Below are 72,089 nucleotides of genomic sequence, written 5' to 3'. Positions count from 1 at the left end.
CATCACCCACATCTTGATGGCCACCTCTTGGGCGTGGTTGCATCAAGCTGTGTGTGGACCCTTGCATACGTAGTGAGGTTCGCCCTACCCCCGGTGTTGAGAAGGATGGATTGCTCCAAGTAGTTGAAATGTGCCATACCATTTATCTTTCACGGAAAATCTTTTACAGAAAAACACCTTTGACCACAAGTCCATCAGGAAATGATCTAGACATAACATCCTAGAGGTTCTGCTGGAAAAAGGGATGATGGAACCTGTCAGTTGACACCCTGTGCAAACTGTTGAGGCTTTTGGCAGATTGCTTTATCACCACAACTTTCAAACAAATGCCAAGAGGTAGCTTGGCTGATGATGAGGAATCTTTTGTCAGATCCTTCCAACATGGTCAGAGAGGGGATTTCATGCCCTCTGCATGTTGGCTGTGGTGGTGAAGAGATTGTTTCCCACCTCTTTCTGGAATGTGCCTTTGCAAAAAAATGGTATGGAGAGAGATGCAGTAGTTTTTGTTGATGTTAATTCCCCAAGCAGATCTGTGACGCAGGACTCTGCTCTACAGGGACACACATCTAGACAAACATCGACTGCTACTGGAAGACCATCAACTCGATGAAATGTGCTCTTCGGTCTACCTGGAATGTGCTATTCATCCAGTGTAAAAGGTTGTCTTCACCAACTGTTGCAGGCTGGCACATCATAAGTTTCAGGATTACGTGTTGAGGGATGCCCTAAAGCTTGAGGCAACTGCCACAGAGGTCCAATGGGAAAGGTCACTATCTAAGTCCTTTGAGCATAGTGCACCCAAGCTGTATGACTCACACTGAATGTATACAGTAATTATATGCACCAATTGTACTGAAGCACCTCAGAGTTCAACATGATTGATGTAGAAAATTTGAATATCATTGCATTGTGATGGCAAGGAAGTACTGTAATATTGATGACAAGGAAATATTCAATGAACAGCATGACACTTAGAAGTACTGTGGAACAAAGGGACATTGGCGTGTTTGCCCATAGATCTCTGAAGGCAGAAAGGCATGTTAGTGGGATGGTGAAAAGGCACATGGGACACTTGCCTTTATCAACTGAAGCATAGATTACAAAAGCAGGGAGGTCATGTTGGAGTTGTATAGAACTTTGGTGAGGCCACAATTAGAGTCCTCTGTGCAGTTCTAGTCACTGCATTATCAGAAGCTTGTGATCACATCGAAGTGGGTACAGAGGAAATTTAACAGGATGCTGCCTAGGATGGAACGTTTAAGTTAGGAAGAGAGATTGGATAGGCTTGGGTTGTTTTCATTGGAGCAGAATAGTCTCAGGAGTGACCTGATTGAACTGTACAAATTAATAAGGAGCACAGACAGAGTAGATAAAGAGCAGCTGATTCCCTTAATTGAAGGGTCAGTCATGAGGGGACATAGGTTCAAGGTGAGGGGCAGGAGGTTCGGGGGTATGTGAGGAAAAATCTTTTTAACGCAGAGGCTAGTGACGATTTGGAGTGCACTCCCTGGGTGGGTAGTAGAGGGGGGTTGCCTTACATCCTTTAGAAGTACCTGGATAAGCAATTGACACATCATAACATTCAAGGCTATGGGTCAAGTACTGGCAGATGGGATTATGTGGGTCAGGTGTTTCTTGCATGTTGGTGCAGACTCAAAGGATTTCTGCTGCACTGTATGATTCTATGGCCATTTTGAAATGTTTGCAATGTTCTTTTAGATATTTTATGAATAAAGTATATTTTTACAAAAAGAAGTATTGGTGTGTGGTGGTGAGTGTGAACTTGATTCTGGGTGTAAGGTAGACACACTGCCACGCAACCTCCCTCCTTCGCACCCATGCTCGCTCGCTCGCTCACTCACTCACTCCCCCAACCACGCCCCACTCAGCTTCAAACTTATCAACAGTAAACACATGAGAGTAACAGCCTGTGATTGGAGGAGCTGCTCCTTGCAAAATCTTCCCTCAACTTACCTGTCTGATCAACATTTTGAAAACTAGCTCTTGGGGCCTCATAGAATGGCTTCAGGACCAGAATCCAGCCCACAGAATGCTGGTTGACAAGCCTACCCTACATGAAGCCTCTCCGCTTGGCTGTATCTTCCACCAATAACCCTACTGTGATCTTCAGAGTGGTGGTGTGGTACTTATCACTAAATTGCGCCGTGACTTGTCTCCTATTTCAATGGCACTTTCTCCTCCTTTAAGCAGATCATCTTGTTCTACTGTTCTCACTTCTCATTCAAAATCTTCATTCTCTAACACCCACGTAATGATGATAACATTTTTCTGAAAAGACATCTTTACTGCTTTCCTCCTTTAGCCTCTGTGCTGAATGACTCAATCTCAGTGATTTCAACTTCCATTTCAATTATTGTGTTTTCTCTCCTCTGGGTTCACTGGTCTATAATCCCTTCCTCCATATAAACTTCTCATCCATATACACAGCCATTCATTTGACCTTGCCAGCTCTCATCACTTTCTTACATCATTCACACTCCTCTTTCATTCTACGACCTGACCTCCTTTGGTATTTGACCATGCAGAAAGCTGTTCTCCAATTCACTTGCAATTGCATTTTCAAAAATCCCAATGAGTCTTTTGCTTGGCAGGTGTCACATTTCTGCTGCAACTTATTTGCTCAGCATCATCCTCATCCCCACCAGCTCTATTACCATCACGTCTCTTAACTTCTTCACTATCTCAAAATGGTTAAACTGCTGATCTGACACCAAGTACTGGATAAGCAGAATTTCATAGAATCATAGAATCCTACAGTGCAGAAGGAGGCCATTTCGCACTGACCACAATGCCACCCAGGCCCTATCCCCATAACCCATGCATTTACCCTAGTTAGTCCCCCTGACACTAAGGGGCAATTTAGCATGGCCAATCCATCTAACCTGAATATCTTTGGACTGTAGGAGGAAACCCACACAGACACAGGAAGAATGTGCAAATTCTACAGAGACAGTAACCTGGGAATCAAACTCAGGTCCTTGGCACTGTGAAGCAGCAGTGCTAACCACTGTGCTGCCCCAGTTAAATATTGGGAAGACTAAAACATTGGGCTTCAGTGCCCACTCCAAACTTCATTCCCTAACTACCAATTCCTCGCACTCCCTGACAATTATTGGAGGTTGAGCCAGATGGTTAACATTTGCCAAAATGAGCTTCTGACCACATATTTGCACCATCGATAAGATGTATACCTCTGTAATATCTGCATACTTCAGTCCTGCTTCAGCTCGTTTACTGATGAAGTCCTCATTCATGCCTTGTTACCACTCGACTTGACTCTTCCAATGCAATCCCGCTGAGAATCTCACATTCTACCCTCCTTAAATTTGTCATCTAAAGCATGTCTATCTCTTAACTTGCACCAAGGTGTTGTTCTCCCATCTCTGTACTCACTGATTTACATTGGCTCCAGGTAAAGTAACATTTTCCAATTCATCCATGGCTTCACCCCTCTCCATCTTTGTAATCTCTCCCAGCCCATGTGCGCTCATCTAATTCTGGACTTTTGAGCATCCTTGATTTTAATTTCTCTACTACTGGTGGCCACACCTGGACCCTAAGTTCTGGAATTTCCTCTTGATGCCTCTCCAATTAGCATTGAAAAGAAAGTCAGGTTGTCCGGGAAAACCCATTAAAGACAATCACATTAAATAAATATGAATGACCATACCTCCTGACCCAATCAAAACATCCAGTCATCTGTGTTTTCAATGTCAAGCTAAGCAAGATAGAAAGATGCGCCAATGACATCCCAGACCATGGCTGAAGCTTGGAGTAGACCTCTTCACTCTCTTTGAAACTGATTGTCTTGTCACAATTGACTACCATGAGTTAGGCAAGCTTAGGGATTATAGGATGTCTGAAAGCACTCTTCAGCCATTATGGCATTCTTGACGTTGTGATGAGTGAAAATTGTCCTCAGTTTATGAGTGAAGAATTCAGGCACTTCAAAAATGAATAGGAGATTCAGCACTGCACATCATCTCCACACTATTGCAAGTCAATGAGTAAGGCAGAAACAGCTGTGAAGATTGCCAAAGGGATCATCAAAAACTGAGTACATCCAGTGCAAATGTATACAGGCCAATCTTAGAGAGAAGAAACACACCTACTGAAGGCATGGCGAGTAGTCCAGTTCAGCAACTAAGGTCATGCCAAACCCAAATAACTCTTCCAATCCTAAAACACAAATGAAACAGTAACTGACAAAATCAAAGTAAAATAGCAGAATGCCAGATTGCATTTTGATAAAGTTGCCATATCATTGCCAGAACTGAGAAGTGGAGAGCCAGAGTACAGATGTTCAACATCCTCAACAAAAGTCAGCCCACTTGGCAACTTGAGATCTGTGCTGAGAAGTTGTCAATTTGATTATACGTGGGGAGAATGAATGACCATATTTCTCATTGTAGCTGTCGACATATATATGGAACTTGTTGTGCCTGCCGCAGTCTGTTTTAATCCTTATACGGTGGACAAATAACGGCAAGTAGTTATCTTGTTAGTACAAACAATATTTATTTAAGACACACAATCAATAATCACCCACCCGACCAACAATAAGTTAACTCACAGAAAATATTAGAGTTCAAGTCCAATACAAGACCTTAACTTTGTGTAACTGGCAAGTACCCAAGCCGATATTGGCCTATATCTGTGTGCTGGTCTTGGTCATCCTCTGCGTAGTCTGGACTGGTACACTAACTCTGGTCTTCCTTCCTTCTTGGGTGTGGTAGTTGTCCTCATGCTGGTTGTCACTGGCAATGGTCACTGGTGTTGTAGTTCATTCGTGGGATCAGAGACAGAGAGCAATTCTTGGTTGTGCAGCACACCCTTTATACCCTGTTGGGTTTCACACTCCTTTTGGCCATTGGCAATCAATCCATCAGGACTTGATCACCCTGATCAATAAAGTCCAATCGGGTGCTGCTGCACCAATCTCTGGGTGTGTCCCCAGTGGCCATGTCCAGAGGTGCTAGGGACACGTAAAGTTCACACCTCCCTCCCAAATAAGGGGTTATGGCGTCCTTTTGTCTGGTAAACAACTCAGTTTGACCAGAAAGTCTCTTTTGTCCTGGAGATGACCCATATCCTGTGTATTCATTCATCTGAGTTGCAGCCTGTTTATCTCTGTCTTTAAGGCTGCAGCCTGTCGTTTTAGTTCTTGCCCAATTATCCCAGGGTGCTTTATAAATCACCATTTTAGATAGCTTGTTTGGCCACAAACCAGAGAAGCTACACTTTTAGATAGCAGATGAGGAAAATGTGATTTTACCAACTAAGCAAGGAATTTAGCAACCATCAGTCCCAAAGGCCAACTGTTACCCAGCAAGTATTCTCAAAGTTTAACAATATCCTCCTCATGCTTAATAATACTATTTTTGCATTAGTTGCAAATTTTGAAATTGTGTCCAGTACAAGATCTAGGTCACGAGTGTACATCAGAAAGAACAGGGGTCCAAACAGCCAGGCTTGGGAACTCCACTATAAACCTTCCACCAGTGCAAAAAACCACCATTCACCATTTTGTTTCATGTGGCTCATTCAATTCTATATCCATGTCACGACTGTCCATTTTACTCCATGTGCTCCAACTTTGCTGATAAATTGGATGTATTCTATCAAATATCTTTGGGAAGTCCATGTTCACCACACTAATGACATTGCCCTCATCAAACACTCAAGTTAATTATTGTTTCGAAAAGCTTCCCACCATTGAGCTTAAACTGGCTGCCCTGCAGTCACTGGGTTTATCTTTACAGCTATTTTAGAACAACGGCATTAATTTTGCAATTCTCCAGTCATCCAGCGACACGCCAAGCCTAGGAAGATTGGAAAATAAAGCCAGTGCCGCTGCTATTTCTACACTCACTTCCTTCAATATCCTTGGATGCATCTCATTTGCTCCTAGTGCCTCATCAACTTATCAGTAGCAGAAGAACGTAATTACAATTATTCCCAACTTCTGAACACTGCCACTCTTAAAGACCACACTTGGCTCTGTGTAACACCATGGTAATTGATGTATAAGTGCTAGCATTTTCTGAGAGATTGGAAATAACATGGAAAGCATAACATAGCTAAAATTTATGGGAATTATATAGAATTAAATTTCAATAATTACAAAACAAGGTCATAACTTGGCATGTGTGCCTCAGTTTATGGAAAAGATGTTACTTTTGATTCATTGAAAAAACGTCAAATTTGAAGTCTACAACTTCAGTGCTGCAAGGAATACAACTGTTTTCAAGAATTAAATGATGTCTATGAAACCATTGTCATGTGTTGTAAAATGCCCATCTTCATCACGAATGCCGTTGGGGGCAGCACAGTTGTTAGCACTGCTGCCTTACCATGCCAAGGACCTGGGTTCAGTTCTGGCTTTGGGTAACTATCTGGGCCCTATTTTGCCATATTGATTCTAAGTGCTGGGTGGACTTGAATATGGGAGTGTTTGAGATCCAACTGTTAGACCCATTTACACTCTGCCTTCAAAAATATCAGCGATTCTGAATTACACTGCACACGTCTGTGCCTGTGAGTCTGCAGATCTGATCGGCGCCTCCAACTGCGCATGCGTAGAAAAAAAGTGATAGAATGTTGCTCCCCTGCCACATCCCTCCCAGGCTGGATAATGCCTCCCCCAGCCACCACAGACATTGCCCCAGCCCCGCAACATCACTGACCCCTTTATCCTCCTACCCCCCAGGCCAATTGCAGGTCCCTTCTCCCCTTCCCCACACCAATCTCAGGCAGAGTGGCAGGGAACTCCCCCTTCCCCTCCACTGATCTCAGGCAGAGTGGCAGCAGACCCCCTTCTCCCCCACCAATCTGTCAGAGTGGCAGTAGATCCCCTTTTCCCCCACTGATCACAGGTAGCATGGTAACGGATCCACCTTCCCTCCCCCGCCTCACCGATCTGAAGCGGGGAGCTGTCGGACGCTAGGCACTTACCTCCTCACTAATTGAATCGAACTTTTATGGAGCATGTCTCTTTCACACAGATTTTGGATGGGTGAATGCAGCAGTAAAGGGGAAAGTGCCGGTAAAGTTGGGTGTGCGGCCCATTAAGTCAATTTAGCAGCATGCAAATTAATTTAAGTGGCCGTCGTGCCCATTTCCAATTGCTGCCATTTTTAGGCCTTGGTAAAGAGAACTGGCGTGGAAGGTAGACACAGATCACGCTATTTGCCTCATGCCCAACTTAACCAAGTTTTCACACAAAAACTTGATAAAATCGGGCCCTTTGAGTGGAGTTTGCATATTCTCCCTATGTCCAAGTGGGTTTCCTCTGGGTGCACCGGTTTCCTCTCAGTTCAAAAATGTGCAGGTTAGGTTGATTGACAAAGCTTAATTGCCCCTTAGTGTCAGGGGAATTAGCAGAGTAAATACATGAGGTTACAGAGATGGGGCCCGGGTGAGGTTGTTGTCAGTGCAGGCTCAAATGGCTGAATACTTTCCTTCTGCAGTTTAGGGAAGGAAATCTGCCATCCTTACCTAATCTGGCCTGTGACTCAAGACACATAGCAATGTGATTGATGTCTCTCTCCTCAGGGATGGGTAATAAATGCTGGCCCAGCCAGCGACACCCACATCCCCATGAATGAATAAAACGTCATATTCAGTTTGGAAAGGCAGAAAAATAGAAATTCAGAGGGCAAGGTGGTGAAGATAAACAAGAGAAAAGAGGAACATAAGAACACAAGAAATAGGAGCAGGAGTAGGCCATCTAGCCCTTCGAGCCTGCCCCACCATTCAATAAGATCATGGCTGATCTGTCGTGGCTCAGTTCCACATTCCCGCCCTCTCCCCATAACCCTTAATCCCCTCGCTTATCAAAAATCCATCAACCCGCGTCTTAAAAATATTTAGCGAGGCAGCCTCCACCAACTCAACAGGCAGAGAATTCCAGAGATTCACCACCCTTTGAGTGAAGAAGTTCCTCCTCAACTCCGTTCTAAACCGCCACCCCTTTATCTTGAGGCTGTGCCCCCTAGTCCTACTGTCCTTTCTGAGCGGGAAGAGTCTCTCCACCTCTATCCTATCCATCCCATTCATCATCTTATACGTCTCAGTGAGATCTCCCCTCATTCTTCTAAACTCTAACGAGTACAAGCCTAGTTTATTCAGCCTCTCCTCATAGCTCAGCCCCCTCAACTCCGGTATCAGCCTAGTAAATCTGCTCTGCAGTCCCTCCAAGGCCAAAATATCCTTGCGTAAGTACCGCGACCAAAACTGCACACACTACTCCAGCTGCGGCCTCACCAGTGCCCTACATAGCCGCAGCAAGACCTCCCTACTTTTATATTCAATCCCCCTCACTATGAAGGCCAGCATCCCATTCGCGTTCCTGACCACCTGCTGCACCTGCAGGCTGGGTTTTTGTGACTCATGCACAAGGACCCCGAGGTCCCTCTGCACCGTCGCCTGCTGCAGTTTTTCGCCACGTAAGTAATAGTCCTTCCTACCATTATTCCTACCAAAGTGGCCAACTCGCACTTACCAACATTAAATTCCATTTGCCATTTCCTGGCCCATTCGCCCAGCCTATCTAGATCCTTCTAGACTCTCCACACCCTCCGCGCATTTGCCGTTCCACCAATCTTGGTGTCATCAGCAAATTTCGACACCATACACTCGGTTCCCTCCTCCAGATCATCTATATAAATGGTAAATAGCTGAGGCCCCAGCACCGACCCCTGGGGCACTCCACTAGTCACCAACCGCCAATCCGAATAGCACCCATTAACCCCCACTCTCTGCCTCCTATTTGACAGCCAATCCTCTATCCACGCTAACACCCTACCCCCAACTCCATGCCCCCTTACCTTCTGCAATAACCTCTTGTGAGGTACCTTGTCAAACGCCGAAGCAGAGAGAAGAAAATGAACGTGAAGGCAGTAGTAGATGATTCAGTCCCAGAATTAAAATCATGGTGGAGATGTATCTTACCTCAAATTTACCCTACTCCAAATTCTTATAGGGCAAGAAAAACTATGCAGATAAAAGTTTGCTTTCCTTTTTTTTAGTACACCAATGTCTGGTTGTTCAGCTGGATCAAAATTCAGCATCAAAATAATTAATTAATTCTCCAGTCTTCTGGAGAAACTGCACAGAGATCACCATACTGTTTTCTTATATTCCCTGTTTAGTGACATTGGAAACTGGGGCTTATACTCTCTCGAAAGTACGCTAGCCACTTCAGTTCTATCCAACAGCTGCCTAATGAATTAGATAACAGAAAAGTTCATGTAACAATGCAGACTCCAAACCCAAAATATTAATCTCATTTATTTTTCCAATGACGACAGATGTGGCGCTGTTTTGTAAAGAGCTTATTTCTCTTCTGCCATCTGGTTTTCAAAAGGGCAATGACAGCTTTTCTGCTTTGAGACTCGCCATTTGAATAATCCCTAGCTAAAATGTCAAATGAACAGCTTAGAATAAATGGAGAAACTGCAACAAGGACTTACAAGGAAAATATCAGAACTGAGAGGGTACAACCATCAGGAGTGCTTGAACAGGCTGGGGATTTAAAAAGACTGCAATGACTCAATTAAGCTTTACAATTTTGGAAGGATCCCAGAAGATGGTCATGTAGAGAATGTTTCTAATTATGGGAGTTAAACCAAGGGTGTTAAATATCAGATAGTAGGGAATCCATTAGGAGTTCATGAGAATCCTCTTTGCTCAGACAATGGTAGGAATATGGAACTGCCTTGAGACAAACAACATTGATCAATTAATGGGAATCTAGGTAAGTACATGAAAGAGAGAAAGGAATAGGATATAATGAGATAAAGTGGAAGAAGCTTTGTGAGAAGCAGAAAGATTGGCATATATACTTACTGAGTTAAATGTCCCATTTCTGTCGTGTAAAGTCTTTTTAAAAAAAAAGACATTTCCTCAATTTGACATTCAAAACATTACCATCACTGAATCCTTCACTATTAAAACACTGGGAGTTACCACTGAACAGCATTATGGAAGTACCTACAGCACATGTGCTGCAGCAGTTCAATATAGTAAGAAGTCTGACAACACCAGGTTTAAGTCCAACTTATTTATTTGATAGTAAACTCACAAGTGCCATAAGCGTAGACATGAGTCAAGGATGGAGGAGTAAAAGCACATTGTTGAAATGGTGGCGCGGGCTCGTTGGGCCGAAGGGCCTGTTTCCCGTGCTGTGTTGTTCTTTGTTCACTGCAGCCTCATAGCACCAGGGACCCAGGTTCGATTTCCAGCTTGGGTCACTGTCTGTGCAAAATCTGCACATTCTCCCCATGTCTGCATGAGTTTCCTTCGGGTGCTCCGGTTTCCTCCTAAGGTGTGCGGATTGGGTTGATTGGCCATGCTAAATTGCCCCTTGATGTCAGGGAGATTAGCAGGGGATAAGGCCTGGGTGGGATTGTCGTTGGTGCAGACTTGATGGGCTGAATGGCCTCCTTCTACCCTATTGGGATTCTATGAAGATGTAACTCTGTCTTAGTAAAGATTCTTCAATCTGATTTTTGCTTGCCCTGTTGTTTCACGCCACATATTCCCTCTAAAGAATGCCCTGCTGGAAATTCTCATGATACCACAGATTGCAGCCTGATGAACAGTGGATGTCATTCCTTGCAACATCCAGGCGAATACATTTCCAATTAAAAGCAACAAATAAAAATGTTCTGAGAGATAAAATTAAGTTTTGATCTCAGTTTCCCTTAATCTCTCCAAATCAAATAAGTCAGTGCAAAATCAAAAATAACAAGGGAGTATTTTACTCATGATAGCATTATGGAGATGAAAGACAAAAGACAAAATTATTCAATTTAGAGATTTGTTCATTTGTAACGAAGGACAAAGTACAGACTCCTTCCATTCAGATTGGTCAGGAATTTCTGCAGTGCAGCTCCCCCTGCAATGTCAGAATTTCATTGGATAAGCGGTACAAACATTTATGTGGATAAACATCTTTGTCAAAGTTACAGCGATGGAATGGGAGCAAAGTTCCAAGAAAATTCATAATCATATTATTTCTATCCAGAATACTAATGATGAATATCCATTCTCATTGGTGAAAAGGGAAACAGTGAAATGAATGATCACTGGCTGTATTTTAATTTAAAAACCTTTCCAAGGTCATCACTCAGATAGAATTGATATACTACTCTACCTCCAAATATGATGGTACAATGCCAATATTCAAAGATTACAAATATTCAGGAGATGATTTTCAACTGCTGATTGTCTCAAAGCTGAAAATTCCAGGGGAACAAGGCTTGTTGAATGTCCCAAGCCCATTTGATGCTTGTAAATGAGTGCACAGCAATCCTTCCCTGAAACAGTGAGGAGGTTGCTTGCTCAGATTAAAAAAAGGAATGCTTACCATGCATTCTCCTGTTAGTAAAAAGACAGCAAGTATTCTAACCAATGGTTCTTAAAGTTGTGTCATTGGGAGAGCAACCCAGAACATTTTTTGGGGGAAATGTTATAGAGTCCCATAGTGTCCAGTCAACAGAACAACCAGATTCTCTCTTTCTCTCTTCTCCCGCTGCCTCCCCCCCCCCACCCATATCACTGCCCTTTGGATTTGGTGAACTATCTGAAAGCACTCTGAGTGCTGGGCAGATCACTATTTTTAAATAGCATGCAACCTGAAAATGATTTGCAACTTCTACTAGATCGCTTAGACACTGCTGACCTTGTGTTCATTTTGGACACATCCAAATCCCACCTCTATTCTACATTGGGACTTTCCAACATAAGCAGATCTACTGCCATGGTCAACAGTCCCATGTTGTTGAAAGATTGAGCAACTGGCAGGATCTTTCTGACAATTATGATTCATTTAAATATAGCACTAGATACAGGCTCCAAGCCAGCATCTTACTAAAGGTAAGATGGCTGTGTGTAACACTACTACATCATACACTATAACAAGAACAATTCTCAATATTAGTCAGATTTAATATTTCTAAACCTGCAGCAAACCAGAACTTGGCAAACACTCAAAATATGCTTGAGGGCTGTTCTGCTCACTGGAAGACTCTGTCCATTGTGGTCCCACACGGATCAGTGTTGCGGCCCTTGCTGTTTGTGGTTTACATAAATGACTTAGACTTGAATGTAGGAGAGTTCATCAGTAAGGATATGAAAACTGGTGGGGTGAGGATAGCATTAGATTACAGGAAGATAATAGATGGGCTGATCAATGGCAAATGGAATTCAATCCGGAAAAGTGTGAAGTGACGCACTTGGACAGGACAAACAAGACAAGGGAATCACGATGAATGGCATGTCCCTGGGAAGCACCAAGGATTAGACAGACCTTGATGTCTGTACATTGGTCAGTTAGGACTTTGGTTTTTAGTGGTTTTTAATTGAAGTTGAGTCAGTACCTCCTCGTTGGTGCTCCTGGAAACATACTATAGGTCTCCGGAGGTCAGTGCCATCTCGATTTATTGGGGTGGTGTAGTTTCCCGGAGATCTGTAGTACAGTAAAATCTGACTGTGGCAAAATCATTACCTCATGGGCAATTTACAGAAATCAATTTTTCTCCTCAGGTGGAGTTTGCTGATTGAGTGTTAAAGATAACTGTCTGAGATGTATCTTTGAAGAGTTCGGGTTGGAATGGAAACCAGTCAAACACCCCCCATTTTAGTCAATTGGTCTGTGCTGACTAATAATGAAAAATGCAGTGGTACGTGCCACGATTGTAAGGACAAGGATTGCACGGTAAAACCTGAAGACCCTCAGACATTTCAAACAGCCTCTATTTAGACCTTGGAGCGAGATACCATTAGTCCATTGAAGAAAGTAAGAGTGGTTGATAGGAGATTGGATTTAAGAACATAAGAAATAGGAGCAGGAGTAGGCCATCTGGCCCTTCGAGCCTGCCCCGCCATTCAATAAGATCATGGCTGATCTGTCATGGCTCAGTTCCACATTCCCGCCCTCTCCCCATAATCCTTAATCCCCTCTCTTATCAAAAACCCATCAACCCGCGTCTTAAAAATATTTAGCGAGGTAGCCTCCACCACTTCAGCGGGCAAAGAATTCCAGAGATTCACCACCCTTTGAGTGAAGAAGTTCCTCCTCAACTCCGTTCCAAACCGTCCCCCCTTTATCTTGAGGCTGTGCCCCCTAGTCCTACTGTCCTTTCTGAGCGGGAAGAGTCTCTCCACCTCTATCCTATCCATCCCATTCAACATCTTATACGTTTCAACGAGATCTCCCCTCATTCTTCTAAACTCTAACGAGTACAAGCCTAGTTTATTCAGCCTCTCCTCATAGCTCAACCCTCTCAACTCCGGCATCAGCCTAGTAAACCTCCTCTGCACTCCCTCCAAGGCCAAAATATCCTTGCGTAAGTACGGCGCCCAAAACTGCACACAGTACTCCAGCTGCGGCCTCACCAATGCCCTATACAGCCGCAGCAAGACCTCCCTACTTTTATATTCAATCCCCCTCGCTATTTGTCCCGGTTTAATCTAAATTTAGACAATGGCAAGGAACAAGCATAGGATGGCTAAAAGTGAGAAGGTTAGAAAAGAAATTATTAGCAAAATTAATTTGATTTGGACTATGGAGGGTACTATATTTCTTAGAAATAAACTATAAAGATTGTTGAAATATTAACAAAATTGCAGGAGAAATACTAAAAATAATAAACAGATTTCTGATAAAAGATACACTGTAGGCTATCTTAAATGGAGCCGTAAGTACATGTTTTGAGTGTGGAGATAGATCTAAAATTAACCTGAAACCAATATCTATCTTTTCTTCAGCTGTAAATGGAACTAAGAGAGATAACACGGGTTTTTCTATGATGTTAGCTATTTTAATAATAATCTTACACAATTAACCATTTTTAATTGTAGCATTGTTTTGATTTGGCCCCTTTTAATGGTTTTTTTTAAGAAAGAGAGGGTAGTACAGCAATTGGAGTGATGTTCAAACCATTGAATATTGAAGATTTTAGTAGTTTAAATAATGAGGGTAATAATAAGGGAAACAACCTCAGGGGAAGTTGTCTATATAAGCAATTTATATAACTGCTCTCTATGTGAATCAGTCTATAATTTAGTTACGCAGCTAGGAAACACAACAGATTACCCCACAAACAATATAGGCTAGTAGTTATCTATTCTAAATATAACAACCATATATCAGCCATGATTGAATGGCGGAGCAGAGTCGATGGGCTGAGTGGCCTAATTCTGCTCCTTTGTCTTACGGTCTTAACAAAGAAGGTGAGTTTCACTCTTTGGCCACCGCCCCAAGAGTGGTGGTGGGAAAAGAGAGGTATTAAATATAGAAGAGTCAATTTCAAATGTTCAAATGTGATGAATCTTTAGAACATCTAAAGGGCTATGTCAACACAATTCTAAAATCCATACAGTGGTGAGGAACAAGCACAGGATTGCTAAAAGTGAGAAGGTTAGAAAAGAAATTGTTAGCAAAATTAATTTGATTTGGACTATGGAGGGTACTATATTTCTTAGAAATAAACTATAAAGATTGTTGAAATATTAACAAAATTGCAGGAGAAATACTAAAACTAATAAACAGATTTCTGATAGCCTACAGTGTATTGTTTATCTTAAATGGAAGGAAGAAAAGGAAAAAGATAAATGTAGTGTACACAAGGAAACGTTGAAGATATAGACGCCAGTGAAAATAGTCAATTTAGACTCAACAATTACTCAAGATGATGATGGAGAGCTTATAGAAAATGCAGTGCATCTTTCTAGGAATTTTGATAGTGGGAGTGATAAAGTAATTAATGATTTAGTTAGCCTAAATGCTTTGCAGAAAGGATTTTAGAAATAATTAAAAATGATAAAAGAGGATTAAAAAAAATTAGAGATTGAAAAGATGAGTAGTCAACTGGTAGAAAGGTTGATACAACAGGAATTTAAGGATAAAGTTAAACAGAAATCAAGAATCAAATCGGAAGGGAGTAAACAGGATGAGTAATAAATTTAGGAAAAATAAAGCTACAATTCAGCACAAAGTTCAACAGCCATTATTAAAAAAAAAATCAACTAATGTTCAAATTTAAAAGAAAGCAATTAGCCAGACAATTAATGGGTGGACCTCAAAGTAATGTTTGCTCCATAGAAATCAAAGATCTGGGGAATTATTTTTCTGAAAAATTGGACAAAAACAATACGAGGGTTGATATTAGTAAATTTGAGAAATCTAAAATAAAAATGGACTTTAGGAATCTATTAGATTGTATTATGGAAGACAAATTTTGTTATTGTCAAAACAATTTAAAAGGGATACAATTGTAATCAAAAGTACAAGTAAAAGATTGGGGCTTTCGTCAAAATTTTCAATGCCTGATTAACCTCCAGCATTATTCCTAATAAAATCAAATTGGCAAGAACGATATTAATTCCAAAATCGAATGAGGCAGAAATGCAAAATGAATATTGATATCTGGAGGCCCATCACAATTGGTAGATCTTACAATTTTTTAAATGGACAACTAATGTTGCCTCACTGTTGACCAATTTTAATTTTTCTGGCATGTTTTTGCATTTTATATGCTCTTTTTTATATTCTGGTCTGGTTCTCATTATTTTAATTCATATTATTTTATTTAATAAAGCTCACTTGAAATTTTATATTATATGCAACAACAAAACACTATCAAATGAAGAAGGATTTACACCTTTGCCATGAGACATATCTCATTAGCTCTGCCTTAGCCCATTTGGTTTTATTCTGCAGCAATGATACTAACTTAATAATTTCAATTTTATCTTTTTAGTCCTCTTTTATCTACTACCTTAATTCGTTAGGTAGTTTGACATTTTACTTAGGCATGCCACGATTAAAAATTTGAAATGTGCACCACCATTTTGATACTATTTTCAGCAGAACAGGTGGATAAAGTGGTTAAAGCGTATGGTTTATTTGCCTTTATTAGCTGAGGCATAGAGTTTAAGAGCAGGGAGGTTATACTGCACTATATAAAACATTGGTTATGCCACAGCTACAGTACTGTGTGCAGTTCTGGAATCCAGATTATAGAAGGGAAATGATAGCACTGGAAAGGGTGCAGAGATTTACTAGGATGTTGCCTGGGCCGTAGCATTTTAGTTATGGAGAGAGATTTCTTTGGAGCAGGGTGGACACGATTGACATATATCATCGAAGGGCATAGATAGAGGAGACAGAAACTTTTCCCCTGGTGAAGGGATCAATGACTAGAGGACACAGATTTAAGGTAAAGAACAGGTTTTTAGAGGGAATGAGGGGGAAAATTCTTTCCAAAGGTTGGAAGGAGCCTGGAACTCACTGCGTGAAAGGGTGGTGGAGGCAGAGGTCTTCATAACATTTACAAAGTATTTAGATGTGGACTTGCGATGCCAAGGTATACAAAGGGTATGGGCTATGTGCTGCAAAATGGGATTAGAATAGTTAGATGGTCTGCCTTTGATTGGTGCAGACATGGGCTGAAGGGCCTCCTTCTGTGTTATATACTTCTACATTCATGAAACAAAAAAAAATGAAACAACTAGGCTACTCAAGAATGTTTTCAAAGTCTTTTGCGGTTGCAACACATCAGAATCCATGCACTGAGAAACCTAGCAGTTGCACCAAAAAGTCAAAACTGAACAACACCAATTTTTTGTCCACCATTTTTCTCACAAACTTAAAAGGTTAGTTGGAAATACATTTTTGGAAGGGCAAAGCTGCAATGGTGGAGCTTTACATAGAAGACCTAAAACAAAAATATGACAATGGGAAAACAAGGGGCAGAGTGATGGCAAGATGTTTAGCTTGCATTCTCAGCCTGACAATGGTGACAATCTGACTGAAGGTAGATTACAATTGGGAAAAGGCCTATTCCAATATTCCGTTCCAGTGCTGCATGCTGTGAAATGAGGAGACATTATAAAAAAAACTGTTCTGAACTAACTTTGGCTACATGATTGCTCCATTTCTGGAATATATTTTTGTCAGAAGTTACAGTTAATGACTTTGCACCGCGGTAAGTGACTGGCAACATAATGACTATGGCACTGGAGATAGAATCATAGAACCCTACAATACAAAAGGAGGCCATTTGGCCCAGCGAGCCTGCACTGACCACAATCCCACTCAAGCCCTTTCCCTATAACCTCATGCATTTACCCAAACACTAAGGGGTAATTCAGCATGGCCAATCCACCTAACCCACAGATCTTTGGATGTCACTACTTTCCTTCATTTGATTAGGCACTTCATGATAATAACATTACTTAGGTCCAAGTGGTATTGAATCCAAAGTTAAATTATTTCAACATATTGCAAGGCCTGACATTAAAATGGACTAGAGGCCAGAAGAGAGTCAGTGCCTCTGACTATTTTATTACATCATAGGCAAAATAACTATCTAAACAAAATAATCTTTTTCAATATTCAAAAAGGGAAAACAAAATAAACTCTGAATGCAGGAAGTATTTCTATCATTGATAACAATTTCACATTCTGTTTAGACAACATTACTATATCCACATCTTAAAGCGACAGCTATCATTTACACATTTTAAAAGCCAAAGATCCCCTACCCTTTTCCTTAATAGGTTAATGTCAATGTTCTCTGAACAGAGAAACCAGGATTGATTTTTAGATAGATCAATTCAGACAAAACAGCTAAGGAAACATTTGGATTCTATGATGGGATAAACAGGTAGATTGTAGCAATGCTCTGTAAAACTGAGCTTAGAGTGGGATCCATGGCTTTCTTGATTTGTATTTATCCTGTGATCGCACCAGTTTCTAACCACTGCATTTAAATGTTGGTCACTTCATTTTAAATTCAAGATTGTGAAAATCAAATTCTTCCAACACATGTAAAATAGTTAATTGTATTAAATAGTAGGGTGAAGCACTAACTGTTACCCAGCTCAAATGCTGAAATTTCAGCATTGGATATAAAAGCACATTCTGAAAGCCAATTACAGAAAAAGACACCGAATAAATGCATTATACTCCCCATATGGTCCGTTTTTTTTTGGTACCTAAAATTCACCAGTCCAGTTACTGTTATTTTACAAGTTTCACTTTATCTTTCAGTACTTTAAATTTGGGGTTAGAGCTTATCTTCTTGTAAAAAATTGCCAGGAGTTCCACTTCAGATCTGTAGTTACTTTCACCAATCTCAGCATAGTACTGGGATAGAACCTGCAAGAAGTTGAATAAACATCAAGTCAAACTGTTACAAAGAGTGATTAGTATAGTTGTGTTACATCATTGATAAAAGAGCTTTCTAAATCAAATAATTTGTTTCAATATTCAACAAGGGAACAATAAATAAACCAAATGCAGGAATTATTTATATCATTGATAAAGGTTTCATTCTGTTTTGACAATATTATATCCATATCTTAATGTTACACCTATTGTATGCAAATTTTTAAAGTCACAATAAACCTTACCTTTTTCTTTAATTTTTTAATGGAAATTTCCTTTTCTGGAGATTGCTGTAGAACCATCTTAATCGTTTTTTTCCAGTTGAATTTTCCTTAAATAAATAGTTTATGACATAAGATACAAACTTCAGAATTGGAAAATAAAAGGCAAATGTATGAAACGGAACTCACAATCTTCCAGTTGATTGGACCTTATTTGGTTTCAAATATACAACAGATCTCAGAGTTATTTAGATATGCACCCCATAATTTTTAAACATCCAAAAAAAATTCACACTTTCTATAAACACACACAAATACAAATGTACCACATTGTTGCTAATGTGAAACAACACTTCAAGTACTGTTTTTATAAAAATGAAGCATATATTTGAACTGTGTTTAACGCATAATGTCTAGTCTCAGTGGTAGCACTTGAGTAAATCAGCAGGTTGTGGGTTTAAGTTCCAACCCAAAGATTTGATTATATAATCCAAATTTCAAGGAGTTCTGGAGTACTGCAGTCAGAGGTGTTACCTTTAGAATCACACAGTAAATCAATGCCCCATGTCCCACTCTGGTGAATGCACTTTCTCCCACCAGGAGTGCTTCAGTCCAGCGGCATTTACAACAACTCCCCACTAGTGGGGAGCAGACAGCCCGATTCCGCTAGAGTGAAGGGAAGCCATGGAAGGCCCCCAGGAAGTCAGGGGGCTGCCCCTGGGCACTGCCAGCCTAGGCCCCTGGCACTGCTCAAGGGGTATGTTGGCACTGCCCACCAGGCATTAGGCAGCACCATGGGGTGGGGCTTAGCACATATTCTGATGACTGCTTCACAGAGTAAATTCTGAGTGGGCAACTAAGTGCTCAGTAGATCAGAAGGAACACTCCAGTGCCAACGATGGAGGTTGGTGTAGAGGGTACAAAGGTCAATAATTTAACTTAGTAATGCAGCAGGCTGAAGGCTTTAAATTCACATCCCCCCCAAAAAATTAACAAATTTAAAATAAAACGAGTAAGAATCAACCTAGGACAATAAAACAAAACCAAAGTGCAGGTTAAACAGATACGTGAGTACAGGGTTATAATCTTTTCTGATAGTTTGCCCCAGAGCACACTCGAATTTGCCACAGGATATTTCTAAATGTTGATATCAGAAACAAAGGAAAGTAAGTTGTTATGGGCTAGGAAGCCTAAACTGTGTAGTGTAGACATGGGGGAGGCAATGGTCTAGTGATATTATCACTACACTATTAATCCTCAGCTAATGTTCTGGGGACCCGGGTTCGAATACTATCAAGGTAGCTGGTGAAATTTGAATTCAATGAAAAATATCTGGAATTAAAACACTACTGATGACCACAAAATCATTGTTGATTGTAGGAAAAACTCACCTGGTTCCCTAATGCCCTTTAGGGAAGAAAATCTGCCTCCTTACCTGGTCTGGTCTACACGTAACTCCAGAACCATAGTAATGTGGTTGACTCTCAACCATCTTTGGGCAACTAGAAATGGGCAATAAATGCTGGCCAGCCAGCGATGCCCATGTCCCATGAATGCATAAGACAATCCAGTGAACGAAAAAATTTTTAATGCATTACAGACACGTAACTACCTTGTGTTGCCTCATTATTTTCTTCCACTTCCTCAGTCTCTGGCATTTCAACTTTGTTCTGTTTAGAAATGGGTCCATCTGTTTGATGTGCAAGAAGAGTGTTAAGTCAATCATCACAGAATTCCTGCAGCACGGAAGAGGTCATTCAGCCCATCAAGTCTGCACCAACTCTCTGACAGAGCATCTTACCCAGGCCCTCTCTCCTGCTCTATCCCCGTAAGCCTTCCCATGGCTACTCCATTTAAACTAGATATTTTGGGACACTAAGGGGCAATTTAGCATGGAGGGCTGGAATTCAACCTGGAGTCCTGGAGCTGTGCTAACCACTGTGCCACCATGTGAGCCTAAGTTTCTAATTTGGATTTAAAAAAAAAAATCAGTAGTTGGCTAGGATTAGGAAGCACTTGTACCCTTGAAACGACAGATCAATGGTTGAAAGTTAGTAAAATGGGGAAGGAAAAGGCCGAAGGCTTTACTTGTTCCTAATTCAAATTAAAAATGTTATTTCTACTTTCCTAAAAGAAACAAAAATTACTGAATGGTCTAATTTGTCATTAAGAAAACCCGAAGTATTGCAGATAGATTGCTAAAAACACAAGAATATATCAATCCTACCTACATCTTTCTCTGCAACTGAGCCCTAGTTCCTATGCAGCAGTGATAAATGATCAGGAACAGTCTGTTTGCCTGTAAGGTCTCTCTAGCAAAGAACTATACAACAAAAGGACAGGTACTCTCTTATGAGCATCAATACACTTTTAGATTGGAGGTATCTAAAATAGACACGTTTGACTAGAATCTTCCAGGCTTACAAAGACTGCAGGTTTTAGACCATTTCTGGATCCTGACTCTGCAATCTGGGTACAATCCTATGGGACATAGACAATTAACAGGATGCCTCTGCGTTTTGTTCAGCATATAGAAGGACAGCGGGAGGGTTCCAGTGGGTCATTTTAATGGTGCCCAGCAGCCTGGAGTGTGGCTGTAAACAAGAGGGCCCCTGTTGCTGTGGGCAGTAAGGGAAAGAAACAGAACTAATATACAAGGGTATTATTATGTACCTATACTTATCTCAATTGCCTCATGCAGAGCTCTGCTGTATTAAATGTATGCACCGGAAATGATATAATAGACCCAGTGCGGGAAATGGGCAGAAGCAGCAGCCATAAAGAGATCACACATTATTAATAAAACGCTGCACATTTTTAACCAAAGTCTGTCCTATATAGTCTGTACTAATGAAGTATCACATGTCCAATATACATCAGGTAGTTCCAAGTTTAATAACTCTGCCCCGGAGATATCGATGGAAATATCTTGCTTCCGGAGACAGGGAGAAGGAAGCCAGCCAGCATAACAAATCAAGCATGGCTGGTGATAGCACAGGAGGATATAGATCCTACACTGAGACTTGTGCACGCGTGTCCTCTCCATGGCCAAGAGAAGCATCTCTACCATGGCTATTCATGGAAGATGCAAGGATGGCAATAGAACATATATGCTTTGAGAAATTTTACATGGTGCATTGCCTCCTCAGGTGTAGTTGGGAGCCCTATCGTTCATGATACTTGGGAGACAAGCCACGTCAAGGGTGAGGTTTCCCTACTCAGTCCCAATGCAGATGGAAGAGGCAGCCCTGGAGACTGTTAATTCTCAACAGGGCATGGGGTAAATCAGAGAGGGGTGAGAGCTTGATGTTTGAAATTATGCCACAGGTCTGGAGCAGCTAGTTAATTTTTATATCCATATTCTCTCATTTGCGAAGTAACAAGAATTGTGCTGAAATAGCCATTGACAGATGTAAGCTTCACTAACTGACATCTTCCCTAAACCACAAGGCCAATGGCAGAAAAAGAGCAAGAGACAATACTTGAGACAGTGCTGGTTGCAGAGGGCGAGTAGCACTTTGAGGGAATGCACCATCATCTCCTCATCAAGTATACTTTCCACCCATGCAGTCACATGTCAAACAGTTGGCAGAAAGTAAGGACTATGTCACACGTGAGCTGCAGCCATAGTGAAAATTGCAAGCAGTCCCTAAAAGGGCAAAGAAGCACAGCAGCCATGCTAGCCAGAGACATTGAGCCTTGGGGATCAGGCACAAACCAGGTGCTTGGGAGATATGCAGACCCTGAGGCTGTGTACATGTCCTTGGGCAGAAAATGGAGTTGTTGATACATGTCATGACTATCGTCATCTTCAGTTGAATGAGCGCTTGTGTACCTCCATTGAAAGAGTGGCCAACCTTATTGAGACTCATATACATCTACTCAATGAGCAGATTCGGGAACATCACAGTGGCATACACAGCATGGCTGCAATGTTCAGCAGCATTGTTTATTACATTGTAGCGATGGCACAGAATTGTACAGGTGTGCAGCCAGGTGCTCTTTCACTCATGGTTATGGACTGGTGCAGGTGACCTCTGAAAGGCTAAATGCAGGCCTACTAGTAAGGAGGGAGCATTCTTAAAGCATTCTGGAGGCACCCCACCTCCTCTTCCTTTATACTCCTGACCAGACTGAAGGTCAGCTTCAACAAACAGAACATTGTGCAGCCATCTCAGCCAAGTTGCTGACACAGCATAAGCTCCACGTGCCATTTTAGAAGCTCACGAGTATAAAATAACTTAACTGGCTACCCACCACCGCTGGGAAAAACAGGAACACATCGGCAAACTAATCCCAACATCTGCTTCCTAAATTTCAATGCTACCTCTGCCTCCAAAGCACTGGAAAAACTGGCCCTGAATTTTTGTAGGCTTTTCCCCATCATCCTGCCCCAGCCTTGATGCAGCATTTGGTGAGGCAAAAGATTTTACCTAAAGCCTCTGCAGAAATTCGGCTGACTTTTCTAAATGTTAAATGACACTGACTGCCGATTTAAATTAAAATTTAAAAGATTTCCACCACACAGGTAACATTGATAAAAGCAGATCGTTGGCTATTCCACAGAAAGAACAATAACACTAATTACCTACCTTCACTGGATTGTTTGTGTTTACGCTTTTTGCTGCCATGTGAATTTTTATTGTCTTGTTGCTCACAATCCTTTGTTTGATTGTTATTTCCCCCGACTGCATGGGCTTCACCTTTCTTCTGCTGATTTTTATCTTTTTTCTTCTTTTTCCCTTGCAGTTGTCTTGTTTTGGAACCTGGTTCATGTTTTAAAGAATTTTCACCTTCCTTTAAGTTCGAGTGTTTCTTTTCATTTTTGGATTTTTTTCCCTCCTTTTCTTCATTTTCTACTATGGGTTCCTGAGTCTGGTTTGCTTCTACTGACTCTGGTGCCTCTACATCATTCTCAGTGTGGTTCTGCTTTGGTTGCTGGTCATTTTTATCCTTAGCAAAACAAATTTAATATATTTATATTAAACAGCAAGATTATTTTACATTAGAATTATCCCAATTATACAGTTAAACAAAGGTTTTACATTTTCTGTGCCTCACACATATTCCTACCACATTGCAAAGTAGATCTCTTAATCTTCCCTACAACATAAGACTATGGGAAGCTAGGGAGGAAATTGCAGAGCCTTTGGCTTTGATCTTTATGTCATCATTGTCTACATGAATAGTATCAGAAGACTGGAGGTTAGCAAATGTTGGCCCCTTGTTCAAGAAGAGGAGTAGAGACAACCCTGGTAATTATTGACCAGTAAGTCTTACTTCTGTTGTGGGCAAAGTTTTGGAAAGGATTATAAGAAATAGGATTTATAATCATCTAGAAAGGAATAATTTGATTAGGGTTAGTCAACACGGTTTTGTGAAGGGTAGGTCATGCCTCTCAAACCTTTTTGAGTTCTTTGAGAAGATGACTAAAGAGGTGGATGAGGGTCAAGCAGTTGGTGTGGTGTATATGGATTTCAGTAAAACGTCTGATAAGGTTCCCCATGGTAAGCTATTGCAGAAAATAGAGGCATGGGATTGAGGGTGATTTAGCAGTTTGAATCAGAAATTGGCTAGCTGTAAGAAGACAGAGGGTGGTGGTTGGTGGGAAATGTTCATCCTGGAGTTCAGTTACTAGTGGTATACCGCAAGGATCTGTTTTGGGGCCACTGCTGTTTGTCATTTTTATAAGTGACCTGGATGAGGGCGTAGAAGGATGGGTTAGTAAATTTACGGATGACACTAAAGTCGGTAGAGTTGTGGACAGTGCGGAAGGATGTTGCAGGTTACAGAGGGACATAGATAAACTGCAGAGCTGGGCTGAGAGGTGGCAAATGGAGTTTAATGCAGAAAAGTGTGAGCTGATTCACTTTGGAAGGAGTAACAGGAATACAGAGTACTGGGCTAATGGTGAGATACACGGTGGTGTGGATAAGCAGAGAGATCGCGGTGTCCAGGTACATAGATCCCTGAAATTTGGCACCGAGGTTGATACGATTGTTAAGGGTATGGGTGTGTTAGCTTTTACTGATAGAAAGATTGAGTTTCAGAGCCATGAGGTCATGTTGAACTGTACAAAACTCTGGTGTGGCCGCACTTGGAGTATTGCGTACAGTTCTGGTCGCCGCATTATAGGAAGGATGTGGAAGCATTGGAAAGGGTACAGAAGAGATTTACCAGGATGTTGCCTGGTATGGTGGGAAGGTCTTTGAGGAAAAGCTGAGGGACTTGAGGCTGTTTTCGTTAGAGGAGAAGGTTAAGAGGCGATTTAATAGAGGCATTCAAGATGGTCAGAGGATTAGGTAGCCTGGGCAGTGAGAGTCTTTTTCCTCGGATGGTGATGGCTAGCACGAGAGGATGTAGCTTTAAATTGAGGGGTTATAGATATAAGACAGATGTCAGAGGTAGGTTCTTTGAGTAGTAAGGGCGTGGATGCCCTGCCTGCAACAGTAGTGGACTTGTCAACATTAAGGGCATTTAAATGGTCATTGGATAAACATATGGATGATATTGGAATCGTGTAGGTTAGATGGGCTTTAGATTGGTTTTTCACAGGTTGGCACAACATTGAGGGCCGAAGAGCCTGTACTATGCTGTTATGTTCTATGTTCTATTTTACTATTGATCATACTCTAGAAAATTTCAAATAATCTAGCAACCATAAGAACAAGTACTAATTTCCATCACCCTGTGTGAACAAGTGTTTCCTGATTTCATACTCAAATGGCCTAGCTCTAACATTATAATATTTCCCCCTTGTTTAGAGCTCCAACTTCTTTAGTCTCTCAAAAGAACATATGATACAGGAACAGGAGTAGGCCATTCTGTCCCTCAGCCCTGTTCTGCCATTCAATAGAATCATGGATGATCTGACTGCAGTCTCAACTCCACTTTCCTTCCTACCCTCTATATCCTGTGACCATCTTACCAAATCAAGAGTGACTCCCTTATCAAGAGTCTTACCCAATTTAGCTTTAAAAATATTAACTGACTTTGCCTCCACCACTCTTCAGGGAAAAGAGTTTCATAAATTCATAACCCTCAAGGAGAAAAAGTTCTCCTCATTTCCATGTTAAAAGGGAGACCCTTTAGTTTCAAATAGTATCCTCCAGTTCTGGTCTCCCCCACAAGGGGAAATATCTTTTCAGCATCCTCCCTGTTAAGTCCCCTCAGGATCTTGCATATTTCATTAAGATCACCTCTCATTCTTCTAAACTCCAGTTCAGCCTTTCCTCATGGGATAAGTCACTCAACACAATAACCATCACAACACCAGAAACAGTCAAGTGAAACTTTTCTGAACTGCTTCTAATGATTCTCCTCGTAAGTAATGCCTCTCATCTTTGGTACCATTTAATGATTGTAATGTTTCAATGGCTATTCAAACCTGATTTATTTTCCTTTCTTACTATTACCAATACTTTGTAAAGGTTTTGCATTATTATGTTATTGTACCATATTCCCAATAATGCCCAGAATTCCAACTACTTCTTAAAATTTGTTTTCAGTGATTTTTTCTATTTTCCATGCTTATCCAGAGAGTCCTTCAGCTCTTCAACTACTTTTAAAGTCTACTGTATTACGTTCTCAAATTATTTCTCCAAGATTTATTTTTCTTTTCTTTTAGCAGCTTTCCACCCATTTGCATTCTCCTGTAGATTCTTTTAGAACTCTTTACAGTTAGCCATGGTCCTTATTTTTGTGACCTCTGCAATATTTGACATTGTGCTCATATACTCACTTCCAAGTTATGTATATAGATGCAGAAGAGTTTTATTCCAGCTTAGAGTCTTTCCAACCTGGCTTTGCCCCACATAGGCTGAATTGGTCACAAAAGATGTCCTGCTTGCGTTTGATCACAATCCACCAACTAATGTTATTTGACCTTTTGGTCATCTTAGACACTGATTATCATTCCTGCTACATCCAGCATCTACATTCTGCAGTTCACTCGAGTTAATACTATCTACAGCTTCCACTCTAAGAAAACGTTAAATTGCAGTCATCGAATTACAAAAACTTACAGCACTGAAAGCAGGCCATTCAGCCGGCCTGCCATGCTCTTGGTGGCTCTTTGAAAAATTGGTAGTCCCACAGCTCCCTTTTTTATCTGTAACTATGCAAGTACCTCATCCTCAATTCCCTTTGAAAACCATCCCACTGAATTAGCTTTTTGAACCTTTTCAGCTCAAGCATTCCAAATCCAGATAACTCCATGAAAAAATTCCTCCTCTTAGGAGCCACTGCCAAGAATTTTAAATCTACAATTCCAGGCTGTTGACTCATTTGCGAAAGTGAATAAAACTTAATCAACTTTGATTAGGTCCCTTCTTAACCTTACCTTTATCAAGGTCAACAGTCTTAACTTCTCAAACTTCTTTAACCGGTCCCTGGTAACATCCTGATAAGCCTCCTCGGTCTCCTTCATATCATAGAATCCTACAGTGCAGAAAGAGGCCCTTCGGCCCATCGAGTCTGCACCAAACACAATCCCACCCAGGCCCTACCCTGATATCCCTACATATTATACCCACTAATCCCTCTAACCTACGCATCCCTGGACACTAAAGGGACAATTTCTTAGATGGCCAATCAACTTAACCCGCACATCTTTGGACTGTGGGAGGAAAACCAGAGTACCCAGAGGAAACCCACGCAGACACGAGGAGAATGTGCAAACTCCACACAGACAGTGACCCGAGCCAGGAATTGAACCCAGGACCCTGGAGGTGTGAAGCAGCAGCGCTAACCACTGTGTTATCATGCCGCCCTTACAAGAAAGTGGTGTCCAAATTGTCCAAAAGTAAAGTTCTGAAGTGATCTCTTTGCTTTTATATCTTTATTTGTAAACGCATGAAATCATATACTTTTTTAACCACCGGTCTTGCCATCCTCAAGGATGTGTGTATATATGGACACATCTCTCTTCGCCTTTTTAAAATGGTGATATTTATGACATACTGTCCCTGTCTTCGCTCCCATTGTTCTCTCAAATTAACTTCAGGACTATCCCAGAAAGCTGTGACTTTGTCCTTTTCATTAATCAATTATGAATTCCTTCTGCACCGTAGGGATTCTATGATTATCTGAAAGATTACTAACAGTCCAAAAACGCAGCCTGCTAAACAAAGTGCGAGTGAAAATAGTACGACGCTTTCCCCAATCTTCTAATCATCCCTAGATACGATGGCAGAGGCAGACGAATTCAAATGTATTCAAGGAAGGGTGCGAGGACAGTCCCATAAACTACAAACTAGTCAGATTAACATCAGCGTGGGCAAGGTTTTAGAAACACGATGTGGTGCGCTCCAAGGGTCTGTGACAGAACCACTGCTAGATGTGTATTTTATTCAGATTGATGTCTTGAGTCAGTAGCTATGATAGAGTCACTACAACTCCATCTCTTCTAACCAACTTACGGCAATGAATGCCAAACCTGGAGTTTGCCAACAGATGGGGAAAAGAAAAATCAAATGACGTAGGACATTCTACTTCTAACTAATGTTCAATTGCAGTTATCTGTTTTAGTTTGAATCAGTTCTGTATGTTTTGTGACTTACATTTCTGATAGCAGCAAAGACCTCCCACACTTCTCCCTGTAGAGCCACATTATAGATCCTCATACTGTTTTTCATCCAGTTCTGCAACACAATGAAAATGATCTAAATTCCTGGTAATAAATTTTATACAGAATGAAAATGTTATTTCTGAAACACATCATTCCTATTAAATAAAGGCTTTTTTTTTAAAGACTATGAGAAATAAGCTTCCAAAGGACAACTTGAAAAAAATCAATAATTTGATGAATTCATCTTTGGACATTTAAAGTTGCTAAACTGTTCAAAATAAAAACAAAACATGCTGCCAACATGCACACAATTAACACATATAAAGAGAAACCTGATCATGTTTCAGATAGGTACATTTTAGAATTTCAAAGGCTATAGGCTTGAAACATTAATATCTATCTCACCTCCTAACGGATGCTGATTGACTTGGTGGATATATTTGGTGTTTTCTATATTAATTCAGTTTCAGCATTTGAAGTTTTTCTTTTCTTCATTTTATTCATTTGTTTTTGAAAAAATAAGTCTATAAAACTGTGTAATAAGTCAATTTTTTTTGAAAAATATACACTTTGAAAATTTGGCAACCACATAAACATTTGTAGATTATCTATATTTGAAAAACACACATGGAGACACGCTGGTGTATGTATTAAAACTAGAACATCTGCTTTAGCTAGATGTCATTTTGCTGCAGATGCAGAAGAAATGCTGAGAAGTTGTGAGCTATGGTCTGAAACTGACCAGCACAATTCAATTTGCAAAGCTCCCTGACCAAATGAAATGCAATAATGCAAGGGTTCTTTAATAAAAAACTATATTATTGACATTACGAGCAATACTATCAGACATTCATTAATCAAGGGATTGAGTTTAGGAGTCGGGAGATAATGCTGCAACTTTATAAGACTCTTGTCAGACCCCACTTGGAGTACTGTGCGCAGTTCTGGTCACCTCACTACAAGAAGGATGTGGAAGCTACTGAGAGGGTGCACTGGAGACTTACAAGGATTTTGCCTGGATCGGGTGGCATGCCTTATGAGGATAGGTTGAGGGAGCTCGGTCTTTTCTCCCTGGAGAGACGAAGGATGAGAGGTGACTTGATAGAGGTTTATAAGACGTTGAGAGGTATAAATAAGGTGGATTCTAGAGGCTATTTCCCAGGGCTGAAATGGTTGCTGCGAGAGGACACAGGTTTAAGGTGTTGGGGAGTAGGTACAGATGTCAGGGGTAAGTTTTTCCACTCAAGAGGGTGGTGGGCGAGTGGAATCGGCTGCCATCGGTGGTGGTGGAGGCAATCTCGTTGGGGTCTTTTAAGAGAGTTCTGGATGAGTACATGGGATTTAATGGGATTGAGGGTTACAGGTAGGCCTGGTAGGTACGGATATGATCAGTGCAACTTGTGGGCCGAAGGGCCTGTTTGTGCTGTAGTGTTCTATGTTCTATGTACATCTTAAAACAACTAGTTCCAATTTTACTTATTAGGAAAGTGACTTTCATTTCCCCACATACACTTGTATTAACAACTTCCAATTACTTCGAGTCAGCTATCACAAAGAAGGACAGTCATCTAAAGCAATCTGAGTCCATAATGTTATACATGTTCAGTGAGTAAGTATTATTCTATATTCACAATCAATGTATGGTAAGTGATGGTGTATATGATCAAGTCCACTCTAACTATTCCTGTTAAAGCACTTAGTGTTTTAAACACTGAAATATTCCCTAGTAGGCTCTCTCTGGCTTATAACCTATAAAAATCTACACAATTGTAGTCAGATAAAAATGCATCTTGGGCAATTTGTAACAATATTAAAATCAGGTTACCAGTAAACAGAAAAAACACACCATTAAAAAACACACAAACCTGAAACTTGGCTTTTTTTCGTGGTATGTTGTCATAAGAATCCATCTGCTTCAGAATTTCACGCACTTTGGGACTAACATTTGATTCATTCATAACTTCATGAATTTTCTATACACAAGAAAAAGACTTCATTTAACATCTGCAGCAGTATCCAGTAACACATACTGGTAACAATCTTGAGCCCATTCCTGCTCATCACAAGAATACTGGCGGCAGTGCAAGATCCAAAAGCTGCAGATCTAGCCAGCAAGATCACGATTTCCAATCTTCCCTATTGGCGACATCATCAAGTTCATGCCCATGAAGGCATAAATCCAATTTACATTAATTTAAATATATTAACACTGTCCCTCGCAGATATTGACAACGCCCACTGTATTTTCAAATCACATCAGCATGGTTTACAACAGATTCACCCTGGAATGATCTTCTTGTGGGAATCCCTCCTGGAGCGTAAAGGTGAGGACAGCCACCGGCATAAAGGGAATAGCCCGATAACTGTAGATACCAAATCCTATTTTCATATCAGTCAGTGCAACACAATGTCACAATCAGTGCATTGTTCAACCATATTATAGATGTCAGTACGAAATGATTTGTTGCAAGAAAACAAATTGACTATAACGAAGACCAGTTGCAACTACGAAAAGTGTAGCAGTAAAAAAAAGAGGAAAAACTATAAATTAAATACATGCAGAAAAAGCTAGAAAGGACACAGCATGTCAGTTCGAATATGTAAGAAAGGCTACAGGATTTACTCATATAGCTTTCATCAGGCAGAAAGTCGAGAATTAAAGAACTACAGTTGGAAAAACTACAAAAAAAAGAACAAAATGATGTATATACCTGTCACAGATTAGGAGTGAAACAAAAGGGAAAATGCTGGACACATTGAGCAAGCACTTGTAAAGAGAGGAAGAATGCTGATGTTTCAGGCACAGCTCTTCATCTGAGTGGGCATTAATGTGTGAAACGATCTACAAACCAATCAATAGAAAGCAATAGACATAAAGACTAGAGTTAGATAGGCAGAGATGTGGACATAAACAGAGAGGCTTCTAATCTGGATGCCTGCACCTGTTTTTCCCTCTCTATGTGCAATTTATGGATCCATTGTGTTTTGCTTGCATTTTCTGTTTCAATTTACTTCCAACTCATTTAAATATCTTTATCCCACTTCTTTTCTGTTGTACATAGACAACTTATGCCTTTTCACTCCAAACACTGACTCATCGCTTACAAATTCTTCTCATACTTCTGTTATTTCAGAAATCATGTATATGAAATTTTATTTCATACATGATAACCTAAAAGATGCGGGTAAATGAGAGGTAATCCACTTTGATAGCAATAATAGGAAGATTATTACTTAAATGGTTGTAAATTGAGAGAGGTGGACACTCAGTGGGATCTTGGTGTCCTTGTGTATCAGTTGCTGAAAGTAAGCGAGCAAGTATAGAAGGCAGTAAAGGCAAATGACATGTTAGCCTTCAAAGCGAGAGGAATTGAGTAAAGGGATAGGGACGTTTTGCTCCAATTGTATAGGGCATTGGTGAGGCCACATCTGGAATAGCGTGCGCAGTTTTGGAGTCCTTATCTGAGGAAGGATGTCCTTGTTATAGAGGCAGTATTGTGAAAGTTTACCAGGCTGATTTCTGGAATGGCAGGCCTATCATATGAAGGCAGACTAATTTGGTTAGGACTTTGGAAGAGTGGAGGGGTGGGGGAGGGCAGGCGTTGAAGCTCACAGAAACTTATAAAATTCTAACAAGGTTAGACAAGGTACATTCAAGAAGAATGTTCCCAATGGTGGAGGAGTCTAGAACTAGGGTTATAGTTTGAGGATAGGGGGTAAACCTTTTAGAACTGAGGAGAAATGTCTTCATTCAGAGTGTGGTGAATGTGTGGAATTCACTAGCACAGAAAGTAGTTGAGGCCAAAACATTGTGTGATTTCAAGAAGGAATTAGATACAGCTCTTGGGGCTAAACGGATATGTTCGGGGCGGGGGGCGGTGGTGGTTGCGGAAAGAGGAAATCAGGATATTGAATATGATCAGCTGTGATCAAAATGAATGGCAGAGCAGGCTCAAGGTGCCAAGTGGCCTACTCCTGCTTCTAGTTTCTATGAAACTAATATAGCAAATAAAATATAAATCAGGAGACAACACAGCAATAAAGATGGAACATTTGTTTTTTTGTCTCCTTTCCCAATCTCATAATGCCACAAAGCATTTCATAGTCAGTGAAGTAATTTTGAAATGCAGTTACTAACACAAAATAGGGAACATAATAGTCATACATAGTTTGCATACAGCAAAGTCAGCAGAGAAATAAATGACTAAATAACCTGTTAAGAGTGATGTTGGTTGAGATATAAAATGTTAATTAGGAGAGCTCCACTGCTCTACTTCAAATAATGTATTTTAAGCCCCAAAACCTGACAGGGTTCAGTTTAAACTTTAGCATGCCAGAATCCAATTGCTGTAAAATTTAAACAAAACCAAAAAATTGTATAAACTCAAAATATAATAATCAGTTATTTCTATATAAAAAGAGGTCAACTATTCTGCTTTTACTTCTGAAGTTATACATGCACATTTGATCAGAATGCAAGTGCTTATTCCTTTCACAAAATCCAAAATAACTCACTTAGGACTTGCTTGGTCATACTTAGTCTTATTCACTGATGTCATAAAAAAGCATCCAACAATTCTTGTAGAAACTTCCTCACATTAACAATACAATAGACGGGCAAGATTTGAATCTTAAAGTCGAACAGACCACTACAACAGAAAAGCTTCTTAAACAGAAAAGAACTACGATAATATTGAGGCCCTAGAAGCACACTTACAATAACATACAAACGAAGATTTATTTACCTGTATCCACTCTTCTTGTTTCACGCCGCTCTTTTTGACCTTAGCTTCAAATCCTTTACCACCATACTTTTCATCTTCACTAATACATTTAACGTGCGTCTTGTAATCCTCTCCCCTATGAATAATAGCAGACCTCTATGTAAATTCTAGAACTTCATCTAGCAAGGAAACTAGAGCAGGGAGTGAATTTCTATTGGACATTTCAGAGAGAAGCAAATAGCCAGCAGCCAAATCTTAAAAAGCGTTCTTTTAAACTGTAGCTGAAAAGGTTTAATAGTTCATCTCTACATGCTGTGATTGAATATTGAACAAATTTCATAAAACATCAGGAGAACCAGTGTAAGCAAGCAATTAAAGTTGAGTCAAAAAAAAAAAGGTCCGACAAAAAAAAAGCTAATGATGATGGTGAAAGTGAAACAAACTCAATCGTTTTACATATGAACTGTGAGTATTAAGCAAAATTTTCCACCTTAGCTTTTTATCTTGTACATTTAAATGTTTGGGGCCAATGTATTGCATGTTTCATTTTTGTTAAATTTTCAAAGCTATTTTGTCCCTAAGCAATCCCAAAATGCCAGGTAAAAAAAACTATTTTAAAGTACAAGCTTGTGAAAAGCTCAATGAGAACCCACTGAACCACTGCAATGACAAGGGTTCGTTATCTCAATTGTGCTGTTATGGAGGGATTGCAATTAAAAGGAGGCCAGAATTTTTTTTTAAAAAGAAGCCAAATCTTTTCTCAGAGAAGGTGGGGCAAACAGAGCATTTACTACAGCACCCTCATATTTCCAAAGTGTTCAACAACTTGGGCAGAAACTTGGAAGCAGATTGTCCAATCTCTGCACTGGATGTTTGATAATGGGGCAGAGAAACCTAAAGAAGTAGTAAATCAAAAGAAATACAACAAAAACAAAATCAGATACAGTGCCTTTACAATCCTCTGGTTTCCAAAGATGTGTGGATTAGGTGGATTGGCTGTGTTAAATTGCCCCTTATTGTCAGCAGGGCAAGCTTAGATAAATGCTTGGAGTTATGGGGATAAATCCTGGGCGGTGCAGACTCAATGGGCCAAATGGCCTCCTTTTGCACTGTACGGATTCTATGATGAAGCCAAAACTTTGCACATCCCTCTGCCAAATGCTCACCTGAAGTCCTTGCCACAGTCAATACACGACAAACACGCACAGTTCCAACAGATGTTAAAATGTTTTTCCACATGAGATTTCTTGACAGACTCTCCACATCCACTACAGACGAAGACAACCATTTTGTCTTATTCTCGGCACCTTCTTATACACACCACAAAAGCAGCCTGCGTCAGGAGTAAATATAAACAATCAGTTCAAATTTAGGCTTTATTTGTGCAGACTTGCAGTAGACTTTATGATATAATCAACAAACATTTCTCTTTCTGACTTTAACGAAGGAGGCAAAGTCATTGATGAAGCAGCTAAAAATGTGGGGGCCTAGGACACTAGCTGAAGAACTCTTGCAGCAATGTCCTGGTACTGAGACAATTGGTCTCCAAGGACAAGGGCATCATATCACAGAACAAAACAACGGGGTGTTGTTTTACAACTCTGCATTCTAGAAATGAACATTAGAGTCAACTGAAGTTCAGGCTGTCAATTAGAACTGATTTTAACTGACATGTAACAACAGCCACGTGGAGGAGAAAGTTGATGTTAGGCAGTTATAAGAATCATTAAGTTTTGAATTTCTTACGTTAAAATCCTGCTTGGAGCAATTCAATTATTTTTAAATTGATTCCCCAACTTATCTGATACACTAACAATTGAGAACGAGGACGTCAAGGCTGGTACTTGATGATCTGGAGGAGGGAACCGAGCACATGGTGTCGAAATTTGCTGATGACGCCAAGATTGGTGGAAAGGCAAATTGTGCGGAGGGTGTGGAGAGTCTGCAGAAGGATCTAGACAGGCTGGGCGAATGGGCCAGGAACTGGCAAATGGAATTTAATGTTGGCAAGTGCGAGGTGGTACACTTTGGTAGGAATAATGGTAGGAAGGATTATTACTTACGTGGAGAAAAACTGCAGCAGGCGACAGTGCAAAGGGACCACGGGGTCCTTGTGCATGAGTCGCAAAAATCCAGCTTGCAGGTGCAGCAGGTGGTCAGGAAGGCGAATGGGATGCTGGCCTTCGTAGCGAGGGGGATTGAATATAAAAGTAGGGAGGTCTTGCTGCGGCTATATAGGGCATTGGTGAGGCTGCAGCTGGAGTACTGTGTGCAGTTTTGGGCACCGCACTTACGCAAGGATATTTTGGCCTTGGAGGGAGTGCAGAGGAGGTTTACTAGGCTGATGCCGGAGTTGAGGGGGTTGAGCTATGAGGAGAGGCTGAATAAACTAGGCTTGTACTCGTTAGAGTTTAGAAGAATGAGGGGAGATCTCATTGAGACATATAAGATGATGAATGGGATGGATAGGATAGAGGTGGAGAGACTCTTCCCGCTCAGAAAGGACAGGAGGACTAGGGGGCACAGCCTCAAGATAAAGTGGGGGCGGTTTAGAACGGAGTTGAGGAAGAACTTCTTCACTCAAAGGGTGGTGAATCTCTGGAATTCTCTGCCCGTTGAAGTGGTGGAGGCTACCTCGCTAAATATTTTTAAGAAGCGGGTTGATGGGTTTTTGATGAGAGGGGATTAAGGGTTATGGGGAGAGGGCGGGAATGTGGAACTGAGCCACGACAGATCAGCCATGATCTTATTGAATGGCGGGGCAGGCTCGAAGGGCCAGATGGCCTACTCCTGCTCCTACTTCTTATGTTCTTATGAGTCAGTGTCAAGTAATTACAAAAAACAAAAAATCTTGTAAGTGCTCAGCAAGTCAGGCAGCATCTGTGGAGAGAAACAGCTTTTCAGGTTCATGACTTGTCATTATAACTGGAAAAAATTAGAAAAGTAGTAGATTTTGAGCAAGGGATGGGTGGCACAAAGATAAAGGAAGGCTTGTGATATATTGGAAGGCAAGGAAGTTTGAAAGACAGACAAGTTAATATTTCAAGGTCAAAGAGAATGATGATTTGTCAAGGCAAGCATGGTGGCACAGTGATTGGCACTGCAGCCTCACAGCACCAAGGACCCAGGTTCAATTCCCAACTTGAGTCACTGACTGTGCGGAGTCTGCATGTTCTCCCCATGTTTGTGCATGTTTCCTCTGAGTGCTCTGGTTTCCTCCCATAGTCTGAAAAACATGCTATTTAAGCGCATTGGCCATGCTAGATTCTCCCTCAGTACACCTGTACAGGCACCGGAGTGTGGCGACTAGGGGATTTTCACAGAACCTGCATTGCAGTGTTAATGTAAGCCTGCTTGTGACACTAATAAATAAACTTTAAACTCTAAAGGAGCCAATGTAAATCAGAGAGCACAGGAGTGATGGGTGAACAGGACTTGGTATGAGTTAAGATCTGGATAGCAGAGTCTTGGAGGAGTTCCACACAGAAGAAGATGGAGGCCAACAAAGAGTGCATTGGAATTGACAAGTCTAGAGGTAACAAAGGCATGGAAAATGGTTTCCTTGCCACAGTCAATACACGACAAACACAGACAATTCCGATAGATGTTTAAATGTTTTTCCACTTGAGCTTTCTTGACAGACATTCCACATCCATTAGACGAAGGCAACTATTTTGTCTTATTCTAGACACCTTCTTACACACACACACAAAGTAGAAGCCAAGGCAAGAGCAGATAAGAGCAACATTACATAGGTGAAAGTAGGTGGCATCAGTAACAGGGAGAATTACGTCCATAACTCAGCTCAACATGGTCAAGTAACATGCCAAAGTGCAGGAGTTCAGGCTCAGACAGTGGCCACGGAGAGGAAACAGAGTCTGTGGCAAGAACCAAACGTGATGGCCTTGGTCTTTCCAATTTGTTAAGAATAGTGAATAATATCAGGTAGTGACAACGCAGGTGTGGAAGTTAAAAAAGGTTAGTGACAATGAATGTGAGGGACAGAGGATGAGAGTAGAACTGTTAGAAACTAACTTGAAGTGCATCTAGGAGTGTTAAGAAATGAGGAGCTGCATCAAATGCAGGAATAGGAACATAAAGTTATTTAAAATAATGCTACATCAGGCTGTAGGCGCAAGGTCCTGCTCGGAGAGCCGAGCACACAATTCAGTAGATACTTACTCCAATGAGGAGGGAGGCATCAGAAGTGCCATTTTTCAGGCGAAATGTTAAACTAAAGTCATGCCTCAAAGATCCTAAGGTACTATTTTGAAGAGGAGAGTTATCACTGGGAATTGTTTGTAATATTCTACACCTATCAGCTGCCCCATTTGTTGCAATTACAACACTGACGACGCTTCAAAGAGTATTTCGTCGGCTGTAAAACACTCGAGTGTTCCAAGGTTGCTGCAGAATTGCGGATTTCTTCAGAAATTAAATTATAAATAAATTGATCGATTTAGAGAGACTGGAAGTCCCAAAGCAATTTTAGGTCAGTTGTATACATGAACCCAGCATGTGGGGTGGGGTGGGGTGTGTAAATGGCCTAAACAAAAAAATCTCGTTTAATTTAGAGCAGAGCAACAGGAAGCAGACGACTCCTCTAACGAAGATGACAGAATTAGGCGGCATTCTCTAAGCAAATGAACTGCGAGTTACAGGCAGCACTTACAGCATCCAGGGTGATCTCCTCACAGCCGCTTCGGCCCCAACTCACACGTGCAGTACCGGAACAAGGTGCAACCTTCTGTTTCTTCCCTGTTCTCCTCCTTCTCGGTACTCAGGTTCCGGGTTTGCCCGGCCCTTTTTGTTGTTGTTGCCGTCGCTCCCTGTCAAGGCAGAGCCGGAGATCAGAGAGCGGGGGTGGGGTACAGTTCGGTAATGGACCGTGGCCCGGTCCGGAGAGCGTTCCGATACGATTTGCTGCCGACTGTTTAGCGCCCGCTCCTGCACCGCAAAGATGTCCCTCTTGGAAGGAGCGAGGAGGAGGCAGCGCCTTCAGCCTGTGACCTAGCGACCAGGAAAAAGCCCTCCCGGAGGCGCCGCAGCATCGCCTGAGTTTCATGTCTTGTCTCCTACCCCACAGGTTTGCCTCGTCTTCCCCCCCCCGCCCCGCGGCCGCACTTAGGCCCCGAGTCCCTTCGAGCAGCTCCTGTTGTCCTGGAAACTGAATGGGGGAAAACCTCTCCTCGGGCTCTGGCAGTGATGATAGGGAGAAAGGATGGAGTATGATTGAGGGTGAGACTCCTTTCTGTTGCAGAATGAAAACTGATTCAGAAGGAAAGTGGACAACATTGCATGCAGTTTTATTGAAAACTTAACGTTGAAGGCGCAGTGATGGCATCACCCTGCTTGGTTTAATATTTCAATTTTAGCTATCATCATCCACTTTATGGTATCTAACCTAAATTTCAAGTGTTTCACATATTGGGTCAGAATGTGTACATTTTGCTGTTAAATAAGAATACTGTGACTTGAAGGTTTTTTTTATCGTTGAGAATTGGAATTTATTAAACAGGTTGCCTATCCCGACACAAGAGACTGACATGGTTTTGTCACCTTATGTCTATCTACATCAGTCCCTTCTACCGCATTGCTTCACATGCCATTCCTTTCTAACAAGCCTGGATCTATTCAATCTTTCAACACCAGTAATAAAATGTGATTACAGATTATTCTAACCATTCACCAGAAGTTTTAGCTATTCAGCAAGGTAAAAAGTGTCCTAGAAGAGAAAGAAATGTTGGAAATACTCAGCAGGTCAGGCAGCAACTATAGAGCCAGACAGAGTAAACATTTCACATTGATGCCCTTTCATTAGAACTGAGAAAAGTTAGAAATATTTGAAGTTTTAAGAAAGTGAAAGAGTTGGTAAAAGAACAGAAAGGAAGGTCCGTAATAACATGGAAGGCAGGAATGATTAAATGACAAGCGAGGTGATACGGCGAGGCTGAAGGGAGTAGTACTGAGACAAGTAAAGGTTAGAGTTCTGAATGGCCTATCACAGGTCTGTCATAACTGACAGACACTATGTTCTTTCTCCAGAGCCACAATGTGGTCGAAGCTGTGGGATAGGGGCAGGCTGCCAGAACCAACCACTTCCACCAGTGTGACACTTCCATTTCCCACACCAGACTTCTTAGTAAACTCTTCGCGAGATTTCTGAAATTCCTCTTAGTACCTTAACAGAAGGGAGAAAGCTATAACCTTGCCTGTCTAAGATGAATTTTAAGATCTGATCTCCACACACTTGTTATTTTGAAAATAATTTGTGTTTTTTTTCTTTCGTTATAAATGTTAATTTTGGAGTTTTCAAGAATATGGTCACAAAGTTTAGTCACAAAGTTTCCAAATTGCACCAGTATGTTATTTTCTAGTTGCAGACTTTAACCTAAAAACATAAGAAATAGGAGAAGAGTGGATCATGCTACCTCTTGAGCCTGCGCCATTCAGTCTGATCATAGCTAAACTTTAATCTCAAGTCCACTTTTCCACCTGCTCCCCAAATGTCTGTGACTCCTTGAGAGACCAAAAATCTGTGCAGGAACATAGAAAAGCATCTTTGGAGTTTCAAGTCCCATTGTGCTTGTGTGGTGCCTGCTTTCCTGTTGACTGACTAGCAGCCTCTGATTTTATCATTAATGTCTAATCAATTGTTCTCTGCAATGAACTACAGAAGTTGTGAATTGCTGATTGGGAAAATGTAAAATGAGCAAAACAAGTAATTCAGGATCATCAGTTGGGAAGTAAAAAGGTAAGTTTGGTTTTCCTTTCCTGGCTATCAGAATGGTTTTGTACTCTTGCAGCTAATTCTGTTGTATATTTGGCATACAAACTGCAGATACAATTAAATTAGTTACTCTGCATAAACTTTGGAAGATCAAAAAAACTTGAGCTGGTAATCTTCAAATCACATGCAAATATATATTTGGTTCAGGAATGTGAAGGATGCTCTGCAATAAAGGGAAAATATATTTATCCATGCCCATTATGTATGGCCAGTTTTATTGTACAGTTCTGGAAGCTTTTTGAAAAAAACGTTATAGATGAATCTTTAAATAGTTGAAGAGATATTGAGTATAGTGTTTGTTGTCAAAGAGATAATTGAAAACTTGGAACAAATGCATTTAGTAAAATAGGCAACAAATCATTGACCAAAAGTGATTTATTTCCCTATTTAAATAGGTCTGCATTTAGTTGACTTTAAACCCAAGCTAAGATGGAAGTAAGATGCCATTTATTAATCTAAATTAAAACAGTTGTCTTAAAGCTTGGAATCTACCAGGTTTCTCTGCATGAAAACATAATTAATTTTCTATAAGAAAATGACCAATTTGTATTGACACAGACTGGGCTAGATTTTAATTTAGAAATATTGGAGGTGGCAGGTTCTTTTTCCAGTTTGCCTTTTTATCATCTGCAGCCCCATTTAGTAATAGTGCATGCTGGCAGCCTCAATGGTCACTTTTACAGATAAAATCATTCAGTTATTAAGGAGGAAATTGTGTCTTTGAACTTAGCACAACAATGTACATTTGCAAAGTGCATTTAATGCACTGGAATGACCCAACCACTGTTTCTCATCCACCACAAGGATGAAAGCACAGCATAAACAACTGCTGCAAACAAACATATCACTTAAGGTTTCTTTTGAACCATGCACAGAATTGCATTTTACATAGAGGATGCAATTTGTGTAAATAATATCAGCAAGTCTTTTTGCTTTCAGTTTGTCAAAAAGTTGCAAAATCTCTTGTGCAATTTGTAAGCTGTGTGGCTTTCTATGTGAGCTATGTTTGATTCATCCTGCCGTATGAATAAAACCACATCCTCTCCTGCGCATTTCTAATAAATACCTTATTAAGTAGGGATTTGTTTTATCGTCCTAGGGTAACTACAGAATGGCGACTGAAACGCTAGGAAACCATAGCTGCCATCTTTTACAGCAGCTCCATGAACAACGAATCCAAGGCTTCCTGTGTGACTGCATGCTCGTGGTGAAGGGTGTCTGCTTTAAGGCCCATAAGAATGTGTTGGCTGCATTCAGCCAGTATTTTAGGTGGGTTTGAGCTATTTGTAATATTTATTTTAAACCATGCCCTAAAAGTAGTCTGTTTTCAACCAGCCTTTGCTTCATGTACACCATTATCAAGTAGCCTTGTGTGTATGATGTATTCAAAGTCTTACATGCAGCAACACTTCCTCCAAGTGTCACACTGGCTCCCTATGAAAACTTCCCCATTGTACAGTTCCCAATTGCAAAGTTCCAGCTGACCATGAGACATAAATAGATTGTGGAAAAAATCTGTTTAATTTTAATGTGCCTGACATGTTCAAAGTTTTCCTACTTTTTTCATTATAATTCACATTACAATATGACAGAATCTGTCTAACTTTGTCTGGATTTACAGCATTCTGTAGTAATTAGACATATAGCAGTCCTTCTATGTTTGTTTGTTGCAAGTTATGTTTAGCATACCATACATTTCTCACGTTGCCAGTTTTCGACAAGATTGTGCGTGTTTAAATAATCTAGAAATTGTTTGCCTTCTTTTGCATGAGCTTCCTTAAATTCAACATGGATCTTAGATGCCAGTGATCCATCAGTTAGTAACACCGATCAGATCATTGTCCACACATTGAACTTCAACCTTCAGAGATCCATTCCTGGTGACATCAGAGCTATTCACACTGGGTCTGCCAAAGTCATTGAATGGATTGTTACCCTGAACATTGTACTGTTTTAAAATTGTGGTAAATCATATCCAGAAACATTTAGGGAAGAGAGTATTGTTAGCCATATGTTTAATCAGCCAGGTAGAACTAATAGTTGACAGAAACATTTTTTGCTGAAAGCTATGCCATTATGGCATCTTTAAGTTGCTTTGCAGCAATAATGTTTAAGTAGTGAACCAAAAACATCAAATTTCACATTTTTGCTTTGGCAGCAATTCTTTTTCTATATTCATTTATGGAATGTGAGTGCCGCTGGCTGGGTCAGCAATTATTGCCTATCCCTAACTGCCCTCTGAGGGCATTTAAGAGTCAACCACATTACTGTGGGTCTGGAGCCACTTGTTGGCCAGAATGGCTAAGGATGACAGATGTGTTTCCCTAAAGGACATTAGTGAACCAGATGGATTTTTACAACAATCAACAACAGGTTTCATGGTCATTGTTTGACTTTTAATTCCATGTTTTTTATTGAATTCAAATTTCACCATCTGCTGTGATGGGAGTTGAACCCAGTTCACAGATCTTGCTCTGAGTCTCTGGATTACTAGTCCAGTGACAATACCACTATACCACTTCCTTCTCATTCCTCCTAATGGCAACTTAGGATCTCATTCTTTAGCTTCTTTTTAATAAAAGCATTTAAGTAGTAAAGTGCTGCCACTTTGTCTTTTCGGCTTGAAGTAATTGTGTGTTATATCTATAATCTTTTAGGACCTTATTTCAGAATTCTTCAGGTCAGAGCCGTGATGTCTTCCATTTGGATATCAAGAATGTTGGTGGCATTGGCCAGATTCTGGATTTTATGTATACTTCACACCTCGATCTTAGCCATGAAAATGTCCAGGCTGTGTTGGACATTGCTCAGTGTTTGCAAGTACCAAATGTGCTCAGTCTATGTTATACTTTTCTAAAGGCTTCAGCAAATGTCATAAGTGATACCAACAACTTGTCAGCTCCCAGTGCCATTTCACTGCATGGGGCCCTGACAACCGACACAGAGGACATGCTAGAAAATAACGATGGTGCTGAGATAAACCATGACTGCTCGTTTGGGATGCAGAGTCATATTCACAAAGCACAGGAGCTGGGCTTGTTATTTAGACCACTGCCAGATATTTCCCAAGCTGAAATCTCAGCCACCTTGCAGAGCCAAACAACTGGACTTCCAGACAGAAATTCTTCAGATTATCCAATGAGACAAGGTACTCAGCCGCCTTCTAAATTATACAACTGTTATGGTAAAGACATATTCAAGCAACATCTGTCTCCGTTTTTCAGCAATAATCAGGGGGAGCAAAGAAGAGCAGAACTCGATGATGGTTTAAGTGCAGCAGTAACCGTGAAGGATGTATCTTCCCTTGAGCGTTCTGAATGCAGCAATGCCAATCAGGAGCCCTCCTCATCAGGCATGCCTGTGCATTCAGAAGAAAGGTGGTCCTTTGGTCAGAATGCAGCGAACGTGGAACCCCAACCAATTAGACCATTGCCTCATGTGAAAAAGAAGATCCCTCTGAAGAAATACGATTACCTGTGGCCAAAGAAACTGCTCGAGTCATCTTCTGTGCTGCCGAAGCTGAATGAAACAACCGAAACGGAGAAAATAAACGAACTCAGTTCAAGCAAGCTGCCCAAAGAGAATGTGAGACAAGGCGATTGTGCTGGGGAGAAAGATCCGGAACAAATGAAACTCACTGACTCACCTTTGAGAGGCAGTGATCTGGTACCGGTTGACCATGGGGCTGCTGGAGACACTGAGGAAATTCTTGACCAGTCTTTAAATAATACAAATGTTCAGTCCCAACTTTGTCAGTCACAGAAGCAATATTGTTGTGAACTATGTGGGAAAACCTTCAAGCACCCGAGCAATCTAGAGCTACACAGACGTTCCCATACAGGTACAGTAGGTTGGAAACACACAGTTTTAGATTTTATCTCAGATTTGAAACAATGAATTACAGCACATCATGGTAGGCTTTGTGTTGTTCACTTTCAAAGCTGAAGAACCGGTGGGAGTGGGGGGGGAGATTTATAATTAACAGAGAGTCACTGCTCTCTACATTTCCCAAATTTTGGGGAGCATAGACACAAGTTGTATTTGTGTGAAAACTGCTAGGTAGCACATTGGCTAGCTCTGCTGCTTCATAGCGCCAGGAACCCGGGTTCAATTCCGACCTCAGGTCACTGTGTGGAGTTTGCATGCTCTCCCTGTGAATATGTGGGGTTCCTCCGGGTGCTCCAGCTTCCTCCCACATTCCACAGATATGCGGGTTATGTGGATTGGCCATGCTAAATTGCCCCTTAGTGTTGGAGGATTAGTGGGATAAATATGTGGGATGACAGGGAAAGGACCTGGGTGGGATTGATATAAGTGCAGGCTTGATGGACTGAATGGCTTCCTTCTGCAGTGTAGGATTCTATGATTCAAAGTTAACACACTAATCAGGATAATAATCCTAGCCCATAGCTATTTTTGTTTTGAGTCATGCAGCTCCAGAGGAGACCTTGAGCCATATTGAAGTCTTGTCCCTGCTATGTACAATAGAGCCACTCCAAGATATTCCCGTGATTCACATAATCAGAATATCCTGCTGTAAGAGAGACCTGTGCTGGTAGCAAAACTGATATTTTCTATCAAAGGCTTTAATTGGAAATATCTGCGTAGCACAACCAGGGTCCGGGCCATTTACTCACATTATTTTTTCTGTTTTCCCCTTCCATGTTCCCCCAGGTTCAGCTCTGCTCTTTAACTCAATTCAACAAAATTAGTCTTTGTTTTTTATGTCTCACTCAACAGCTTATTTACCACTGGACTGTGCTTCATAATGTACCCAACCGTTCCCTGTTCGTTATTCCTCACTGTACACTGTTTAGACTCTTAGAATCCCTGCAGTGCAGTGCACATCTTTGAAGTGTGGGAAGAAACCGGAGCACCCGGAGGAAATCCACGCAGACACAGGGAGGACTTGCAAACGCCACAGAGTCACCTGAGGCTGGAATTGAACTCAGGTCCCTGGCACTGTGAGGCAACAGTGTTAACGACTGTGCCACCCCTGCCACACCTTTCACTTGGCCACCGGTGCATGTTCTCTTCTGCACATGCAATGGCTGTGACTGCCTGATCAGTATTAGACATTGATAGCCAACTCTTGGACTGGTTCCACTAGTGAAATGGGGAATTCTGCGCTAATGTGAATTTGAATAAGGGTGAAAGGGGTTGTGCTATGAGGACATGAAACTCATAAATTATAAGATGACAACCCATTTATAAGGTATTGTTACAAAAGCGAAATATCGTACATTCTGGAAATCTGAAATAAAAACAGAAAATGCAAAAAATATTTTGTCGATCAGATAGCATCTATGCAGAGACAGAGTTATCGTTTAAAGTCAAATATCCTATTCTGATAAAAGATTGCCACCCTGAAATTTAACTCTATCACTGGAATTCTAGTGTCCCGCCGCCATGGAATCAGAGCGGGTGAGGGATGGACAACAGAAATGTCTGTTGATCTCTGGTGGGATTTTCTGGTCTTGCTTGAGTGAGGCCATAAAATCCTACTCAATTTCTCTCTCCAAAGATGCTTCCTGACAAAGAATACATTATTTATATGTGGTACATTTTGCATGATGATCTACAGGCCTGAACCTTCTGAGCAATTGCAATGATAGTCAGATAGCTGATGCATTTAGAAATTCCCCCGACAGAACTCTGCTGTGCAGTAATTCTGGTACCATCCAAACCTAGCTGACAGAACATTACACAGCTTAGAATCCTGAAAATCTCCATCAGAGTGGAGTAAAGTTTGGGGAAGACAGTATATGCCCCCTTTTTACTGTGCTAGCTGCCATATGATGAGTTTAAATGTCCAATTTGAATATTAGTGAATGAACAAAGAATAAAGAAAATTACAGCACAGGATCAGGCCCTTCGGCCCTCTAAGCCTGCACTGACCTTGCTGCCCACCTTCACTAAAACCTCCTACACTTCCGGGTACCATATCCCTCTCTTCCCATCCTATTTATGTACTTGTCAAGACACCCCTTAAAAGTCATTACCGTATCCGCTTCCAGTACCTCCCCTGGCAACGAGTTCAGGCACCCACTACTCTCTATGTGAAAATCTGCCTCGTACATCTCTTTTAAACCTTGCTCCTCGCACCTTAAACCTATGCCCCCTAGTAATTAACTCTCCCACCCTGGGAAAAAGCTTCTGACTATCCACTCTGTTCATTTCTCTCATATGGATGTGAGTGAGTGAATAGTTAGGTGGGCAAAGTGGTGGCTGGGTGAGTCAGTGGACAGCTGGGTCGATAAGTGTGGTGGTGGGTGGGTAAGATAGTAAACCGGTCAGGGGTGATTAGCTCAGTTTGGGGACGCAGTGGGGTGTTTGGGAGGGATACTGTGGCTAAGGATAGACAGGTTTGGTGGGGTAGTCAGGTGGGAAGGGGGTAGTTGGGTGTTCAGAGATGGGGAAGAATAGTCCAGTCAGGTCTGGTTAGGTAATGGATGGAGTGGGGAGAGTCAGGAGTAGTTGGGTAGCTTGGGGGAAGTATTTAGGTGTGGAGTTCACTGGAGTGAGTTGTGGGGTTGGGGGGGTAGGTGATTTGGGGGTCAGTTGTGGACTTACTTGGGTGTTAGACCAGGTTTTAATCTGTCTAATATTTCCTGAGTAACTATTCAAGTAGGTAGATGAGAGTGACCTCAGAGTTGGAGACATTCACAGATGATCCAAAGGAACAAGCCATCAAGGGTTTAAACTTCCTGGGCAATTGCTTCATAGGTCTGCGTGTCAGGACTTCCACAGGGTCCTAATGCACATCTTCGGTCACAAATTTGGAGACTGGAAGATTTGGCCCATGTCTTGTAAGTCTTGTGGACAACTTGGATAACTTACATTAATATTTATTGTGTTTAATGATGAGGGGAGAGAATTGTAAGGATATAGTGTTCCCCAGCTCTAGTCAAGTCTTTATGACATGCCTTCAGTTGAATATATGCTCTACATCTTGTCAGGAACATGGTGTCAGGTTGCAGTAAACATAGGGATCAGATACTGAACAATTTTGCATGCATTGTTTTACTCTGACAATTTCCAATCCACATTAATCTGTTTCTGTCTGATTCTATAATGATGTATTGTATCACCAGACAACGGTTGGGGGAAAGGGATTTTTCAACATCCTCCCTTGGTGGGTTTCCCGTGGCTGATGGAACAAGCCATTGGCCAGCAACAGAATTTTCTGGTCCCAGCAAAGTTTATGGGTTTTGGCTTGGGGCGGGCAGTGGGGTGTCAACTTCAGCAGGACCAGAGGATCCTGCTCTAGGAGTTGTGTTTTATGAAAGTCAATGTAGGATACCTGTCAGGCAGGATGATGGTGAGCAGCCTAATCTTCATTTCTTGTTAGCCTAAGGGAATAAATCAAGTTTTTGACATGGGGATCTGTGAGTCAATGGAATATTTAAAATTTATCAAGTTAATTAATTGCTTGATAGAGCAGACGCAGCACGGTTTCGTTAAAGGGAAGTCGTGTCTGACAAATTTATTGGAGTTCTATGAGGATGTGCCTAGGGCGGTGGATAGAGGAGAGCCGGTGGATGTGGTCTTTCTTGATTTTCAGAAGGCATTTGACAAGGTACCTCACAAGAGGTTATTGCAGAAGGTAAGGGGGCATGGAGTTGGGGGTAGGGTGTTAGCGTGGATAGAGGATTGGTTGTCAAATAGGAGGCAGAGAGTGGGGGTTAATGGGTGCTATTCAGATTGGCGGTTGGTGACTAGTGGAGTGCCCCAGGGGTCGGTGCTGGGGCCTCAGCTATTTACCATTTATATAGATGATCTGGAGGAGGGAACCGAGTGTATGGTGTCGAAATTTGCTGATGACACCAAGATTGGTGGAACGGCAAATTGCGCGGAGGGTGTGGAGAGTCTGCAGAAGGATCCAGATAGGCTGGGCGAATGGGCCAGGAACTGGCAAATGGAATTTAATGTTGGCAAGTGCGAGGTGGTACACTTTGGTAGGAATAATGGTAGGAAGGACTATCACTTACGTGACGAAAAACTGCAGCAGGCGACGGTGCAGAGGGACCTCGGGGTCCTTGTGCATGAGTCGCAAAAACCCAGCCTGCAGGTGCAGCAGGTGGTCAGGAAGGCTAATGGGATGCTGGCCTTCATAGCAAGGGGGATTGAATATAAAAGTAGGGAGGTCTTGCTGCAGCTGTATAGGGCATTGGTGAGGCCGCAGCTGGAGTATTGTGTGCAGTTTTGGTCGCTGCACTTACGCAAGGATGTTTTGGCCTTGGAGGGAGTGCAGAGGAGGTTTACTAGGCTGATACCGGAGTTGAGCGGGTTGAACTATGAGGAGAGGCTGAATAAACTAGGCTTGTACTCGTTAGAGTTTAGAAGAATGAGGGGAGATCTCATTGAGACATATAAAATGATGAATGGGATGGATAGGATAGAGGTGGAGAGACTCTTCCTGCTCAGAAAGGACAGTAGGACTAGGGGGCACAGCCTCAAGATAAAGGGGGGGCAGTTTAGAACGGAGTTGAGGAGGAACTTCTTCACTCAAAGGGTGGTGAATCTTTGGAATTCTTTGCCCGTTGAAGTGGTGGAGGCTGCCTCGCTAAATATTTTTAAGACGCGGGTTGATGGGTTTTTGATAAGCGAGGAGATTAAGGGTTATGGGGAGAGGGCGGGAATGTGGAACTGAGCCACGACAGATCAGCCATGATCTTATTGAATGGCGGGGCAGGCTCGAAGGGCTAGATGGCCTACTCCTGCTCCTACTTCTTATGTTCTTAAAAGGCCAAGAAACAGAAATCAGAGCTTTCAATGCACTGCCATTATCTTCCGTACATTATCTCAGGATTTACAATCAAATAAAAATATGAAAGTGGGGAACATTTAAATTGTCTCACTGTAGAACAACTAGCCCCTTGCTTCAGAGATATGGTGCTCACTTTAGGAAGAAGCCATGCAAAGTCCCATATTCAAATACCACATTGTATGTCAACTTGGTATCACTTTCACCTCTGGATTAGCAATTAGCGGGTTCAAACCTACACCAGGTTTGAGTTCATAATCTAGGATGCTAGTCAGTGCTGTGGGGATACTGCTATGTCAGATATGCCATTAAAAAATAAAGACAAAAGGAGAGATATTTGTGGAAGGGTGAGACCAAATGGCATATGTTTCATAAGCACAATTGTGATTAAATAAGAACAGATTTACTTCTGGAAATGTATTTCTGGTTGACATTTACAGCAATTCAACATTAAAATTAGAAATCTCTAGTAAAGTATCGGAAGTATATTCTCCCCTTCTCTTTGAAGTTTTATAGGCCCTCAGAGCTGCTCACAAAAGTAGAACAGCTTATTTTTGTTTGAAAGTATGTTATTGTTTTGAAATAATCCAGAGTAGAACTGATAATATTTAGTTCTAGTGTTTGCACGTAGAGGAGTGTGTGTCGGGAATCACCAGCAGACTATAATCTAATCAAAGAAGCCTGTCTGAAACTACAAAAGAAACTCAGGTGTTTAGAACTTGCTGTTTAAATTGTAACTTAGGGATTATTGCCTGAAATTTACTGCCAGGTGTTTTGTTTATACAAATATAATGACCCAGTTTGTCGGAAACCAGATGTACCCTTGAAGATGCAGGAAATCCCAGTGCAAAGATTCCACAGGAATTGGGAAGTTTCAATTCAGAACCTCCAATGTGTAGGCTGTTTTTTTTGTCGTTTATAGATCCAATTCAATCCAGTCAAAGTCCAATTCAGAATCTCAGCAAGTGAGACATTCCCAATCCAAGCTGACAAAACAGGCCTCTTACTTCCTGTCTTGGGATTGATCTACATGCTCCAAGCTGATTGGACCAGGCATTGCACCTCCTCCAGGGCTTGATCTTATTTGCATCTTAGCCAAAAGGCCGAGATGCCGCTTTTAAAAATTGCTTCAAATGAAGCCTCAGTGTAACCTCATCAGCAGTGTGTGGACTGATGGTAGACTTGCTCTAGAGAGAACTTCAGCGTCTGGTACTTTGTCTTGCCATCGGATGCGTAATATTCTGCGAAGACAAGTCATGTGGAAATGATTGAGCTGTCTTGCATGCCTTCGATACACAGTCCATGTTTCACAGGCATACAGGAGGGTAGTGAGTACCACGGCGCTGTAGACTTTCAGTTTTGTTGCTGGGCTGATTCCTCGACGTTCCCATACAGTGGAGCGCAGACTACTGAAAGCAGAACTTGCCTTTGCTGTTCTGCAGTTAACTTCTGTATCAATAGCCACTGCTTGTGGAAGAGGGTGCTGCCAAGATAAGTGAACTGGTCCACTGCCTGTAGTTTCGGCCCTTTGATTATGATTATGGGTTCTGTGTACGGCGCATGAGGAGCAGGCTGGTGCATGACTTCGGTCTTTTTAACGTTGATGGTGAGTCCAAAGTTGTCACAAGCTGTGGAAAATTTGTCCATACTGACTTGCATCTCTGGCTTTGAGCCAGCATACAGGGCGCAGTCATCGGCAAAGCGGAAATCTCTCAGAACGGTCTCCTTCACTTTGGCTCACTTCCAATACTTCACTTCTGATAGCTTGAAGTCTCTTTAGGTTGAAGAGCTTCCCATCTCCTCTGTACTTGAGGCTGATTCCAGGAGCACTGTCCTGGAAGGCATCATTCAGCATGGCAGTAAACATCATGCTGAACAGTGTGGGTGAGAGCACACAGCCCTGTTTGACGCCATTGGTGACTGGGAATGCCTCAGAGGATTTTCCGCGATCCAGTACTCTGGCCATCATGGAACTGGCATACCATCTGAATGAATTTGACATGGTCCTCCACAGGCCTTGTCAGCTTATAGTGTCAAAGGCTTTCGCAAGGTCAACAAAGGTTGTGTAGAGCTCATGATTCTGCTCCTGACACTTCTCCTGAAGTTGGCATGCAGCAAAAATTATGTCAGTAGTCCCATGACCTTTGCAGAAGCTACACTGTGACTCTGGAAGCAGGCCCAGCTCCAGATGAGTAACCAGACAATTTAGCAGGACTCTTGCGAGGGTTTTTCCTGTGATGGAGAGCAGCGAGATTCCTTGGTGGTTGTCACATACTTGCTGATTGCCCTTCCTCTTGTAGAGGTGTACGATGGAAGCATCTTTAAGTTCCTGAGGAATGGATCCTGGCTTCCAAAAGGACTGGAACAACTCGGTGAGCTTCTCGATAAGTGCAGGACCAGCAGCTTTATAGATCTCTGCAGGTATGACAAGTGCCCCTGGGGCTTTGCCACTGGATAGCTGGCTGACAGCTTTCGTGACTTCGGCTACTACTGGTGGGTCATCCATGGCGCTATTGATATCAACTTGGGGAATCCTGTCTATTGCCTCATCGTTAATAGATGATGGTCAGTTGAGGACGGCTTCAAAGTATTCAGCCCATCTCTGCAGGATCTGAGCCTTCTCTGTAATAAGAGTTGTACCATTTGTACTCAGGAGGGGGAACTCCTGAGAGATTGAGGTCCGTAGAGAGTGTTGAGGGTTTCATTAGAACGTTTCAAGTCGTTTTTGTCAGCGTGCCCCTGTATATCATCTGCCTTGGTGCTCAGCCAGGCATCCTGCATTTTACGCAGTTTATTCTGGACTGTCTTGTGATCACTAGTAAAAGCAATTTTCTTGGCAGCTGTAGATGGGTCGTTCTGACAGGCCCAAGGAAGATGGTACTTTTCAACAAGTAGAGCTTGTATCTCCTCATCATTCTCATCAAACCAATCATGCTGCTTGCGGGTAGAGGGCACAAGTGTCTTCAGCGGAGATGTATGGATAGCATCCCTGAAGCGTTCCCAGTCGTCCTCAGCGCTGCCTGCGAGGTGTAGGTCAGCAAGCTTGATTTCTAAGTCTACAGCCAGTGCTGAAGCTATGCTGGGGTTCTTTAGCTTGGCCGCATTGATTCTTTTCATAACCTTGCTTCCTTGTGGTCGCCTCTTGGGTCTGATGCAGAGCCTCATTTTGGAGACAGTGAGCCTGTGATCTGTCCAGCAGTCAGCACCACACATGGCCTTGGTTACTCTGACATCCTGCCTGTCTTTTCCCCTGACAATGACATAGTCGATAAGATGCCAATGCTTAGAGCAGGGGTGCATCCAGGAGGTCTTGTTACAGGTAGGCAGATGGAAGGTTGTGTTGGTGATGAGGAGGTTGTGTGCTGCACAGGTTTTCATTAAGAGTAGGCCGTTACTATTACACTTGCCCACTCCATGCCCCCCAATGACTCCCTTCCAGATTGCAGAGTTGCATGGTCTTAAACCCAGACAATTAGTTGCCCCTGGTACTTTCTGCTGCTGAGGAAAATCAACACAGTTGACTTAGTTATGCAAGTTAATTTTTAGCCTAATGACTACATTTTCTAGGTTGTTGTGTTTGTATTTTATCAGATTGTAAATGCAATCATTACATTTCGAAAATAATTTATCGTTGTGAAGAGCTTTTGGACAACCGACTCTTGCATTGAAATCGCCAAACAAGATCAGTTTGTCGGTATTGCTCACTGCTGATAGGGCGTCTCGTTCTTCATAGAACTTGTCTTTCATCTTGTCCAGGTTGTTCATTGTGGGGGCATAAGCACTGATCAGGGTGGCTTGACTTCTGTTCTGTAGCAGAAGCTGTAATGTCATAAGCCGGTCGTTCACACCCTTGGGTAGACTGTCAAGTTTCCGAACAAGGTGACTCCTGACGGCGAATCCAACTCCAGCATCGTGACACTCATCGCTACCACGACCGCTCCAGGAAAAAAATGTATCCACCACCAGTTTCAGTCAATTGACCTACGTGGGCAAAACGAGTTTCGCTCAGGGCTGCAATGTCAGTGTTGTATCCTGTAAGCTCTCTGGCAACTAAGGCTGTTCTTCTCTCTGGTCTGTCTGCTGTAGGGTTGTCCAAAAGCATGCGCACGTTCCAAGTCTCAATGGTGAGCAATGTCACCTTGTGTTTTATTTTGTTTGTTCGACCGCAAGATGGGATCCCCGCCAGCTGCAGTAAACTTGCCAGGGTGTAGTGAAGCAGGCAGTGTTTAGGGCACGTTTTCTAGCCCCTTCCTCATTCTACGGAAGTGAGCAGGGCGTTCGTGAAGAGGACTGCTCAGTCGCCCAGGTAGACGCCTAGTTCCACTGCTGCTTCGGTCAGTAGAAAATGGCCATTAGACCCGAGCCGCCTGCGTGCAGGTCCATAACACATGCTGCTTCGTCGCTCGCCCACCGCCACAGGACTTCAAGGGTTGAACAGGACACATGATGATGATGATGGTGTCGAAACTAGCGCTTGATTTGGATTAAAGTGAAGGAGCGTTGTGCAGCGTCAGCCTCACTCTTTCTTCCTAATTCCCATCTAGATCCAGGGGCAAGACGAGTCAAGATGGCTGGAGGTGGGACTAGGCGCTGTGTATGACCAGGACATCTCCTGTGTTTCGTCCTGCTCTTCACATTCCACGGCGCTTGCAGAGACCACCTTCTTGACTGTTTGACCTTCCATGACTAGGACGTCTCCTGTATTTCGTCCTGCTCTTCGCATTCCATGATGCTTGCAGAGACCACCTTCTTGACTGTTTGACCTTCCATTGGTATCATCTGCTCAATCTGCCAGACTCTATCTTCACATGCTGGGATAGACATCTCCCTATCTCACTGAGGGTTGAGACCCGTTGACTACCGTCACCCGGTTTAGCCGGGTTGTCAAGGTCGTTGCCCAGGGTGTGGCCGCTGTCGCATGCAAACAGCTACAGGGAGCCATAGGTGAGAGCTGAGTGCCAGGTGGAGACAAAGGGTGAACAAACTGCCCTGAAAGGACGCGACATGTTCCCCCCCACCAAAGGTACTACCCCTCCCTGACACCCCAAGCTGATACCTCGTTATGAACCCACCTTTCTTGGCCATCAAGACCTGGCATGGAACCTGAACCCCAGAGCTTCTCAGAGGCATGGATATGACCCACTGCACCACAAGATCACCTTCCTGCATAAGCTCAGTTGTCCAAAAGCTCTTCACAACCATAAATTATTTTTGAAATGTAATGATTGCATTTACAATCTGTTTAAATACAAACACAACAACCTAGAAAATGTACTCATTAGGCTAAAAATTAACTTGCATAACTAAGTCAACTGTGTTGATTTTCTTCAGCAGCAGAAAGTACCAGGGGCCACTAACTGTCTGGGTTTAAGACCATAAGATGTCGGAGCAGAAGTGGCTCATCTAGCCTGTTCTGTCACCATTCAGGAAGGTCATGACTGATCCTCAACTCCACTTTCCCGCCTTATCCACATAACCCTTCTGCAATGATATCAGTGGGAAACCCACATGGCTGTCCCAGGGAATCTGTCATTTACGTAGCACCACTTTAATGCAGTACCATCTTAACCAATATTTTGCTCATTACATTTTTTTTTCTCACCTTTGACTAATGTTCTCCCTATCCTGCGGATGCAACCTGCTCAGCTTCCTTATTATTTCTGATCTCAGAGTGCACCCTCATTTTAATACTTCAGTGCTCAGCTGAAGCACAATATTCTGAGCTGTACTTCTATGTCAGTATCACAAGATATGCACAAAAAGTGCAACTATGTTAATAGAGAGATGTAATGTAAAGAGGGAAGCAAACTGCACCTCGCACAAGGCATCAGATGGCTTTTGGACCATGCTTGCTAAACCCTTACAGACTGCTGTCCCTTATCATTGCACTGTAATGTGCTGCCTTCCCACCAGTCCCTGCCCCCTGTCATGTCAGGAAATGGATTTAAAGTTCTGACAAAGCTGCTATCACCTCCGATATGGGCCTGATCTCAACACCATTCAAATTTTCCAGCAATGCATTGCCCACCCTGAACTCTGGACTTCATGTTGTCCTTGCATCAGTGCTAATTTAGCTTAATTTAACTTGTAGCCATTGCCTTCCAATAAAAGCTCATCAACTCCTTGGATTAGTCATAAGTTTTGTTATTAAGAGGCAAGAATATAAATGTTTCTGAGTGTGAGATAAGATTTGATTTTTCAGAATTTGATTCCATGAGGAATTTTCATGTCTGTTAGGTCAGTTCACCACAACTAAAGCCTGTGTATTTAGAATGGACAGATTGATATGGAGAGATAATAAATGCAAATAAAAATGAAAAGAGAATATTTTAAATCCATTTAATATTATAAAATGTTTTCTGAGCAACATCACAAGAAGGGCACAAGTGTTATGATTTCCATTCATTAAAATGCGCCTGATTACATTCCTGAAATTAGCTTACAAATTCTTTGAGCAATCATTTTGGCTCACATTTAAAAACATATGACCTTAAATTATATTCCTATCTCTTAATAATAAAACTAGAAACCCAATCCCCATTAGTTATGCACCCAGTTTCTTCACTGGGCACAGAAAAGTAAAAAGAATTGAATTTAAAGCCACTTTTTGCTTCTAGGGAGGACAGATGGCAGCAATTATCATTGCTGATGATTAAATAAGTTAAATAAGCAATCCACAATTTGGTACTTAATGAAACTTTTATCAGTGATTCCTGATTTGAGAGTGTTTATAAATTCTACTTTTGCTAAATGTAGGTAATCAGGACACATGTATGAAAGAAGGATAACTGACGCCTATTGTAAGTTATCTAACTTCCTAATATAAGTATTTCATTGTGCTTAATAGGAGAGAAACCATTTGAGTGCAACATCTGTGGGAAGCACTTTTCACAGGTAAGATTATTATTTAAAAGTATTGTCAAAAGCATTCCAAATAGTTTTTTCTGCTTTCTTGAGGCAAAATTAAAGGATCAAAATTTTAGCACCTTGTCTGTGTGGTGCTTGACTGTTACAAATTTGCTTCTGCCATAGATACTTTCTTGGATTCTATGATATCATCCATTCTCTTCAGTAGTCTGTGCCTCTTACTTTTGTGTCAATGATCATATTGTCCTGTACCCATTTGCACAATAGCACAACCAATGACTTAACAAATCGTGTCTTCTTGTGATCCAGTCCATGTCTTTTACACATTTAGACCTTCAATCCCTGTAGGTCGAGCTAGTTAAGAAAAGCCTTGATCCAAATGGTTAAAATATTTTGTTACAGAGTAAGATAAATATACAAAACCACAGTTTGATTAAATGAACCTAATTCAGTAGATGCAGTTTATCTCTGAACCATAACAAGGATAGCAATCATTCATTTCATCTGTTTTGATTTATGCAAATGAGTTAAATGTATGAGCATGATCTTCCACACCCTTCTTCCCCGATGATGCACTCACCTGAGATCCTCTTGGAGGTCTACTTGCCAGGTACATACCTTGGAGGATCAGTCATGATTCACACCATTATGCCCGCATGCTGACATGACTGGACTTTCTGCTGGGTGTTAGGTTGGGCGGGGGTGATGATGATTCAGGTATAGAGGCCTGTTAAATAGATGGTACTGTATTCAAATGATGTTCCCGACATTGAACTTCAAGAATCTTGCCCCGTCACTGACAGGGGTGGAGGGATAATTGTGTCAATCATTTTCACCAAGTGTGAAATAGTTTGGGAGTTCTCATAAGGTTTTCCATTTCCATCGCTGAACCAACCTGACAAAAATGGGAACAGAAAATCCTGGCCTATAGGTATGCTGTGTTTGTTTATATTGGGGATGAACCACTAAATTGCTTACTATTTGTAGTCTCAGGAAATATATCACAGCTCATTCGTACCTACAGTCTCAGAACTTTTTCTCCACTTGCAGACAGAAACTACACTTCAAAGCACAAAAAAAAGTATCTTTATTCCTTTCAAATAATTTCTATAGAAAAGAGCCTGAACTGTAACAAGGATTTGCATTTATATGGGAGTAACTGCTCAATGTGACAACTGTCAATAGCTCATAGAGTCATAGAGGTTTACAGCATGGAAACAGGTCCTTTGGCCCAACTTATCCATGCTGCCCTTTTATTTAAACCTCTAAACTAGTCCCAATTGCTCACATTTGGCCCATATCCCTCTATACCCATCTTATCCATTTAACTCTCTAAATGCTTTTTAAAAGACAAAATTGTACCCGCCTCTACTACTACCTCTGGCAGCTTGTTCCATACACTCACTACCCTCTGTGTGAAAAAATTGCTCCTCCGGACACTTTTGTATCTCTCCCCTCTCACCTTTAACCCGTGCCCTCTAGATTTAGACTTCCCTGCCTTTGGGAAAAGATATTGGCTATCTAGCTAATCTGTGCCCTTCATTATTTTATAGACCTCTATAACATCACCTGCAATGTGACTAACAGGAAGATAGTTCCAGCGTGAATACCACCCTTTAGTCTATTCTTTGTGGGGCCCCTAGAGAAATGTTCTTCGTGGTTACCACAAGAACCTACACCCCATTTTGAAGCATGATTGGGGATATTGTCAGCAGGGAGAAGTTACCATTCCAACTCTGTTGAAACCAGTTTGCTGGACTTGACTCTAGTCGGGTCTCAGCAGTTACAGAACTAAATTGCTTGATATCGTTCATAACAAAGATGGCTGTTGTTGACAGTTGAGGCTAAGTTACACAGCAGTAAGGTGGAGATCACTCAGATCAGTGCAGCTTTTGATAAAACTTCATCCTGGAAGTTGCACAAAGTTATGAAATAACATTTGAATACAAGCTTCATATTGTCCAGTACAGGTACTGATTGTTTAGCCTAGGTCTTTGACCAGGCAGAGAAGATCCTCACCAAAAGCTGATTAGTCCATTTGGTACTAAGCCATCACAAGTTTCAGAATTGGAAAGGGCCCACCCTAGAACAATGCTTCATTCTTCGGCAATTTAGTGCTGAGGTTTATTCTACCAAACAATCTGAGGAGCCTGGGTCACTTTCAGTGGAGGATATGTTTTGTCAAATTCCGTTGTGGTTGATGCCAAAACTCATGGTTGAATTTTACTTTTTATTACCTACCTTGTGTGTCATGGTGCAATATTTAAATGCCAAGGGCTGCCAGTCACCAGCTACTTAGAACATTTATATAAAGTACTCATCAAGAGATCATATTTTCTTTTTTGAAGATGTTTCTTGTTCAAATTGATCTTATTTTAATGATAAATGTTGTTGTAACAATGTAGAATTAGATCTTCATTGTGACATTGTACCACACAGTCCAGTATTTGTGCACAAGTACGTTTTACTTCACAGTTCCACACATAAGAAGTTAAGAAATAGGAGTGGCAATCGGTCACACAATACCTCAAACCTGCTGTCTCATTCAATAAGATCATGGATCTGATTGTGGCTTTCACTCCACTCCGCCCCCACACCCCACTCCCCACCCCACCTTGTGACACTTGATTTCCTTATTAATCAAAATCTGGAAGTCAGCCTTGAATGTATACAATGATGCAATCTCTAAGCTCACTGTGGAAGAGAATTCGAAGCACAAAGATGTCTAAAAGAAGAAATTCCACCTGCTCCCTGTCTTGAACAGCGGACCCCTTTTTGAACTGTGCCCCCTATGCCCAGATAAGTAGTGTAGCTGGGTAAGATAACCAGCAATATTAAGCAGGACTCTGAAAACACAACTATTTTGACAGTTTAATCATTTCTTTGGGTGAAATATATATTTTTCCTTCATTTACTCAACCCATAAAGCTCTGCAGAAATAATGGATGGATTCACATGCGATAATTCTGAAAATTTGCTGGAAAAGCAAAGCAAAGAACAAAGACAAGTAGAGCACAGGAACAGGATCCTTTTCCCTCCAAGCCTGTGCAGATCATGATGTCCTAACTAAAAAAAAAACTGCCTTTATTCGATCCATATCCCTCTGTTTCCTCCCTATTCATATACGTATCTAAAACATGGAAATCACTCAGATTTTCAACTTTTGATCTCAGAGTCATGATAGATAGGTTAAAGGCAGAGATTTGCATCCTTTCACAGACAGAACTCCAGAATATGTTCTTATAAGAATGTTTTCCACTGTCAATGCTGGTGACTTCACGGGTCTTCCAGGAGGTTTCTGCCACTAAAAGATAGAAGAATTCTGTTCTCATGTTTAGAGCCACAGTTCCATATCTGGTGAGATCTCACTAATCAAAGAATATCTCAGCTCAAAGTTTCAAATGTGAACATATGTCAGCTGTTGCAATTTTCCCTTCCTCCATTACCTGGACTGTTTTGGGGGCAACAAAATTTTGTCTCCTGATTTCAAAGGGAGCCTGAAAGAATTTTGCAACATACAAACATCTGGAGCCTTTTTGGATCTAAATTTGGAAGCTTTATGTACATTCTTGTTAGAACTATTCAGTTCCTGTGATTTCTGGCATAGAAAATAGTCTTCATTGCATGGGGTAAAGAAACCTATTAATTCCAACATCTTACAAGGAACCAGATGCAATCAGTCCATTAAAAAAATGGCCAGGGTTTTCATTCCAGGGTTGGGGACCTGAAGTTGAGCTGGTCTAGGGTTCTACCACTACACAGCATGCTCCAGTCATTTCCACCTGGACATCTAAAAGGCCAAGTCAACTAAAGGCCTGGAAAATGTGAAATTGTCCATTTATGCAGCAAGAATATAAAAAAAAATAACCTGAACGATGAGAGATTGCAGAGATCTAAGATGCAGAGGGATCTGGGTGTTCTAAAGCATGAATTGCAAAAGGTTAGTAAGCAGGCGCAGCGAGTAACCAGCAAAGTTCATAGAATGTTAATGGTTATTGGGAGGGAAATTGAATACAGAAGTAGGGAAGGTTAAATTGTATAGGACATTAGTGACACGATATCTGGAGTACTGTGTACATTATTTAAAGAAGGATGTAAATTCATTAGAAGTGAAAGTTTATTAGACTAACACCTGGAATGGGTATGTCTCTTGTGAGGAAAAGTTGGACAAGCCAGGTTTGTATCCACTGCAGTTCAGAAGAGTAAGAGTTCTAAGGGTACTTGACAGGGTGGATGTGGAAAGCATGTTTCCCCTTGTGGGAGAATCTAGAACTAAAAAGTAAGCAGCTGCCCAATAAGATAGGAATAAGGAAAAACATTTTCTCTCAGAATTTTGACTATGTTTGGAACTCTCTTCCTCAAAAGATAGTGGAAGAAGAGGCTTTGAATATTTTTAAGGCAGAGGTATGGACTTTTGATAGTCAAGGGGGTGAACTGTTATCAGGATAGACAGGAATGTAGAGTTGAGGTTAAAATCAGATCAGTGATCACTATAGCCACGCTAGTCTGAAAACGCCCGAATTTGTCTGATCTTGGCAGCCAAGCAGTCTCAGGCTTGGTTAGCACTTGGATGGGAGACTGCCTGGGAATACCAGGTGCAGTAAGCTTTTTTTTGTGTTCGACAGTGGTTAGCACTGTTGTCTCACAGCACCAGGGACCCAGATTTGAGTCCAGCCTTAGGTGACAATGTGGAGTTTGCATGTTCTCCCTGTGTCTGCGTGGATTTCCTCCGGGTGCACCAGTTTCCTTCCACAGTCCAAAGATGTGCAGGTTAAGTGGATTGACCATGCTAAATTGCTCCTTAGTGTCCAAAGATATGTAAGTTAGGGGAATTAGCGGGGTAAATTCTTGGGGTAACGGGGATAGGGTGAGGGTGCAGGGCTGAGTAGGATGCTCTGTTGGAGAGTTGGTGCAGATACGTTGGGCTGGATGGCCTCTTCTGCACTGCAGACCTTCTATGATCTTATTGAATGACTCCCGCTCCAAATTTGTATTATGGCAAGGAACAGGCTGGCTGTCCAATTATGCATACGGTCAGGTCCCTGGAGCTGGAGTGCTCTCCAGCATTGATACATTGGCAGCTCTACTGGTTAAAGTGGGAGCAGCAGATTACTGACAGACAGAGTGGGGGAGAGAGAGAGAGAGTATGTGAGTGCCTCAAGGTGCCCTCTGAAAAAGAGGTCAGTTTTTTTTCAATTTAAAATGATCACAGCTGCCTGAGCATGATCATTGGGAGATAATCCATCCACAGCATGGCCAGGGCCACACAGTGAGTGCCAGCTGTGACTGTTACGGTTATGGGAATGAGCCCCTGCAGGATTAATCACACCCCCATAACCCCCTCATCAATCTTTTAGGATGTGAGCCCGCCATTTTTGTTGCCTGGGCTGATTTCTCTTTCCAAGACTGCCACAGGCAGTCAATGCAATCCTGATCTGGCATTTCCAAAAATGTGTACAGATTGACATCATGACACCAGGATCATGGTGCAGTCCAACTCCAATTCCGACCCGGACTTGCCTCTCAAATCCAGTCCCACAAGTCAGAATTGTGTGGATGGTTGGAGATATCGGGGCGATTCTCCCACCCTGCTGCACTCATTTTTTAGTGCAGCGGGCCAGTAGAATCGCACATTGGATGATTTGCGGGATCCTGCGCTTGCATCTTCTAGGCCTGGATTTGGCGTCTGCCCGATGCCAGAAATTGGCTGGGAGGCCATGCCATTATTGAATTCTCCGGTTCAGACTAGCTCTCCACTTTTGGGGAACTAGCTGCCTGACCCCACTGGACTGAAGTGGGGGGCAATCAGGGCCCCCCAGTGGGTAAGCCGGTTGGTGGGGGGGGGTGATGCCCCCTGGATCTGTGCCCCCGGTACTGCCGAAAAGGGAAAAGTGCCCATGCCTGGGGGGCCACATTGGCATTGCCCACTGGGCATCAGGCAGTGCCACGGGGGCAGGGACTATAGGGGTGGAACCTGGTGGGAGCAGAGCCTAGGAGTGATCGGTAGAACTGGGGGATCCCACTGTCACTCTGCATCAGGATCCCATTGGATCTGGAGGGAGGCCAGCATTAGGGTCAGGCTAGGGGGTGGGAGTCTCCCAGGGGAAGGGAGGGTCTGCATACATGGGCGGAGATGGGGACTGCTGGGGAGACAGGGGCGCACAGGACGGAGGAGGTAAGGGCTGGCCTCTGAATTGTTGTGGGGGCCCCTCTGCAGGGATCCAGCAAACCAGAGGCTAGCAGATCAGTGCCACTGCACATGCACAGAGGCCCATAGGTTTCAGCCTGTCAGGTGGGAATAGACCTCGCTCCCTGAAATTTAATGATATTCACGCTGATGGCCTCTGCACAGAGTGTGGGAGATTCTTGTCTCAACTTCCACTGAAAAACACAGCATGAATTACTCCAGTTTTCCCATGAATTTGACACTTAAAACTGTTTTGGGAGAATTGTCCCCATCATTCGGAAACTATTCACCTAGCCAATTACCCTTGTACTATACATCTTAAGAGAGCTCAGGTATGCAGAGATTTGTGGCTAAAGTTCTATGTTGATATGGGTGACACAATGGTTAGCACTGCTGCCTCACTGCACCAGGGACCATGTCGATTCCAGCCTCGGGTGACTGTCTGTGTGGAATCTGCACAATCTCTCTGTGTCTACATGAGTTTCCTCTGGGTGCTCCAGTTTCCCCCCATCGTCCAAAGATGTGCAGCTGTGTTCCCATCAGGCCCCATCCCAATAGGCATTGCCTGATGCCCTGTGGACAATGCCAATGTGCTGCCTTGGACATGGGCACTTTTCCCTTTTGGGCAGTCCCTGGGAGCACAGACCCAGGGTCACCGCACCCCCCCTCCACTGGCCGGCCCCCTGGGGGACCCTGATTGCACATCTTTGGACAATGGGAGGAGACCATGATAAATTGCCCCATAGTGTCAGGGTAAATTAACAGGGTAAATAAATTGCCCCTTAGTGTCAGGGTAAATTAACAGGGGCTATGTGGATAGGGTCTGGGTGGAATTGTCGGTGCAGGCCAAATGACCCCCTTTCTGCTCTCTAGGATTCTATTCTATGTTCACTTATTGTAGCATAGACTGCTGCTAACGGAGTTATCTCTTGGATGACAGCAGCCTTGGAGCACGCGTGAAAAGCAGGTCTATGTGAGTGTCTCTGCTGTGCTCATCAAGGGATAGTAGAATGGGAGGCCAGCAAGGCGGAGAGTGAGATATTTTGAATAGTCAGGTGGTGTTGCCAGATTGAAGTCAATTTGGGAAATTCTAACAAAACAACAAACAGGAGTTGCAGTCTGTCTGATCATTTATTCTAAATGAAATAATGAAACGGGCATATGTTAGCATGTTTGGTATGAACAGACAGCTGATATATCTCTTCTACAGTGGAGCTGTGTTAACTTGTATGCTGTTATCAATGTTGTTACTGGGAGGAGAAGCTAATATTCCGAAATAAGTCACCTTTGGTATCAGGTGTGGGAAGAGCAAGTCATTCAATTGGCGTGAGAGACATCAAAAACGTTTTAAAAGCAGTATTGCTTCACTAATGATGTGTGAGAGGGTAATCTCTGGCAATGATGATTGTGTAAGGAGGGAGAATTGGTTGTTTATGATTGTCTGTCATTTTGTGTTGTGGCTTTCAATGTATTGAGTTTTAATTTTTGCCAGGCGGGAAATCTGCAAACTCATTTGCGGCGCCACTCTGGTGAGAAGCCGTACATCTGTGAGATCTGTGGCAAAAGGTAATGGCAGCAACATTTTTATTTTAACATCTAAGTTAAGTTTAAAGTTTATTTATTATTGTCACAAGCAGGCTTACATTTTGCAACGAAGTTACTCATAAAATCTCCCAGTCACCACATTCTGGCGCCTGTTCAGATACACTGTGGAGAATTTAGCATGACCAATTCACCTAAACAGCACGTCTTTCGGACTGTGGGAGGAAACTGGAGCAGCCGGGGAAAACCCACACAGAAACAGAGAGAATGTGCAGACTCCACGCAGACAGTGACCCTAGCTGGGAATCAAACCCGGATCCCTGTTGCTATGAGGCAGCAGTGGTAGTTATTTACTGCTGTGTAAATTGCTAATGGCAGCATGAGACATGACGTGAGACCTGATATGATCAGTTGCTCTGGTCATGTGATATTAATGGACTCATTGGTCTGGATTTTCCTCTGATGTTGGGAATTTATGACAGGACCATTTCTGGGATCCAATCCCTTGGGGTCAGGGGTGTGCCCCTCATTTTATGGAAGGCATTTGCCATTCGGTTTGTGATGACAGGTGGTTTTCACAAGCGGGAGTGCAGTACATTGCAGCCCACTAAAATGGAGTTCAGAGACTCCTGCTCTGAGGCTAGTGTGATCACTGCTGACAACTGGACTGATAGGGACTGCAATTCCTCCCTGTTGATCTATCAGTGTCAGTAGAACAAGTGAAAAGAATATGGCTATTGGGGGCATCCAGTTCCACAGTTTCAATCTGCAATGACAAGGCTGCAAGATGGGCATTCAGCAGCCTTGTCATTTATGCTGGCGAGCTCTTCAACTGCCTCAAAAGTAATGAGGTTGTCACCTCTCACTGCAGAGCTGCCTCCTCCTCACCTGTCAGGGAGGCCCATGTGCTGCTTGCAAAATTTAAAGTGTGCCCAAAATTAGGGACTAATTGTCCTTTTAAGTGCCTTAATTAGCTACCCACCTCTACCGTGCATTCAGTTCACTGTGCCTCTAGACTCTGGCAGATCAGCAGATTGCCAAAACCTGAGAAAAAGCTGAAGGGTTGTGTTAGTTTAAGACGGTTTAGAGATAAAAGTTTGGTGGACAAAGACTGGAGAAGCAGCGTCCTGAGTTTGGTAGAGGTGGGAATACATGGGTGGGTATTTTTCAAAGTTTGAAAGGTAATAGGACCATGTTTTATTGTAATGTGGTGCATGCCACATTATTTTGAAACATGATTGTCACATCACGCAGAATATCAGTGGAAAGGAAAACCAACCATTACATTTCTCAATCTTCATATGAGATCCAAAAGTATTATTTCTGTGCTACGGGTGGAAGTTTGATCATCAGATTATCATTCAAAAGAATGCACAGCTACTATGAATGTCTAGTAATTTTACAGTCAGGTGCTGGCTATATGCATGGGATTTTTTGGTGGGTGGAAGAGAGTTTCTAGCATAGGTGGGTGTGCATTATTTTCAAAGTTGTAATGGTTCTTTTTTTCAAAAAAGAAAATGAGCTCCTTATGTCTAAAGTTTGTCCTTCATTTCAGGTTTGCTGCCTCTGGTGATGTACAACGCCATATTGTTATTCACACAGGCCAGAAACCTCATCTGTGTGACATTTGTGGTCGAGGTTTGTGTTTGAAATATTTGATTTCTGTTCATCTGTAAACTGATAATGTATAAATTTTGACCTTTTACATTAAGATGGATGGCAAGGATGGGTTCAATCTGAGTACATTATTCCAATTTAAAAGCTTTTATAAAGTTGATGAAATTGCATTTTCCTTTATACCATTTAACATGATGCATTTTCCTTTATACCATTTAACATGATGCATTTTCCTTTATACCATTTAACATATTGCAACTTACATTGTTATCTTACAACTGTCTTACAACATACAATTCATAATAATCATCCCTCATTGTCCAAGGAAATTCAAAAATCCATCTCAATAACATGTTGAATTCTACGTCCAGCTTATGATGTGAAATGTTACTTTTGTGGTGTTTCAAAAAGTTTTCTTCTTAGGATAATTATAATTCAAAGTTGTGTCTGCAAAAGGAATTTTTTTGCTGTTCACGTGCAGTTGCAGGCTCAGTATTTTAAGTCTATTCAGATTTCAGCTTTTCAAACATTGCCCTCAATGTTTCTAGTTTCTTCATTATTTAAATCCAAAAAGAAGATCCCAATCAATCCCCATAGTTAAATCATTTTCTCCTTCTCAAGCTGTAGGCGTATCTTCATTTTTAAGTTCAATTTCTCAATTTAAACATTGTAGATTTTCCTTTTTGAAATGACCAGTTCGAAATGGCTTCTGTTTCTGCCAAAAACGCATTCCTACATTACTCAAAACCCTCCTTAGCCTCTTTATACATTTTAGTCATTGCTTTTTTATGTTCAAGAAGAAAAGTTTGATATTCATTTTTGGTTGGATCTTTAAATAATTTGTAATTCTTCAAGTTTTTTCTGATTCCTTTCCGGACAAATATTATTTGATTATTTTTGAGCAATATCAATGGCTCCTGCATTTTGGGCGTTGTTTACCTTTCAGGGTCACTTTAAGGTCTCAGTCCTTTCTGTGAAGAACTTTGATTTGGAAACTCTGCAGGCATTTTTTGCAGCCACTCTATTGCCCATTATTGTGGATACATCAGTACTTCTACTTGAATCAGTTTCTTGCTCAACTAGTTCACAAATAGGTGAAGACTGCTTGCTCACAGTGACCATTTCTGAACTATGGCATATCATCCCACATTCTGGGAAAAAAACACTGCCTGATTATCATTCTTCAATATAAAACCCACATGGTTAATAGGTACTTGAGAAACGGTACCAAAAATAACAAATTTCTTTACCAAACACAATTTTTATTCACTTTACACTCTACACACTTGCCATCAATACCCTCTACCAGTACGTTCTTCTTCAGCAAACTTTCTGAATGATGGTCTCAATCTTCTGCTGACAAACTGATCCCATATCCCTCAAGGTAACAATCTTTCTAGCTGCTGCCTTGGACAAAAATGGTGTGACTTCCCCAAATACAAATCCTTTATAATCTGCCACGTCTCTGCACATCCATTATAAAAACATTAGAAGCAACAGTTGCTCACAAGTTTTACTCTTTGCGGCTTTCTCTGGATAAACTCCAGTCACTTTTACCACTGTTACTGGTTTACCTTTTAATTGGCAACAATTTGCCTTTAAATGTCTGATTTTATGATGGTGAGAACATATCAGTCTCTTCAACTCATCCCTGTCTTCTACACTATCCTTTTGACCACCTTCGGGAGTATCTGCTCTTTTGTTTTTGAACAAGTGTTTAACAACTAGTTCTTAACTAGATATTCACAACATAATATTTATTTGGTCCGTTATTATGTGTATAAGATTTTAATGTGTGTCATTTAAAAAAGCAATGGGAAAGCAAATCTGTTGAAGAGTATCCTCAGTTTATGTCTTTCAGCATATCTTTATCATCACGTCTTTCCCTTTTTGTTGCTTTTCAAGTCTCAGTTTTGTATCTGTGCAGCTGCTGCTTGGGCAGTAGTGTGAATTGATATTCAGTTGAAATGTGCTCTTGCGTGTCTATTTCTAATAATCTTTTCCTATCTGTTTGCCAATTTAATGTCTTGTTATGAATAGACTCTTCTGTTCTGAAGTCACCTGCCCCTAAGTAGGGACTCTTATAATTCAATTGACTTTTGATCCTACAAATCAGCAAGATTTTGAAAATTGATCTTTAGAACTGGATTACAACTCCAGTTGCAGAAGTGAAAGGTCAAGGGCCTTCATGTGTCCAGACTTCAATTGGCACTTATTTTCAATAAACTACCAAATGTGTTGAGCAGGACTTTTCCACCCTGCTGCACTGGTCGAGTAGCATAGCTGGGTGGGAAATATGAGCGAAAAATCAGGTTCATGTCCAATTTCTCACCTTTCCCAATCTTGCTGACCCCGTCCTGCCAGCAAAATCACCTTCACATTTGGGAAGGGCACGAGGCTAAATATTTGCATGTCATTAATGAACATGCTGAAACGTCACTTACCTTTCCAATCTTTCATAGATATTCCCCACCAATGGGGACCAGATCTGATGGCCTTGCCAGTGGAACGAGAGGCCATTGAAGCCCTCCCCAGGTGGTCTGGACAGGGTTGTACAGTGCCCTATGGGCATTGCCAACCTGGCACCATTCCATTGCCAAGGGGACACAGCCTGATGAAGGTGTGGCCAGAGAGGGTGGGGAAGGGGTGGGGTCTGACAGAAGCAGATCCTGACGTAGGAGGGGAGGGGTTGGGTAACTCTGCACTGGGGAAGGGACACTGTTCATGCGGGGGATGGGGAGGGGGGAATGATGATGTCTGTGAGGGAGAGTGACAGATGTCTCAGTAGGGAGAGTGCTCAGCAGCTGGCTTCCCGGCAACCTGAGCCTCTAGCTCCTGCTGCGGAGCCCCCCCCACCCCTCTTTCTCCTTCCCTGCCCTCTTCCCCCATGGCAAGAATTACAGTGTGGTCTCTGAATTGCACAAAGTGCCGTAAATTACCACCAATTATCTTGCTGAAAAAAGGGCAAGGAAGCTTCCCGTTACACTTAGAACTTTTCTGAACAAATTCCATCCATTATTTAGAAAGCTGATGCCTGGAATCAGGCTGATGAATTCAGTGGATTTTTGTTCCACCCTTTTTTTTGCTCATCTTTTCTTATCGTTCCAACACAGTGGGAGACTGTTTTATAACTCAGTACAAACAGCAGCTTCAACCTGGTCGGCCAACAATTGTGTGAAGCACAAAACTGGCCCGAGTGGCATTTCTGATTTTTTAAAAATTCTTCCACTGTTCACACACCTGGCCTCTCTCCTCCTTCCACCCCAACTGCCCCAAACAGAAATCACTTTCGAGGAAGATCAAAGATGTAAATCTGTTCCTTCAGCCCAGCATATTGATGCATCATGCAGACAACTTCATACTCTCTCTCTGTGAGGGGAAAAAAGAACATGTCTCTGTGCTTGCGAGTATTTTCAAAAGGACTTTAGAAAAGTATAATTACTTGAACAGTGGAAAAAGTAAATCCTGCAATTTTGATCTATAATTTGTCTTGTGTCAGAAATTTGGGGCAGCATGTTGACACAGTAGTTAGCATTGCTGTCTCACAGCACCAGGGACTTGGGTTTAATTCCTGATTTGGGTCGCTGTATGGCATTTGCACTTTCTCCCCATGTCTGAGTGAGTTTCCTCCAGATGCTCCGATTTCCTCCCACAGTCCAAAGATGTGCAGGTTAGGCAGATTGGCCATGATAAATTGACCCTTAGTGCCAGGGGGATTAGCAGGGTAAATATGTGGAGTTGCAAGAATAGGGCCTGGGTGGGAATGTAGTCAGTGCAGACTCGATGGGCCAAATGGCCTCCTTCTGCACTGTAGGGACTTTATGATTCTATGAATGCTGGTGATGATGGGATAATTGACTAACAGTGACCCTCAATCAATATTTCAGCTTATTGACAATTTTTCCATGCTAGTGACAGCACCATTTGTTACTAATAAACTAATCAAAGTCTGTGAATACATGTGTTGTAATATACAGCAGTGTGATTTTTTTAAAAACAATTAACATGTTAAAATTTTGTTTAGGTTTCAGTAACTTCAGTAATTTAAAGGAACACAAAAAGACACACAGTGCAGATAAACTGTTTACTTGTGATCAGTGTGGAAAGTCCTTTAACATGCAGAGGAAGCTTGTCAAACACAGAATACGTCATACAGGAGAGCGACCATATAATTGTTTAACATGTGGTAGGTTCATTGTCAAAACATCTAGAAATGTTTGTGCACTGAAACATTTCCTCTATTTAAAATATTTACTGGTTTACTGATGGCTTAGCAAGCTTTATCAGACAGTAACTGAACCAAGAAATCAGGTTTGAACTCTGTAGTGCTGAATGGTGTCCCTCTTGTCATAACAAGTATTAAGCAGAATAAATGAGAGCACTGTGTATGTACTTGAATGGACAGAGATTGTGATGTCCTAATGTACTGCTTAATTAGATTGTGATGTGATATTCACAGGAGTTTCCAGAACTTAAAACAGTGATTTTCTGTCTTGGTGAAAGGTATGGGCTGGGATTTTCCCATCCCATTCACCATGGGAATTGTAGCGGGCAGGGTCAGACCATGCCAAGGTCCGTTGACCTCAGGCAGGAATTTCCGGCCTTGGGGCAAGTACAGCCTGAAAATCCTGCCCATGGAAATTTTAGTTTAAGAAATACCAATCCAATTTCTTTCACATGAAAGTTCTGTGCAATTAGAGGAGGAAAATCAATGTTAATGGTCTCAGTCGTTGTTAATTAATTAAAATCACTCATCAACATAAGTATCTCAATTCAAAACACGCTATGAATGAATAGGTTTCATTAACACTATCTGATACACAATATAATCAGGAATAGAAACGTTCAAAGCACTTGGTATCAATGGCATGAGCAAAAACAGCTGTTTTCAAAAGCATATCACCTTTGTACAAGTGGTAATTTTGATTAGATAACCAGTGAAAGATGCTTATTGAATGTCATTTTCTTTTTATTTATGCTTTAGTGGTAGATCCAATCAAGATTACATTTCTGTCACGTTAATTTGAAATTCAGTGAGCAGTGGCAGTTTTAGAAACCATTTTCCTTGATGTTAAGTCACATGAACAACATATACTTGCCCAATATCCTAATACCCATTATTTAACTTGCAGGGAAACGATTTGCGGGTTCTGGTGACTTGCGTCGCCACGTCCGGACGCACACTGGTGAAAGGCCTTACAATTGTGAGACATGTGGCAAGTGTTTCACACGTTCTGCTGTCTTACACCGACACAAACGAATGCACTGCAGGTACAATGGGGATCACGAAGTAAGAAATGAGGAGATTGACAGCTCTGAGGAAAGTTACCGTCAGCCTGTCGAGGAGCAAAGGTCAGCGGACTGTGAGCCCCTCAGCCAGGCTATGCAGGTTGCACTGTTGCCTGTCTCTCCATTGGACAAGCTTCATGGGGATCCGGAACAGCCTTCTGTTAGGGTGACTGAGACATCAGCAACTATGCATGAAAATTCTCACTCTGAATACAATTCTTTGGTTCAACAACAAGTGGATGATCATCAAAACAAGTTGGTGATGAGTTCTGCAAAAACCCACAAGCCTCAAGCTTCCCATCATCCCCATACTCCCACGGCTGACAGTAGTCCAAGATCTGAAGAGTCCCTGCCATCCCAGAACCCCTCAACTGTGCGACCATCAGTGACTAGTCTGGACATTCACATCAATGTGCCCTTTGGAAATCACACACCTAGTGTTTCATATAGAACTAATGAAGGACCATTCCTCTCTAGCCTGACGCTGTGGGGACTAGCTATGAAAACGTTACAGAACGATAACGAATTAGATCAGTGACGTTATTTTGACTCAACTAATATAATTGACAATTAGAATGCACTTCAATTTTATTTTTGGCACAATTGCTGACACGAGGGAGAAAAAAAAATCTTGTGAAATGTATTTTTATAAGTTTTAATAAATGAAACCTTAGTTATTTACCAGACTCTAATTGGTGAGACCTGTACAATATGTGGTGATGCAACATACAAGAAACAAAATTAACTAAGTCTTTGAAACCAAAATGTCTCAGCATCTTGTTTCAATGTTAAAAAGCAAATTAATTGCAAAGATTTGATAAGACTTTTACTAGCCACTGATTCTCCAGCCCTGCCTGATACTTTGATTCCTTACAATCCCAAGTGAGTTAAGGTAAGCTTTGCAACTGGACAAATCAGATATTGTAAAAAATACAATATCAGACATATGAAGTTGGCCTGCTAGAATATAAACTCCCTGATTAAGGGCCCTTGCCTGCTACTCAAAGAGCAGTCACAAATCCCTGCGAGTTTTTCAGGTGGCTCCCCTCCTTTTAGGGAACTGCCCCTCTGAGTTGTTCCTAAGTCAATTTGATTTAATTTATTTGATTGGACACTAAAAGATGTTCCTTATTAAGGGCCAAATTGATGGGCCAATCAGGGAGCCTTTTGCTTTGTATTTAACTAGGAGTGTCAGTCCCTCTGGGAGTTTTAGTGTAGACTGAAAGCAGTCGTCGTACTTATAAATAAAGGGATTTTGGTGAAGAGATTTCTGCCTGCAAGGCCACATAGGTGGCCTTCCAGCCAAACCTTCCTCTGACTTACAAACTACTTATGGTGTAAGCATGAGTTTCTTCACCCAACCAGATTCCCTCAAACCACTCTCCACACCCGACATCCATTACAACTCAACTTTATCCTTTTATCCTTTCAGATAGATACCCAAGAATGGCAACCTAGCCAGTGATGGTGGAAGATCAAGAGAAAAGTGCTGATGAAGAAACACTGTCACTCAGTCTCACATTTGCAGACTCTAGCTCAGATACTGATAGTGCCCATTCTTCAGCAGATAGCTTAATGGCAAAAAATGTGTGTGATGAGGCACAGAGCACATGTGGCTTGCAGCCAGGGTGAGGAACAAAGGTAGAGCAGGTTCCAACTCCTGGAGGAGTGATGGAGAGTGAGGTTATACTTGAGTTCTTTTGCAGAGGGAGCATTTCAATAGGAGCAGACTACAGAAGAAAACCGAGGGGCATGCATAATTCTCACCAGAAAGCAATGTCAAAGAGCATGAATGAGCCCAGCAACAACTTTGCAGCATGGGATTCATCCATTCCAGCCTTGAATAGGTGGCCAACTCCATTCACACGTTTGTGGACTTACCCATTTTGCGGCATCTGATGGTCAATGTCTCAACTTCCACTGCAGCTCAAGCAGATGCCACCCAATGTCTGAACGCTGCAGGGGACTAATGTTATTCAAGGTTTGCTTGCTGCCATACAAGGTTAGACTGCTGGTATCATGGCTGCAGATGGCCTGTGTTGAAAGGAACTTGAAAATCCCAAAGCAGTCCAACAATATATCCTCCAACACTTCTGTCGGAATACTGAGGCACTGTCCCAGGGGAGCAGCAGTGGCTCAGTGGAGAATGAAGTCGTCTCTCAAGGTGACAGCATTTGTACAGCATACACCAGCCATACTATAGCCATAGACCAAAAGACCTTAAGACATAGGAGCAAAACTTAGGCCATTTGGCCCATCGAGTCTGCTCGGCCACTCAATCATGGCTGATAAGTTTGTCAACCCCAACGTATGCCACT

At 41.9% G+C, this 72,089-nt stretch overlaps 2 protein-coding genes across 6 annotated transcripts; one reads left to right on the top strand and one right to left on the bottom strand.

Moving 5' to 3' along the window:
• Nucleotides 1–17,854: 17,854 nt before the first annotated feature.
• Nucleotides 17,855–37,491, bottom strand: lyar (Ly1 antibody reactive homolog (mouse)). Its single transcript, XM_080192390.1, has 9 exons — nucleotides 37,385–37,491; nucleotides 33,879–34,045; nucleotides 32,734–32,848; nucleotides 29,854–29,961; nucleotides 27,981–28,061; nucleotides 23,013–23,373; nucleotides 20,033–20,110; nucleotides 18,445–18,530; nucleotides 17,855–18,190 (listed from the first exon to the last, which is right to left on the bottom strand). Exons 2-9 carry the CDS (start codon nucleotides 33,998–34,000, stop codon nucleotides 18,053–18,055), a joined length of 1,089 nt encoding a protein of 362 aa, XP_080048516.1. The 5' UTR covers nucleotides 34,001–34,045; nucleotides 37,385–37,491; the 3' UTR covers nucleotides 17,855–18,052.
• On the top strand, nucleotides 37,492–70,448 carry zbtb49 (zinc finger and BTB domain containing 49). Of its 5 annotated transcripts, XM_080192350.1 has the most exons (9): nucleotides 37,968–38,107; nucleotides 39,389–39,466; nucleotides 40,602–40,771; nucleotides 42,160–43,343; nucleotides 55,117–55,163; nucleotides 62,816–62,889; nucleotides 64,421–64,503; nucleotides 68,507–68,668; nucleotides 69,615–70,448. In XM_080192350.1, exons 3-9 carry the CDS (start codon nucleotides 40,614–40,616, stop codon nucleotides 70,307–70,309), a joined length of 2,403 nt encoding a protein of 800 aa, XP_080048476.1. In that variant the 5' UTR covers nucleotides 37,968–38,107; nucleotides 39,389–39,466; nucleotides 40,602–40,613; the 3' UTR covers nucleotides 70,310–70,448. The 5 variants fall into 5 exon arrangements, with proteins under 5 accessions (XP_080048495.1, XP_080048468.1, XP_080048505.1 ...); XM_080192369.1 differs by lacking the exons at nucleotides 37,968–38,107; nucleotides 39,389–39,466 and adding an exon at nucleotides 37,492–37,798; XM_080192342.1 differs by lacking the exons at nucleotides 37,968–38,107; nucleotides 39,389–39,466 and adding an exon at nucleotides 37,493–37,950.
• The last annotated feature ends 1,641 nt before the right edge of the window (nucleotides 70,449–72,089 follow it).

Source organism: Carcharhinus amblyrhynchos, chromosome 1 (assembly GCF_965287045.1).
Source record: "Carcharhinus amblyrhynchos chromosome 1, sCarAmb.v2.hapA, whole genome shotgun sequence".
Lineage (NCBI taxonomy): Eukaryota > Metazoa > Chordata > Chondrichthyes > Carcharhiniformes > Carcharhinidae > Carcharhinus > Carcharhinus amblyrhynchos.
The sequence above is the reverse complement of the archived record's forward strand: the minus strand, read 5'-3'. Positions and strand labels throughout refer to the sequence as shown.

Excerpts from the sequence above, each read along its gene's own strand:
- lyar (XM_080192390.1), bottom strand. The coding sequence starts at position 34,000 with ATGGTTGTCTTCGTCTGTAGTGGATGTGGAGAGTCTGTCAAGAAATCT. Across the intron at positions 20,111-23,012 it reads ACACAAACAATCCAGTGAAG|ATGGACCCATTTCTAAACAG; the intron begins GTAGGTAATTAG and ends CACATCAAACAG. Across the intron at positions 18,191-18,444 it reads TTAAAAAATTAAAGAAAAAG|GTTCTATCCCAGTACTATGC; the intron begins GTAAGGTTTATT and ends AACTTCTTGCAG.
- zbtb49 (XM_080192369.1), top strand. The coding sequence starts at position 40,614 with ATGGCGACTGAAACGCTAGGAAACCATAGCTGCCATCTTTTACAGCAG. Across the intron at positions 43,344-55,116 it reads ACACAGACGTTCCCATACAG|GAGAGAAACCATTTGAGTGC; the intron begins GTACAGTAGGTT and ends TGTGCTTAATAG. Across the intron at positions 64,504-68,506 it reads GTGTGACATTTGTGGTCGAG|GTTTCAGTAACTTCAGTAAT; the intron begins GTTTGTGTTTGA and ends AATTTTGTTTAG.